The following is a 72,089-nucleotide window of genomic DNA, read 5'->3' as shown; positions in this document are numbered from 1 at the left end:
TTCATTCCTCTCAGCATGCCAGATAATGACATCCCCCATCCTCCATCTTTCAGCCTTAAGTGCCTCAGTTGCTCTAATCCATCAGTACAGGACAGCTTACAGGACAGCATTTTAGAAAGCTTCTGATCCCAGTTGGCCCAGCATCTCAGACTGTCCCACACAGGACTCCTATTAAGCCTGGAATTTGGTAACATTTGGAAAATGGACCACAAGTGCTATCCCTGGCTTATTTAACCATCTTCCCCAATTTTGGGGGGTGCTTCAAAGGTATTTTTTACGCTAAATCAACCTGAAGAAACCTTAAGAGAACAATGTCCCATTTCCTCTAAGGAGGGTTAGATAGGCTTCTGTTTACTATTTTGTTCTACAGATGCTTATTTTCATCGGGAGCTGGTTACAAGTTATCATTGGTCTTATACAGAAAGGAAACTAGGTTGAACTCATGAACATCTCTCTATTCCTTTATCTTTCTTTTGTAGGTAAGGAGATAGGAGCTGAAAAGAAAGAAGAGGAGCTATAGAAATATAGAGGGAGGATAGAAAAAAAAGCAGATTATTGAATCTACTCATCTCAAGGCCTTAATTGTTACTCACAAATAAGGTTATTTTTTAATTCAATAGTATTGAATTTTGTATATTGATGCAAATCATGGTTATATTAAATACTAGTCTAATTTTATCACAAGAACATTTATTATAGGTCTAATAAATAGATACAATTCTATAGATATATAATGTAAAATAGTTAAATAAGGTCTTCAAAAGCCTCAGAGACCTACAGAATATGGCATTTAAAGATGTTTTTATTACTCTAAAGATTCTTTGATAACAAGACAAGTTAACTCCTGGCAACACCCAGTCTGCCTCAAAGAGATGATGACTATCAAAGAACCTCCTTATGGAGTTGGCTTCAAATGTGGCAAACAAGCCACTGGGCAACATGTCCTCATTTCTGCCACAATCAGACTTCTGCCTAAAAAGAGGCAAGGTTAGATGCAGGCAGAGTTGACAGTGGAACTCTGCCAAGACAGGGTAAGTGAGTCCTTAATAGATCCTTCCTTGCAAATATATCTGTCAGATATATTGGGCCAGAAGGCTGAAGATGATGCTCCAACATTATAGAGAGTGTTGGCTGACTGTTCAGGATAAACTGTTTAAGTTATTTTTTCAACTTGGAAGCTGCTAACCTGCACTTCTGGTTCACTCAGGTATTGAAATTTTATTTCTTCTCAAATCTTTCATGGGATTGAAGACCAGATAGTTTAGTTTTTCAATTAAACTTAGTGGGTTAGGGGTTAAGATGTTTTTAGATGAAGATCGATGCCTTAAGTTAATAAAAATGAGATATGATAGATATTGGTCTTCCTTCAGAAATTTAGACCTAACAACATTAGAAAGATGTTTACTTCAAGTTTGACAAATACAAATAGCCAAATCCCTATGAATGTAATATTTATAAAAGTGCTGATTGTCTCATGGTTCTTCCTGCTGTATGTTATTTATTTTATTCATGTATAATAATATAAATATATATGTTAAAAAGCAAACATAAGAAAAAAAACCCAGAATCCATCCTACCACATGAAAGAAACATATCCTAACATTAAGGATAGATATTACCTCAAGGTAAAGGGCTGGAAAAGAATGTCTCAAACAAATGGATCTAAAAAGCTAGCATTGTAGCCATTTTAATATCTATCAAAATAGACTGCAATCCAAAATTAATCATGAGAGGGAAGGCCACAGCATACTCATCAAAGGAAAAATTCACCAAGGTGACATCTCAGTTCTTAACAAATGTGCTCCAAACACAAGGAGCTCCAAGTCTATAAAAGAAACACTATGGTAGGTCAAATGACGTCTTGTTCCATACACACTGATTGTGGGAGATTTCAATAGTCCACTCTCACCAATAGGCAGGTAATACAAACAGAAACTGAAAAGACAAATGCTGGAGCTAACAGATGTTATAAAGCAAACTGACCTAACATATTTAGAGAACATTTCTCTCAAATACAAAAGAATATATCTTCTCTGCACCTCATAGAACTTTCTCCAAAATTGACCATATACTCAGATACAAAGCAAGTCTCAAAAGATACAGGAAAATTGAAATGTCTCTGCATCTTTTCAGTCAGAGTGCCATGGATTAAAGTTGTATATCATTAAAAACAGAAAGGTTATAAACTCATGGAGTCTGAACAACCCTCTACTGAGTGAAAATTGGGTCAAGATAAAAATAAAGAAATGAAAGATTAAAAAAATATTTTTTTTTTTGGAATTGAAAGAAAATGAATGTACAATATACCCAAATAAAATGAAAGCTGTTCTTAGAAGCAAGTTTGTAGCATTGAGTGCCTACATAAAACAAACAAGCTCTGGAGGAGGCCTGCAAGCTCCAAGATCATCCAGACCTGCAGGTAGCCAGCTCATAACCTTACATCTGGAGGAAATCTGAAGGCCCCAGGATCATTCAGGCTTGTTGGTACCTTGGAACAGCCAGGTAAGGGCCACCTATCCTCTCTTCTGCCCACGTGGGACACAGCCAGTGGAGGAACATCCAACCCTGCAGGTTCCTAGCAGCGTAAGTGAGCAATCTGCTACTGAGCTTCACTATCAGTCCCAAGGCTCTGCCTGCTTTCCTTAGGAGTCTTGTCAGCATCAGGAACATCCATCCAGCACCAGGGACAACCAGATGGCTAAAGGACAGCACAAGAACACAATCAACAAGAGCCATGGCAATCAATATGCCATCATCAGAGCCCAGCTACCCTGCTAAAACAAGCCCGAGATACCCTGACTGGAGACACAGCTTAAGCACAAGAAGACGACCTTAGGCCCAACCTTATAAAGATGACTGAGACTTTAAAAGAGGATATGAAAAAAATCTCTTAAAGAGATACAAGAATTATTTGTTATACCTAGGTAGGATGGATGTTGCCAAGATTTAGCCAGTCTTGTTGTCAAAAAAAATCTTTATGATATTAGAAGTTTCTTTAATGTTATATTCTGTAGGTCTCTGAGGCTTTGAAGACTTTATCTAACTATTTTTCCTTATCCTATCTATCTATAGAATTATATCCATCTATTAAACCTAGGATGTATGTTCTTGTGATTAAAAATAGGCTGGTAGTTGACATGACCGTAATTTGATCAAATAAAAAATGGCTTATATTACTTAATTATCCTAATCAGCCTGCAATAGCGCCTTCCAGGTATTGGAAGTCAGCTTTGTATTATAATTGAGTTGTATGGGTTCAGTGCCTCATATTAGAGTAGAAATATATATAATGTGTGAAGAATAATCTTAAATTTGAATTCTATAATAATGTTCAAAATTAATCTTATTTTTTAAATCAATATACAAAATTCTATACCAACACATCAAAAATAACCTTTTTTGTTAGTAACAAATAAGGCCTTTGGTTGAGGAGTGGATTTAACAATCTACTTTTTATCCTAGCATCCCTATATATTTCTTTATACCCCTTCTTTTCTTTTCAACCCCTATCTTCATATCTATGAAAGAAAGATAGAGCAAGAGCGACATCCCTGAGTCCAACCTTGTTTTCTTTCTGAATAAGACCAATAATAACTTACAAGCAACTCCCAATGAAAACAAGTATCTGTAGCCCAAGAGAGCAAACATAAAGCTACCTAACCCCTCCTTAGGGGAAATGGGGCGTTGTTCTCTTAAGGTTTCTTCTGGCTGATTTGAGGTGAATAGTACCTTTGTGGGGGCCTGAATAAAATTGGGGAACATGGTTAATCAAGCCAGTAATAGCATTTGTGATCCAGTTTCCAAATGTTTAGAAATTCTAGGCTTAATAAAAGTCCTGTGTGGGATAGTCTAAAGTACTGGACCAGTTTGTATGGAAGCGTTCTTTGAAGCTATCCTGGGAGCTGTCCTGTTCTGACGAATAACAGCAGCTGAAGTGCTTGGGACTAGAAGGAAGAGGAAACAGGCTGTCCAGATGAGACCTGATAGCCTGTGGTCATATGGTGGAGAAAGAGGTCCCCTCTGACAGAGGTCTACGGGAGGGGAATAGGACAAAGAGGGAGGGAGGGTGGGAATGTGAAGGTACAAACGAAGGGATAATAATCAATATGTGATCTAAATAAATTGTAATCAATTAAAATTTAAGAAAGAAAACTAAAAAGGTATGAATTGGAAAACATATTTAAGTAAAAGCTGTGTATGACAAACAGTGGTATGTAGTGTTTTCTCCTTTCATTTTGTTGTACCTTGTGAGAGTTGGAGAAGCAGATGCATTGATGACCCGTGCATTGATTTTGGCTAGTTTAACGTGTATGACCAAGGCGATCATCAGCTGGTTAGACTAAGTGTGGCTCTTTGGTAGAGTATGTGTTAGCATCTGTGAACCCCATGCCCAACTAGTACAGCTAAAACCACCGCTAAACCCACCCCTCTGAAGAGGGGGACCTAGATGGTGAAGGACTGTTTCTGTTAAGTGTCTGGCTGCATTGTCTACCTAGATATCACTTCACACCCCTGAAGTAATGCCACTCATGAGTGTGATCTGCTATGGTTTGTTTGTAGCTTCATGTACTAGGAGCTTGTTCCTTAATTTGGGGATGTTAAAAAATGTAGAATATTTAAAGTGTAGGACGTAGAAAGAGGTTTTTAGCCACTGAAGGTTAGCCCTTCGAAGAGAATAAACCTTGTCCTCATTGGGTTACCTATCTCATAGGCCTGATTTCACTCTGGCATTATATCTTTCTTACCAGTGCTACTGCCATGATGATATATTTAATTATAACCTCAACAGAGGCCACATTAGTAGAACACTTGATTGGATTTTCAGGTTTTTTTCTCATTATTTTTTTTATTAATTTATTCTTGTTACATCTCAATGGTTATCCCATCCCTTGTATCCTCCCATTCTTCCCTCCCTCCCATTTTCCCATTATTCCCCTCCTCTATGACTGTTCCTGAGGGGGATTACCTCCCCCTGTATATGCTCATAGGGTATCAAGTCTCTTCTTGGTAACCTGCTGTCCTTCCTCTGAGTGCCACCAGGTGAGTTAACCCAGAAGCAGAAAGACTCAAATGATATATACTCACTTAATCTGCATACTAGCCCAAGGTGCATGTCTCATGAAAGCCTTCACTTACCAGGAAACTGAAACAGAGGGGAGGACATCCTATTGGGACTCTAGATGAGAGAAGCATGGGAGAATAGCAAAGTAGAAGGATCCAGAGGGTCTTAGAAACCTACAAGTAGAACATTATGATAGGCAGATTTGGGCCCAGGGGTCCTGCTCAAACTATGGCACCAGCCAAGGACAATACAGGCGGTAAACTTTAAACTCCTACCCAGATCTAGCCAATGGACAGGACATTCTCCACAGTTGAGTGGAGAGTGGGGTATGACTTTCTCACGTACTCTGGCGCCTCATATTTGGATTTTCAGTTTTCAAAGCTTTGAGCTGAATCTATCCTTGCATGTTTGTCCATTTAGAAAATATCTGTTTTCATTCTATTCTCTTTTTTTCTTTTAATTTTAGACAGGGTACTGCAAATGCGGGCCAGCCCTGAACTTTTGATTCTCCCTGCTTCAGCTTCCTGAGTCCTAGGATTACACGCACACATCACAGGCCTAGCCTCCTAGTCATCGTTTGATGCCATTTTTGTAGTTTTGTTAATTCTTCTCACGTAGACATTCTCACCCAAGAGCTTGGGTATGAGTCTTGCTTCCATCTCATGTGTGTATTAATACACCCCTTCTTCCCACAGTCCATTTTCAAAAGTTCTCTAAGAGCAACAGTGAGGAACCCTTAAAGCCCCTGGAGATCAGCAAACAAAAAGCTAACTGTAAAACCCAGTTTCCAGCACCTCAAGTTATTGTAATAAACTCTAACATCTGAGAACTCATATCTGACACAAATAGAATTCTTGCTCTTCTTCAGCTCGTTTTTATTTTTCCCTTTTTTCCAGGCAAGTGGACAAGGGCTAAGGAAACAAATTCCTGTTTTCTCAGAACTTTCTTCTTTGTCCTCAGGCTTGCTAAGTTTCCCAGTAAACCTAATCTAGGACGTTGTTTAGTGGTGTGGGATGCAGAGGAATGAAAGCTAGTGTGTTATGTGCCTTTCACTGGCTAATGCACTCCTTAGAAATCAGGTATAGTTACCACCTTGCTGAGTTGTGTATTTTAGTAAGATAATACATTTGAAATGCTTAGAATTATTGATGTAGCAAACAACCAGTAATATTAGCTTTTATTTTTATTGATTATAAAATATAGCTGAAAATATTCTCCTAGAAAAGCAATATATTGAAAAATAATTATGTTTTGCAAAATGGTAAGAGAAAATACTTTATTGAAATTCTCATAGAAAATCCACAACCATAGACTCAAAAAGAAAAGGTTTTGTTAACCCACGTGTTCTGTGCTTCCTTTTGGCATTGCACCTCAGCCAACACCTTGGTGTACCCTATCTCACAGGCAGTTGACTGTGTATGTGAAAAATAATGGATTTTTTAACCATATGTGATACTAAAATGATTTTCTCTGTGTTATGATTCAAAATTACTGCATGTATATTGCATGAACTGAGTCAGTGTGTCTCAAAAGGACCCACATTCCCAGGCCTCCCTTGTGCAAGGCTTTTTCTTCTATTAATATAATGGTATACTTTTAAATGAATGATGATTAAAATATCATTATAGAATGGTCGTATTTCTTACTGCCAGTATTTGCATTTCTAAATATTAATCCATTACAAAAACTTCTTATAAACAATCCTTTATCAAACAAAAACCTCTTTAAAATATTTTTAAAAACTTTTTAAAATTAATTTATTCTTGTTACATCTCAATGGTTATCCCATCCCTTGTATCCTCCCATTCTTCCCTCCCTCCCATTTTCCCATTATTCCCCTCCCCTATGACTGTTCCTGAGGGGGATTACCTCTCCCTGTATATGCTCATAGGGTAGAAGTCTCTTCTTGGTAACCTGCTGTCCTTCCTCTGAGTGCCACCAGGTCTCCCCCTCCAGGGGACATGGTCAAATGGAGGCACCAGAGTTCGTGTGAAAGTCATATCCCACTCTCCACTCAACTGTGGAGAATGTTCTGACCATTGGCTAGATTTGGGTAGGGGTTTAAAGTTTACCGCCTGTATTGTCCTTGGCTGGTGCCTTAGTTTGAGCGGGACCCCTGGGCCCTAAAATATTTTTTGAAATTAGATTACATAGTAGCAGATATATACACAGCAGTTTTAGATATATACTTTATTTGTTTATGATTAGAATATACCTTATTTGTCTTTCTGAGCCTGGGTTGCTGCACTTGATAGATTATTTTTCAGTTAGCATGCACTGATCTGAAAAATCATAATTTCATTTTTATGTGTGAATAAAATTGTATAGTATATATGTACCATATTTTCATTATCCATCTGTTAATGGCGTTTAAGCTAATTCTATTTGCTAGCTATAATGAATAATCCAGCAATGAACATTAATGTTTAAGTATTCCTGTACTTAGATGTAAAATTTTTTGAGTATATGCCTAGGAGTGGTATAGCTAGGCTATATGGTAATTATATTTCTAATTTATTGAAAAACTTCCACAATTATTTCTATAGTAGCTGCAGTAGTTCACACACTCTAGTTTCTTCTTCTTCTTCTTCTTCTTCTTCTTCTTCTTCTTCTTCTTCTTCTTCTTCTTCTTCTTCTTCTTCTTCTTCTTCTTCTTCTTCTTCTTCTTCTTCTTCTTCTTCTTCTTCTTCTTCTTCTTCTTTTTTTGGTTTTTCGAGACAGGGTTTCTCTGTGTAGCATTGGCTGTTCTGGGTTCATTTTGTAGACCAGGCTGGCCTTGAACTCTCATCGATCTGCCTGCCTCTGCCTCCCAAGTGCTGGAATTATAGGTGTGTGCCACCACACGAGGCTCAAGTCTGCTATTTTCAATCATCTAAAGGGAAAAAAATCTCTGACTCAATCCCTAGGACCAGAAAAACAAAACAAATCATCATGCCCATAAGTCTAAAATATTTGCTTCTGTTCTTTTATGGGAAAAGCCTCTTCTCTTGTATGATGAAATTACATCTGCAGAAGAATATCTACTACCAGATTACACAGAGTCAGCTTCTCAGATTTATCCCAGGGTCAGATCTATGGCCGCATCTGAAGAAAAAAAAGATACATGTAAGGACTTTCTAGATTATCTCAATTGGGACAAACAGGCAGACTAGATAGCATTCAGTGCTGCCAATGGGCCTGGCCATCCTTCCTTAAAGACCTTTAGGACCCAGCTGTCTTCTTTTGTGGGGTGATGCTAATATGTCATTACCAATGTGAATGATACAGAGGAGAAGGTGATCACATTTCCCCTTTCATCTCTGTTTTGCTTTAAATCCTGAATCAGCAGCTTTTCCTCTCAACTTCCAGCCTTAGCAATTGCTCCTTTCTTTAATATTAATAGTATGCACAGCAGGGGCAGCTTTTGAAGTCACCTGAGTTTGACAGATGTAGCTCCTATTTCTGTCATGCCACCCCATCCCCAGCCAACTGAGACTAGCCGACCGTCATGCATTTTATTCCCTATTCATATTTTTAGGAAAGATTTTGTTAATTCATTTTATTTACTGTATTTTATTTTTATTTCTTTTAGTTTTGAGACAAGACTTTGCTATACAGATTAGGCTGACCTCAGAGCCAAGGTGATTCTTTTGCTTCAGTATCTGGAGTGCTGGGATTAAAACAAGCATCACTGCTTTTGTTCATAATTTTTAAAAAATATATTTTTGGTTGTGCGCCTAGCTTTTAATGGCTGAGCCATCTATGCAGCCCTACTTACCAGGAGACTGGGATAGATGTGAGGACATCCTACTGCTCCTCTAGATAAGAGAAATATAGGAGATGGGGAAATAGAAGGATCCAGAGGATCTTAGAAATCTACAAGAAGAACATCGCAATGAGTGGGTCAGGGCCCAGGGGGTCTGCTCAAACTATTGCACTAACCAAGGACAACACAAGTAGTAAACATTGAACCCCTACTCTGATCTACCCAATGGACAGGACATTCTAAGAGCAGGGACTAACTCTGACATGAATTCTGGTGTCCCATATTTGATGACCTTCCCTTGGTGGGGAGGCCTGATGGCACTCAAAGAAAGAATAAGCAGGCTACCAAGATGAGACTTGATAGCCTGTGACCATATAGTCGGGGAGGAGATCCCCCTCAGTCATAGACCTAGGGGAGGGGAATAGGGTGGGAGTGAGAGGGATGGAGGAATGGGAAGATATAAGTGATTGGATAACAGTTCAGTTGTAATCTGAATAAATTAATTAAAAATTAAAAAATAAAACAAAAAAAAATCTATATTCCAGTTCACTAAATCTCTCTGCTGCTGAGTCTAATTTGTTGTTTTCATTTTTTCTAGTTTTAGCATCCCTGCTCTGGTTTTACATCTATATGTTATGTCTATATGGCCAATTATTATTTTTGTAGTGCTGGGGATTGAACCTCAGAACTGAAAATTCTAATAATCTCCAGTGCCCTTGTCATATTTTTGACACATATTGGATATATGTATGCACCACTTTAGAATTGATATTTTAGCACTTAGTTATCACAATTATTGTATTGTACATTTTTTCTCACAGCTTTCTTGTTGTGGGTTCCTTCCTTCTACTTAATAAGTTTTTCTTTTGAACTTACACTGTGTTTGAATTCTTAAAATGAATTTATGTAGAACAAATTTGACTTCTCTTCTGTGTTTTTGTGAACATTCCCAGAATTTACTCAGATTTTCTTTGGCTTGATTTAAAATACTTAGACAATCTGGATTTTGACCTTCACACCATGAAGGTCTGTATCAAAGAATTTTATGAAGACATTAGTTTTCCTTTTTTATTCATATTTTTCTTTACATACACAGAAAAAAATGAGAACAACAGGATATTCCCAGACTCTATTCATAGAAAAGACTTTTTAGTTCAGGCACTGAAGACACCGACCTGTGGTAGTTCTAAGCTCATACTGAGTGAGCACAGTTCTCTAAGGGAACTGAGCCCATAGAATGTATATATATTGAACAGTGGGAGTTGTTGGGATGGCTTATACAACAGGAGCTGGAGAGTCCTAGGACGGCTGTCTATACACTTGAGAGACTGAACTGCCATTAGCTGCTTAGTCTGTGAATCTGGGTGCCTCAACAGAGTCAGTCTGGTGCTGGAGGCCTGGAAGATTCCCAGAGAGCTGCTGATCATTAGTCCATACTGGAATGCCAAAGAAGCTGGAATCTGATGGCGAAAGGCAGGCAAGTGAGCCATGCTGTTCTTTCTTCAGAGCTCTTCATATCTGGACTACCTGCCAGAAGGCATCGCCCACTGTTAGGGGAGGGTGTTTTCTTATTTATTCAGTCTTCTTATTTCACCATCATGGATCCAGTCAGAATTGTGTTTCTTAGTTTATCTCAGATCTTACATAGTTAACAATCACAATTAACAATCATAACCCTTATGTAAATAGTCTTTACTTTCCACTTTGGCTTGGCTTTTGGGTTTGTCAGCTGTTCACAGTTAGCACCCATTTGACCCAGAATTTAGACCAGCACCAAGTGCCTTCAAGAAAAAAACTGATCTGCCTGTAACTTATCTCCGTATTGTGATACTCAGAATAAATAAGTTCATTAATGTGTTGCTTACATATTAACACTTAAAAAGATTAAATTTTAAAAATATTTTATTTATTTATTATGTACAGTGCTCTGCCTGCATGTACACATGCTCGCCAGAAGAGGGTACCAGATCTCATAATAGATGGTTGTGAGCCACCATATGGTTGCTGGGAATTGAACTCAGGACTTCTGGAAGACCAGACAGTGCTCTTAACCTCTGAGCCATCTCTCCAGCCCCAAAAGGATTAATTTTAAAATTTTACCTGGATGAATATTTTGCCTACATGTACTTAGATGTACCATATGTGTGTGCAATGCTCACAGAGGTCAGAAAATGGCATTAGAGTCTTTTGTTCTGGAATAACAGTTGTAAGCTGCCATATTGTGGGTGTTGGGAACAGAATCTAAGTCCCTTGCAGCTAGTGCTTGGAACAGTTGAGACATCTCTTTAGCTCTAGAATTTTTGGGTGGGTCTCAGGATGTAGTTTAGGGGGTAGATTTTTTGCTTTGAAGGCTTTTAAAAAATATGCTGTATTAAAGATTTTTCTTGGTATGTTTGCTATACTATGCTAGAAAGAGTTTTATCTGATATTTACATAACTTTATTAGCAAAAATATCTATTTATTTAAAACAGTTCTTGCCTTTGCCCAGATTCTCTCAGCCTTTCCCTTCTATAATATCTTTTCTTTCATTTTTCCTATTCTCAGTATAATCTAATTCTGCATACTATGCTCGGATTATTGAAAGGATTGCCAAGTAAAAACCCTCCCAAGTTTCTAATTAATCCTGTGCATGGTAGCCAGAGCTCTATTCCTGGAAATTGAATTCAACAAAGGGAAACACCCAGAAACAGCAAATTTCTCTGAGCAGGAAAAGACCTCAGAGAAAATATTATCAGGAATATAAAGAAAGGAAATTATTACACACACACACACACACACACACACACACACACACACGCTCACGCACATGCACATAAACACCAGATCAAGGATAATCACAAAGTAAGTCTATGAGGCTAATTTTGATATATTTGACCTTTTTCTACAGAATATATACATACATTTATGTAATTTTTCTATTATTTGTCTTTGCTGAGACAAGTAATATGATGTCTAGAATATACACAGACAAAGCCATGTTTCCGGTATAAATCTTTTGACATCTTCCTAAATAGTGCATGCCTCTTTTTGAATACCTTTGTGGGTAGAGACATGGTACAGTTATTGATAAGACCAGGCTCTCGTCCCTGTTTATTGAGATAGATTATGGGAAAGAGGTGCTAAAATGAAGCTTAAACAGGCAGCACATTTGATAAACAAGAACCAAAGTATTCATTAAGAAACTTGGTCCAACCTGAAATTATTAACATGAAATGATGGTACTGGAGTTTAATGATATGTTAGGTCCTTCAGCCCAAAATGAAAAAAATAAAAGAAAGAATGAAAGAATGGAGGAAGGAAGGAAGATTTATATAGTTAAACATCTCATAGGATCTGCTAAAACTAATTCACATGTAAGATTCTTTCCAGAGAATAAAAGCTGTTCCCAAAGAAATTTATCTTTCCAGCTTGATTTTGTGTTTATATTTTTCATTGCTCACTATTTGAAACAACATTAGAACAACAAGAATGTTAACCTTAGGTCAGAGCTATCTGTTTCACTAATATAAACTGTGACTAGTATTTGCATAATTTAGTCATTTAGCTAGCATTTATTTATGAGTAAAATGAGACCATTTTCAAAATTAATGAGATAATGTTTACAATCACTTTACAGTTGCCAGTTCATAGAAAGTATGAACAATGGTTGCAACCACCAAGTCTTTATCTCACTTGGCCCACTCTATCTGTGCCACTTTTGAATTGTGTTAAGATTAAACTCATGTCTATGACAAGGTTTTCATAACATTGGTCCTAATGTTTTGTGAAATGAACCAAATTCTTCCTTGAGAACTACTCTTTTTTCATTTTACTTTTCTATCATTCACCCTATCTACTTTGCCTACACAAAACCTTCTTTTATTTCCTTCATTTTGGTTCATGATTTCTATCATTCCATTTGATTAAGTTAAAAGTATTTTCTCATGTATTAATAAATCCTATCATAGCTCCTTTTTATATCCTGAACCAGGTAACTGCAGCATTGGGTGTAAGTTTTTGCAATAGCACTATAATTGCTCTCCCTATTCATGTTCTTACTTTCATTTGACTTATGGTTAACACAGCAGTCAAATAATCAGTAAAAAACAACAACAACAACAACAACAAAAAAACCAAAAAACCAAAAACATTGTTCAATCTATCATTTGTTTACCAACTGACTTCTTTCTCACTCAGATTGAATGGCAAAGTTATCTTAATGAGAGCCATAGAACTCTATGAGTTGACTTCTATTATTTTTCCATTTTTGTCTCTGCTCACCTACAAACCAAAGTCGCCTCTCTTGTCTAGTCTTTGACATTATTAGCAAAGCTCTTGAAGGTCATGATATTTCTTTGTGCTTTTAGTATATCTTTTGCTTACTTGTTTATTCATTACTTTTATTTTTTCATTTAATTTTATTTTTTAAACCAAATCTCACCTTATTATATGTGTTTGTTTGTTTGGTTTTTGAGACAGAGTTTCCTTGTGTAGTCTTGGCTGTCTTGGAACTCACTCTGTAGACCAGCTGGCCTCAAACTCAGGGATACACCAGCTTCTGCCTTCTGAGTGCTATAATTAAAGGCACATACTACCACTGCCCTCCTGTATACTCCTACTGTCTCTATTTCAAATTCCTGGCCTCCTTTTTCAATGATTGCTATTAAGTATGAATATATTCCTCCATCTTGGTTGGAGGAACATATATATGTTGCTCAGTCTGATAATTTTGTACTGGATAACCAATTGGTATTCTCCTTCCTGGATAAGACTATTTTACTTTTTACTAGGAGGCCTGCAAGATCCCAGGAACATTCAGGTCCACCCGAGGCATGGCTACCAGAGGTAAGCAGTGGGCTGTTCTCTGGGCTCCACTGTCAGGACCAAGGCTTTGCCTGACTCCCTGAGGAGACTCGCATTGAGAACATTTGTCCAGAACTAAGGACAGACAGATGGCTAAAGGATAACATAAGAAGACAACAAGACACAGGCCATATGGCACCATCAGAGCCCAGCTATCCTATTACAACAAGCCCTGGATATTCTAACACAGCTGAAGCACAAGAAAATGACTGTAAATCCAACTTATAAAGATGATAGATGCCCTTAAAGAGGACATTAAGAAGTCCCTTAAAGAAATACAGGAAAATACAAATGGGAAAAAGAAATGAATACAATTGTTCAAGACCTAAAAAAGAAAAAAGAAGCAATAACACACACACACACACACACACACACACACACACACACGCACACACACCCCATCTGAGGCAATCTTGGAGGAGGAAAACCTAGGGAAGAGAACAGGAACTACAGCCATAAACATCACCAACAGAATATAAGAGACAGAAGAGAGAATCTTAGACATAGAAGATACAATAAAAGAAACTGACATTTGTCAAAGAAAATGTTAAATCTGAAAAATTCCTGACACAAAACATCCAGGAAGTGTAGGATACAATAAAAGACCTAACATAATAATAATAGGAATAGAAGAAGGTGAAGAGTTCCAGCTCCAAGGACTAGAAAACATTTTCTACAAAATCATAGAAGAAAATGTCCCCAATTTAAAGAAGGAGATGCTTATAAACATACGAGAAGCATACAGAGCACCAATTAGATTGGATCAGAAAAGAAAATCTTCCTGCCACATAATAATCAAAACACTAAATTTACAGACTGAAGAAAGACTATTAAAAGCAGCAAGAAAAAAATGCCAAGTAACTTACAAAGGCAAACCTATTAGAATTACACCCAACTTCTCAACAGAGACTCTAAAAACTAGAAGGACCTAGACAAATGTCTTGCAGCCTCTAAGAGACCACAGATACCAGCCTAGATTACTATACCCAGGAAAACTCTCAACCACCATAGGTGAAGAAAACAAAATATTCCAAGATAAAACCAATTTAAACAATATCTAGCAACAAATACAGTGCTACAGAAAATGCTAGAAGGAAAATTTCACCCAAGGAGGTTAACTACAGCCAAGAAAACACAGAAAATAAAATTCCACTCCAGCAAAAACAAAAGAACAAAAACATGCATGCCTTCATGATCACACATACAAGTGCAAACACACACACACACACACACAACCACCATCAACATCAAAACAACAGAAATTAACAATCATTGGTTATTATTATCTCTCAACATCAATGAATGCAATTCCCAAGTAAAAAGACAAAGACTAAAAAGAATGAATGTGAAAACAGGATCCATATTTCTGATGCATATAAGAAACAAACTTCAGCAACAAAAATCGACGTTATCTTAGACTAAAGGATGGAAAAAGGTTTTCAAAGCAAATAGACCCAAGAGGAAAGATGGAGTAGCCATTCTAATAGCTAACGAAATAGACTTTTAACCAAAATTAATTAAAGAGATGGGGAAGAACATGTCATACTCATCAAAGGAAAAACCGACAAAGATGATGTCTCAATTCTAAATATATGTGCCACAAATACAGGGACACTTGTATTCATAAACAAACAATACTAAAGGTTAAATCACACATAAAACTCCACACATCAATAGTGGGAGACTTCAACACCTCACTCTCAGCAGTGGACAAGTCATTCATCAAGAGGAAACTAAACAGAGAAATAATGAAACTAGCCGATATTAGAATCAAGTGGACCCAACAGATATCTAGAACATTCCATCCAAACAGAAAAGAATATACCTTCTTCTCAGCACCTCACCAAACCTTCTCCAAAATTGACTAAATACCTGGTCACAAGGCAAGGTCAACAGAGACAAGAAAATCAAAATAACAACTTGTATTTTATCAGACAACCATAGATTAAAGCTGGACTTCAACAACAACAGAAACAACAGAAAGCCTAAAAACTCATGGAAACTGAACAACTCACTACTCAATGACCACTAGGCCATAGGGGAAATGAAGAAAAAAATTAAAGACTTTATGGAATTCAATGAAAATGAAGACACAACATACTCAAACTTATGAGACAGAAAACTGTGCTAAGAGGAAAGTTCACAGCACTAAGTGCCCTCATAAAGAAATTAGAGAGCTCTCATAGTAGCAATTTAATAGATACTTGAAAGTGCTAAAACAGAAAGAACCAAACACATCCAAGAGGTGTAGACATCAGGAAAAAAAAAATCAAACTCATGTCTGAATCAATAAATTAGAAACAAAGAGAACAATACAAACAATCAACAAACCAGATATGGTGACACACACCTGCAATCTTAGCACTCAAGAAGGCAGATCTCTGTGAGATTGTGACTAGCCTGGTCTGCAAAGTGAGTCCAGGACAGCCAAGGCTATGCAGGGAAATAATGTTTCAAAAAAACAAAAACCAAAAGAACAAAACAAAACAAAACAAAAAATTCCAAGACCTTGTTCTTTGAGAAAATCAGCAAGATAGACCAACTCTTAGCTAAACTAATGAAAAAAATCAGAGAGACAGTATCCAAAATAATGAAATCTGAAGTAAAAAGGGGGACTTTACAACAGACAATGAAAAAATCCAAAAAATTATTAGGTCTTATTTCAAAAACCTGTACTCCACAAAATTGGAAAAGTTAAACAAAATTGACAATTTTCTTGATAGATATCACTCACCAATGTTAAGTCAAAACCAGGCAAACAATTTAAATAGACCTATAATTCCTAAGGAAATAGAATAAGTCATTAAAAGCTTACTAAATTTCTTATTAGAGTAGAAATATATATTATATACATATATCTATAATGTGTATGAAGAATAATCCTTAATTTGAATTCTATGCCTGAGTAAAGTTTTATTTCTTTTCAAATCTCTGAAGGAGTTGAAGACCAGATAGTTTAGTTTTACAATTAAGCTTAGTTGTTTAGGGGTTAAGATGTTTTTCAGTCTAGATAGATGTTTTAATTTGATAGAGATGAGATATGATTGATATTGATTTACATTCAGAATTTTAGTCTCACCAAGATAGGAAATATGTTTTCTTCAAAGCTGCCAAATACAAATAGCCAAAACACTACGAATGTAACATTTATATAATTCCTGATTGTTTTGTGTTTTTTCCTGATGTATGCAGTTTATTTTATTTATGCATAATAATATAAATGTATATATAAAAATAATAAAAAAATTGCAAAAAAATTTTCTCAACCAAAAAAGTCCTGGGCCAAATGCATTTGGCACAGAATTCCAGGAGACTTCCAGCCAAGAGCTAATACCTATACTTCTCAAACTATACCACAAAACAGAAACAACAGAGTCTGAAGTCACCCTGATATCTAAATCACACCAAAATTCAACAAAGAATGAGAATTTCAGACCAATCTCCCTTAAGAACATTGATGTAAAAGTACTCAGTAAATTTTAACAAACAAAATCCAATAACACATCAAAATATCACCCACCAAGATGCAGTAGGCCTCATCCCAGGGATCCCAGGATGGTTCAACATACAAATATCTATCAATGTAATCCACAATATAAACAAACTGAAAGAAAGAAAACACAGGATCATCTCATGAGATGATGAAAAAGTCTTTCACAAATTCCAACATTTCTTCTTGTTAAAAGTCTTGGAGAGATCAGGCATACAAGGCACACACCTAAACACAATAAAGGCAATATACAGTAAGCCAGTAGCCAACATCAAATTAAATGAGAAACTTAAAGCAATTCTGCTAAAATTAGGGATAAGAGAAGGCTACCCCCATCTCTGTATCTATTCAATATAGTACTTGAGGTTCTAGCTAGAGCAATAAGAAAACTGAAGGAGATCAAGGTATACAAATTGGAAAGGACTTCATAGCAGCTTTAGTAACCAGAATCTGGAAACAACCTAGACATCCCTCAACTGAAGAATGAATAAAGAAACTGTGGTGCATTAACACAATGGAATATTATTCAGCTGTTAAAAATAAAGACATCATTTAATTTGCAGGCAAATGGATGAAACTAGAAAAGATGATCCTGCGTTGAGTTAACACAGAACCAGAAAGACATGCATGGCATGTACTCACTTATAAATGGATATTAGCCATAAAGAACAGGATAACCATGTTACCATCCATAGGTCCAAAGAAGCCAAGGAAGGCCCAAGGTAAGATGCTTGAATCTCACTCAGAAGAGGAAATAAAACAGACATCTGAAGTAGATGGAGGAAGGAAACTGGGTGGTAGAGGGGCTTGAGAGCATAATGGGGAATGGGGATCTGGTGTGGGGAGTGGAATACAAGGAGTGGAGAACCAGGGGAGAGAATGGAAATTGGTGTCAGGGGACATCTTTGGGACAAGAGAGGCTCCTGTGAATATGGGGGTGACCTTAGCTGAGACTCCTAGCAGTGGGAGTTAAGGAGCTTGACGTTGCCACCTCCTGTAGCCAGGTGGGACTTCCAGTGGAGGGAGAAGAACACCAACCCACTCATAAAACCTTCAACCCAAAATTTGTCTTGCAACCCCCCCCCAAATGTAGAGATTAAGATGGAGCAGAGATTGAGGGAATGGCAAATCAATGAATGGCCCAATTTAAGACCCACCCCATGGTAGAGAGCCTACTCCCATCAATATTAATGATACTCTGCTATGCTTGCAAACAGGAGCATGGCTCACCTGTCTTGTGAGAGGCTTCCTCCAGCAGCTGATGGAAACAGATGCAGAGATCCACAGCCTGACTATAACTGGAGCTCTGGGAGTTTTGTAGAGGAATGGGAGATACTGAGGGGTCAAGTACACCACAAGAAGATCTACAGAGTAAATTAACCTGGGCCCATGGTGGCACACAGACTGAACTACCAATCAAAGAGCATGCATGGCCTGTAATTGATCCCCTACACATATGTAGCAGATTTGTAGCTTGATCAACGTTTGGGTTCCCTAATAATGGTAATAGGAGTTTTCTCTGACTCTGTTATCTGCCTCTGAATCCCCTTCACCCAGGCTGCCTTGTCAGGTTTCACTGGGAGAGTCTGAGCTTAGTCCTGGTGCACCTTGAGGTGCTAGGGTGGGTTGGTACTCCTTGGGAGCCTCTCCTTTTCTGAAAAGAAATAGAGAGATGAGTGGGGGGAGGGGCATGAGGGTAGGGCTGGATGGAGAGGAGAGATGGGGCTGGGATCGGGTTGTAAAATCATTAAATAAATTAAAAAGAATATTAAAAAGAGAAATAAAAATTAACCAGAGAATCTATAGTGAGAGTATAGAAAACACACACACACACACACATACACACACACACACACACACACACACACACACATATATATATATATATATATATATATATATATATATGCACACTTAATAACAATTAGTGAAAAAGAGGCCAGGAATTTGAAAGAGAGATAGGAGGAGTAAACAGAAGAAGTTGAAGAAATGAAAAGAAAGGTGGAAACAATATAATTCCATCACAATCTTAAAAAAAAAAAAGAAAATTTAAATAAAAACTGGAAGTTTGGGTCATCCAGTGTTACATAGCAAGGCCCTCTCTCAAAACAAAACAAAACAAAAACCCAAACAATTGCCAGACAGTGGTGAGGCACGCCTTTAACACCAGCACTTGAGAGGCTGTGATGGCTGTTCTTAGTTGTCAACTTGACTACATCTTAAATGAATTAAAATCCCCAAATGGAGGGGCACAGTTTTGAAGGATTTTTGCTGAATTTTAAGTGAAAATACCCACTGCTAATATGGAGACACACCTTTGAGGCTAGGAGACACACCTTTAATTCAGATCTTTGAGGTAGGAAAACTCACCTCTAGTCTGGGCCACACTTTCTGCTGGAAGCCTACATAAGGACATGGAAGAGGGAAACTTGCTTTTTGCCTGCTTGCTCTGGTCTCACTAGCAAGCCTATTTCTTCACTAGTATTAGATCCTACTTTGGAATTCCACGTATATTGAAGACCAGCTGAGACATCAAGCATTGCGGACTGAGAAAGTATGGGATACTTGGACTTTTCACTCATGGGCAGCATTTTTGGATTAGCTGGACTATATAAACCATATATATGGTTTATTACCATATATGTATTATATATACATATTGTATATAAACACACACACACACACATATGGAAAGAGAGATTCACTCTATAATTTCTGTTACTCTAGAGAACCCTAGGCAACCCAGAGGCAGAGGCAAGTAAGAAGATGATATCTGAGTTGGAGGCCAACCTAATCTACTGAGCAAGTTCCAGAACAACCAGGGCTACTGTCTTGAAAATCCAAGAAAGCAAGAAATCAGTTAATCAAGCAAGCAAGCGAACAAACCAACCAATAAATAAGCAATAATTAAATGCAAAGAAATAAAATTTAAAACAAAGAGGAGCTAAGGAAGTACAAAGGTATTTGCGCAAAGCTACATGTCTAGTAAACTAAGAACCTAGAATTATTATAGTGTGCTTTCAATTATTATATCATTTTAAAATACTGTCTCTAACATTGTGTTCATTATGTTTGTCATAGCTGTGAAAAACACTGGAAAAGAATAACTTAAGTGAGTAAGAGCTTATTTTGGCTTACAGTTCCAGGGGATTTGGTTCATCAAGACATGGCAGAAGGAGCCTGAGGGAGCTTATCACATTGCAGCCATGTCCAGGAAACAGAAAGTTGGATGCTGGTGCTGTTTGTTTTCTCTTTTATATTGAGTTCACTACTCAGCCTATGGAATGGTGCGAGTCACATTCAGGATAGGTCTTCCTACCTGAATTAACGCAGTCTGGAAGCTCTCTCACAGATATGCTTAGAACTTTGCTTCCTGTGTTTTTCTACATTCTGTCAAGTTGACAATATTAACTAACTCAAACAGTATTTTGCAAGACCCCAATAAACAAACTTATTATTCTTTGATATGCCATCTTGTCCCTTCTACATAGTAAATCTTTTTTTTAGGCCAGAGGCTCTGAACAGCGGCAATTTTGCCTATGAGATCACTTGTCAGTGTCTGGTAACATTTTTTTACTTTTCTGGAAAGAAAGCACTACTGGCATCTAATGGATACAGGCCAGGGGCATTACTAAGAAGCCCATAGTGAACAGAACAAAGAGCTGTTCAAATGTGCTGAGATTGAGTAATCCTGATTTAGAATATGGCCTATTGATTTATGAGTAGTTAAGAGGATGTCTAAAAGTGTACAAAAGAAAGCTAGTTAATTTTCCTCTTTGGTTTCCTTGTTAATAGACTCAGATTTTAAGTAAAATGGAAGAACATTTTGGAGCTGCAAAATCAGATATACAAATTCTGCTCCTTTTAGTACCTGAGATTCTTATTTGCACTGTGAGGTAAGTAAAAGCCAAGTTAAAGTCACATCTTTCATTTAGGATAAAGGAAATTCTACTAATTACACATTCATGTTTGCAATGGTAATACTTAAGATATTTGTTGTGCAACACTCCTTCATTGCTGGTGGGAATGCAAACTACTACAGCCACTTTGGAAATCTATCTGGTGCTATCTCAGAAAAATGGGAATAGGGCTTGCTCAAGACCCAGCTATTCCACCCCTTGGAATATACCTAGTAGATGCTCCAGCACACAACAAGAAAATTTGCTCAACCATGTTCATAGCAGCCTTTTTCATAATAGCCAGAACATGGAAACAGCCTAAGTGTCCCTCAGTAGAAGAATGGATAAAGAAACTGTGGTACATATACACTATGGAATACTACTCAGCTATTAAAAACAAGGAATTCCAGAAACTTGTGGACAAATGGATTGAGCTAGAAATGATCATAATGAGTGAGTTAACCCAGAAGCAGAAAGACTCAAATGGTATATACTCACTTATATCTGCATACTAGCCCAAGGGGCATGTCCCACGAAAGCCTTCACTTACCAGGAAACTGGAACAGAGGGGAGGACATCCTATTAGGACTCTAGATGCGAGAAGCATGGGAGAATAGCAAAGTAGAAGGATCCAGAGGGTCCTAGAAACCTACAAGTAGAACATTATGATAGGCAGATTTGGGCCCAGGGATCACGCTCAAACTAAGGCACCAGCCAAGGACAATACAGGTGGTAAACTTTAAACCCCTACCCAGATCTAGCCAATGGACAGAACATTCTCCACAGTTGAATGGAGAGTGGGATATGACTTTCTCACGTACTCCTGTGCCTCATATTTGAACATGTCCCCTGGAGGGAGAGACCTGGTGGCACTCAGAGGAAGGATAGCAGGATACCAAGAAGAGACTTGATACCCTATGAGCATATACAGGGGGAGGAAATCCCCCTCAGGAACAGTCACAGGGGAGGGGAATAAGGGGAAAATGGGAGGGAGGGAAGAATGGGAGGATAGAAGGGATGGGATAACCATTGAGATGAAACAAGAATAAATTAATAAAAAAATTTAAAAAAGATATTTGGTGTGAAATTAACTAAAATAATGAATTCCCCAGAAACAACACTAATTAAGCTTCAAAATTAAAACATCATATTTTTTTTCTAATCTGAGCAGCTGAATAAAAAAACCAACCGGTTTCATCATGACAAATAGAGAATGGTAGGTTTTTATAAAAAAGGCAGAGCAATTACCTTCACTTAATGTTTTCTTCCAAAGACAAAGGTGGGGTAAGAGAAAGAGAAAACAGAGAGCCATACCTAAATAAACCAACAAGTTATGTCATTAGCATAGGCAGTGACCCTATTTGCATGTTGGAGGTTGGTCTGATGTATTTGTCTCTGTGCCCCAAGTTGTAATTTGCCTAGAGCCTAACCTATTTGACCAATAAAAGACCATCACACATGGACAGAGAAAATGGGATAGGTATGGCTAAGGGCCTCAGGCTTTAGGAAACAGAGAGAATCTTGGGAAAGAGAGAGAGACCAGAGAAGTAGGCAGGGAGGAAGAAGGCAGAGCCATGGCACAAGATGCCTAGGGTATGCTTAACCTCTAAAATTAAATGGGAGTTTACATAAAGTTTATTTATAGCATAATGCCTTTTCTTTTGCTTAGGGCAACTGGCCTGTCTCTTATGGGATTCTTTCTCTCAGGGAAACATGTAGCGGCCAGGCCTATACATCAGGTTCCATAGAGCCTAGAGAAGGACAATTAGAACCATACAATGTTGTTTTGATTACAATTAGATAATGATTGTATATTCTTTGGTAATGGTAATATTGTGATTCCTCTTTGAAAGAGGTCAAAATGAAACAGACCTAGATGAAAGAGACTGATAACTTGTCAGTCTATACTTACATGAATTCAAACTGCAAAATAAAGAGGTAACTTATATTGCCAATCATACTATATGGGAATAGCCTAAACTGGCTGAGACATGAATGTCTATACATATCCAATGCTTCTTGTTAGTTACGGAATCCCCATGACTTATCATTAGATGCCATTCTTCATATGGCATGAATAAAGATTTACTGATGTTTTCCTTCTGTTCATACAAAGAGCAGAGAACCAACCTTAATTGTTCTGTGCATCCTGCATACCTAATACATTTATAATTTTAAGACTGTATAATCTTGTGAGAAATTATATGTTTTCAGAACAAAAGAACAGGGCATCGATGCTGGATCAAACCTGACAGAATGCATTCCTCCAGCATGTTAAGATGCTGACAGGCTGCATTCTTCATGTTCCAGCCCAAAGTGCTTCAGCTGCTGTTTTTCATCAGAACAGGGCAGCTTTGAAGGAAGCTGCTGATGCCAATTGATCTAGCCTTTTAGACTGTCCCAAATAGGATGTCTATTAAGCCCTTAACCATTTTCCCAATTTTATTTGGACCCCTACAAAGGCATTATTCATCTCCAATCAACTGGAAGAAGCTTTAAAAATAGAGTGACTTCCCTTAATGGTGGTTGGGTAGGTTTTTAGTTGTTTTCTTGAGCTATGGATGTATATTGTCATTTGGAGTTGGTTATAACGTATTATTCTTTTTTTTTTTTTTTAAATTTATTCTTGTTATATCTCAATGTTTATCCCATCCCTTGTATCCTCCCATTCCTCCCCCCCCCCATTTTCCCATTATTCCCCTCCCCTATGACTGTTCCTGAGGATCTGCATACTAGCCCAAGGGGCATGTCCCACGAAAGCTTTCACTTACCAGGAAACTGGGACAGAGGGGAAGGCATCCTATTGGGACTCTAAATGAGAGACGCATGGGAGAACAGCAAAATAAAAGGATCCAGAGGGTCCTAGAAACCTACAAGTAGAACAATATGATAGGCAGATTTGGGCCCAGGGGTCCTGCTCAAACTAAGGCACCAGCCAAGGACAATACAGGAGGTACACTTTAAACCCCTTCCCAGATCTAGCCAATGGTCAGAATATTCTCCACAGTTGAGTGGAGAGTGGGATACGACTTTCTCACGTACTCTGGTGCCTCACATTTGACCATGTCCCCTGGAGGGGGAGACCTGGTGGCACTCAGAGGAAGGACAGCAAGTAGCCAAGAAGAGACTTGATACCCTATGAGAATATATAGGGGGACGTAACGTATTATTCTTATTCAGAGAGAAAATGAGGTTTGGACTCAGGGATTTCTCTCTTTTCCTTTATCCTTCTTTCTTAGGTATGGAGATAGGGATTGAAAAGAAATAAGAGGAATGTAGAAATGTGTAGAAATGATAGGACAAAAAATGGATTATTGAATCTACTTCTCAACTTAAGGCCTTAAATTTTTACTCACAAATAAGGTTATTTTAAGCCATTGGTATAGAATTTTGTATATAGGTGCAAAATAAATTTAATTTTAATACATTAGTATAGAATTCAAACTTAAGATTATTCTTCACACATACTATACATATCTCTGCTCTAATATGAGTAAGTTTCCTTACAACTCAATTATAAGGCAAGGGTTACTTCCAGTACTTTGAAAGTGCTGTTACAGGGCGTTTAGGAGAATTAAATAGATATGTACTTCAATAGATATTGATTTAGGTTCAAAACTTTAGACTCACCAAGATAGATGATATTTTCTTCAAGGTTGCCAAATACCTTTTGGTTAGACATTATATATGATTTCCATAAATTTTCATAATGTTCTTACTTTATATTTTAAAAAATGGTCTTTTTATTTAGACAGAAAAGGAGAATTGTTGGAGGTTGGTCTCATGTATTTTGATGCTAATTACTGCTTGCCGTATCTGTGCTGCAAATTGTACCTTGCCTAGAGCATAATACCAATAAAACACCATCACACCTGGACAGGGAAAATGGGATAGATGTGGTGAAGGGCTCAAGGCTTTAAGAGACAGAGAGAATCGTGGGAAAGAGAGAGATACCAGAGAGGAAGCCAGGGAGGAAGAAGACAAAAAAGCCATGGCTTAAGAAAAGGAAGAAGCACATGGATGGAGGGTTCTGCCTAGATGAAGAGCACTAGAAAGTGTTTGGGATTATGGATGGGAGGTATCTTGATAGAAATTATTAGAAGTAGATGGCATGGGATTGGTGCTGGGTATGGGTTACCTGCCCCAATATGGGAGGTAGTTTAAGAGATTAATATCTGCCCTGCCCCAGGTTAACCAAGGCTGTTTTAAAATATAACAGGTGTTTGTGTCTTAATTTATTGTTAGCGGGTTAGAAAATACCACCGTAATGATAATTACAGGACTGATAATAAACATTATTAGGCCCTGCTGCTCATTTAACCACACACATTTTCTTTAAGCATTAAAGACCCAGAGACCCACTCTTAACATAGATAATTTGGCCTCTATGTTTTATTTGCTGCTTAGCTTGGTGCCTGTGCAACCTTGTAGTTTAACTCCCGTGTGTCCCAGGTATCTATTTACTATGCTCATGTCTGTTAAAAATTTAGAGAGGTAATTAGTTCAGAATTATATTTGTGACGTGAAAAAGCTGTTTCCACTGTTTGACTCACTTTCCTTTCCTTTCCTGGATGGTTGCTTAACTTCATCCCTAGTTTTCCTAGTTGATGGCTGGTTTTAGGTCAACTTGGCACAAGCTAGAGTTATTTGGAAAGAGGAAATCATAGCTGAGAAAATGTATCTGCCAGATTATCTGCTTAATTACTTATTAAATGTGGGAGAGAGCGCTTACCCACTGTGGTGGTCCTAGGGTGTATAAGAAGCTAGGCTGAACAAGCCATGGGGAGCAAGCCAACAAAGAGTACCCCTCTGTGACTTTTACTTTGGTTCCTTGACTTCAGTTTTCTACCTTGACTTCCCTGAGTGATGGACTATAAGATGAAAGATAAAAAACTATTTTCTTACCAAGTTGCTTTTGGTCATGTTGTTTTAAAATCACAGCACTAAAACAAAACAAGCACTAAGACATTTAGCCTTGCTTCTCTTCACTTTGTTCTCTGTTAAGAAAATGCTCTTCCTAATGTGTAAACTTGAGTACTACTTGGCCTAATCGAGTTATGGTTCCTTAATTTACCAGTGTTCATGTCCTCACAAATGTTGCTTCTGCAATTGACATTTGATTTTCCTTAAAAATTCACTTGAAGTGCTAGCCATATTAAATGAAAGCCATTTATTTATTAATGTCTATCGTATTACTTGCCTTAATATATATTTTAAACAAAACACCCCCTTTGAATAGTCATAACATGCATGTGGAATGATTTGGACTAGAACACTGGGACACTGTCATTTCTGCCCACTATGCTAGCTAAGCCAGTTTCAATAGGTTTGACCACCTAACGGGGGGAGTTTGATATTAATGTTTATGGCTTTGGGGTTTGTTTTTATTACTCTGAGATAACCATGGAAATGAAGATATGCCTAGAATATGCCTCTTATATAGGTTCAAACTTCTCTTTTGTAAAGTTTATTAGTAAGTGGACAACTGTGGTCCAGTTCTTTGAGAGATCTACATCAGAGAAGTATAGTTCTGAGTTTCACTGTCACTTCTTTACCTGAAGAACACCAAGGAGACTGACGCCTCATTACCTCAGTTCATTAAAAGTCTTCAGCTATCTCCAAATAGTGACCAATAACCTTCCTCTAATGTATTCTATGCCTATCTTCTCTCTCAACTTCTTGTTTAGTCTCCTCTGTACCAGCCTAACCAGTCCATGGTTGGATTTCTTGACTCTGTAGTGAGCAACCACTCTGTCAGCTTTTGTTCTTTTATTTTTACCACAATTTTACTGCTGACAGTTGAACAAGCAGCTTGCCAATACCATCAAAGCAGGCTGGAACTGGGAGGTAAAAGTCAAGGAAAAGCCATGGTCTTCTACTGGGATAAAACTGTATGTTTTCCATATTCTTGTTTGAATCCCAGTCTTTTGCTTGATTATCTTGTGCAAAGACAGAGCTTTTCATTTAAAAGCTCAATGCTACCATAATTATATTTAAAAAATTTTGTATGATAGAGGCAAAATTCCTTTCATAATTTTGGATTGAGTATGTTAAACCTATATTTTGTAATCTATTTTACTGAGTAGGAAACTGAGGCTCAGTACAATGACACTTACTAACACCCAGGATAAAGCAGAATAGTGGAGTCATAACTGGAAAAAGCCTCTGCTCCGTTCACTAATATCAAACAGAAATGACTACCTCCCTCACCTTGGCTCAGTCTATGTACTGTCCATTCTTTAACTAGAGAGCTTTAGTTGCTATAAAATAAGGTGAGTGGAACATAAAGTAGAACAAAACGTGTTTCTGCAATCAGGGAGACAGCTGAGTGGGAGAAACAGAGAAGGATAGTATACAGCATAAGAAGGTGTTGTCACAGAAAAGGGCATCAAAAGCACCCTATGAGCATATCAGGCAATGCCAACAGATAAGTGGGCCTCTGAGTTTAAGTGGGAGTAGATGTGTGTTAGGAAATCACATTTGTAAAGACATAGACCACAATGAACTTAAATATATATTGGTTAGACTAGAGAAAGGAAGCCAAGCAAGGCCCATCAGAGGAAGCTGGAGAGACAGTTTGCTAGTGGATTCTGAGCAGCTGTGGGGGTCATGGTGAAGGACTTGTAATGTATAATGAGTGGGAGGAGAAACAACCACTAAATTGTCATTGAAATGGCATAGTCAGAGAAGCTTTGAGGGGGCATTCTTTCATTTGGCAGTAGTGATGAAAGACATCAAAGTAGAGTAAATTACTGAATGTGAAAATGAGAGATTATAGGCTTCAGAGAGCCACAAGGAAGGCTACTGGGAGAGAAAGTGAAAGAGAAGTAATGGATTCACAAACCTGAAGAATCCTTTCGTTTGGCCCTTTGACATTCACCTAAGCTTCTGTGGCATGTGCTATAAAAAAAAAACAAAAACAAAAAAAAAACAAAAACAAAAACAAACAAACAAAAAAAACAGAGGCACATATGGGAAGTGAATCATAAACAGTTGTGGCTGAGAGAGAATTGTCAAAAGAATCTGGGTGATGTCAAGAGGAAGTTGAAGTTGTTAGCTTTTTCCTTTCACCTAAGCCCATGTCCCCCATTTCTACCATCTTCCCTCGTTCTTCTGCCTTTCTTTTACTTTTCTCTGCTTCTAGGATTTAGCAAACCATATACCAGGGTGAAGGTCTCAGGAAAGGATAACTAAATATTGAGCAGCAGGAGAAGTTGCAGTAAATTGTAATTGTAGGGTATACTTAGAATGTAACCATTGCTAAGCCTTTGGAAAAAGAGCTGCCTGACACATTGCATGCATGGGAGGAGAAGACTCACAGAAGCTCAGCTTTGATTCCTGGAATATTTCTCCAAAGTCTAGGAACTTTTAGGATAGAAAACATAGAAAAACAAAACAATACAAAGATTAATTTTTTATCCTCCTTCAGCACAGTCAAACATAGAATCGTTGATAACACTTCTGTGTATGAGTGTCTGTCCCTACACATATAACACAGAATGCAGACTATGAATCTGAGCAGTTGGATGACTTCTGAATAAATTAATTCTGAGACTACTTACCTGACAGTAACGTCAGGTCCCTAAATTTGAGAGATTAGCTTTACTAAATTGCCCCCATTTTAGCTCTCAGTTCCACAGGTGGGACTATGGGATGTCTAATCGGCTGGCTCTAAGTTGGATGCTCAGAACATGTCCATACTTAACTTTTCTTAGCCAGAGCAGATCACAGATCCCAAGGAAACACTGCTTACATTTACCCACATTTTACAGATGGAACAGTTGGTAGGAAAAGGTGTTGATGGGTTCCCAAGAGCCTGAGCATCTGTCCAGAGCTGGGAGAAGCTCTTGCCCACCATGTGCATGCATTTTTGTTTGATTTTCTGGAGGATCTCCTAAACTCAGTTCTCCACAGAGTTTGTGGAGGCTTCATCTCATATGCATTAACTTCCAGCTCCCCTGGAGGTGGGAATATGATTGTGCTTTCATCCCTCTAAGGAGACAGTTGTCTGCACTGGAAAGCAGTCCCCATCCTATGATTCTCTTGGGAACCCTAAAATTCATCTCACTGATATAAACTCAGGTGTGATTTAAAAGGGATTGTTATAAATTACAAGAAAGCTGTCTTTTCCTTCATTGCTTCTGAGCTGTTGTGGAGCTATTGGAGAAACGAAGGTCAAGGAACGACTTTAAAAATGGCAAGGAAATAGGGCTTGTTAACCAGATTCTGGAAAAAATGTACATATACAATATGTATTATAATGTCTCAAATAGCATCTACTTTGTTTCTTTGATATGTGGCCATTAGTTTGAAGCCAGACATATTAAATTGTTCTAATGCTAATGGCCTTTTGTTTATAACACAACTAAAAGATGATTCTTAAATTATGCATCCCTATTACCAAAGGGTGACCTTTTGAACAAAACAAAAACGAAACCAAACAAAAAAAATGGCATAAAAATTTATATCAATTTTCCATTGTAAATTAGCATTTTATTAAAAACAGAGTTGATAACTGGAAATTATAATTTAAAGTAGTGAATCTTCAAATGATGGTTAATGCCAATTATTTATAGTATAATAGAAAACCTTTGGGTTCATAAATAACACCTTTTCTTTATTCAGGAGACACCATGTTTGGAGATGTGTTATTCATGACTTAATTATTCTATAGATGCTTCATTCATATGCATGCAGATATATCTAGCAGAGTTGCATTTTAATGAAGATGCTGAGCAGCATGAGGCTGTAATTTCTAACAGAGAATTCTGTCAAGACTGAACAATAGGAACTCCTGAAAAGAACTAAGAAACAGCCCAGTCAGAAAGAAAATTAAATACCCATTTGAATGTTTTAATTATAACCATTAGGGGGATTTTGAAAGCTTTTAGTGCATCTACAGAGCCCACAGATAAGGACCTGCCCTTCTGCTAGAGAAAAATGATTCTGAGGAAAGCAGTTATTTTCAAGATTATGTGGGTAAGGCCCCTCTGGGGAGCAGGTTATGGCTCTGATCCTGACCCCATCCCCTTTTGTGACTTCCTTTTATTATAGGAGTTCTGAGGCTGAAATCATCAATTGGATTAATCTTGGAAAAGACAATGATGGGAGGAAGGAGAAGGGTTTTTAAAGCTTGTGTGTGTGTGTGTGTGTGTGTGCGCGCGCGCCAGATGTATGTATGAGTGTATGAGGGTTAGAATTTTAGCACAGACTGACTGTTTCTTAAGCTGCCATTCTTGGTTCTCCAGAAATTTCAACTTGACTGGAAATATTAGAGAGTCTTTTTTATCTCTCATTCTTTTCTTAATTGTAGGAATTATCACAATTTTATTATGGAATCTCTCTTACCTTTTCAGAAAGAGAGTAATATCAGAAAAACCACAAAACTGTCACGAGCACAAGAAATTAGCCAAATAGACTGTGAAATGGGCCAAGATCCACTGTCATGTTCAAGTTTTTTAGGAAAAATGGTGCTGCTACAGTTAGAAATTAGCAGACATGAAGGTCATAGCAGATGGCTGCCATCCTTTTAATCAGCTTTGGATCTCATCTTCTAATAAACTAGTTTTAAAAGTGAAAACCACCTTTATTATTTATTTATTTATTTATTTATTTATGTTTTTAGAGCTTGCCTTAGGTTTATTTGTAAAAACAGCATAGGACACTGGTCATTTGTAAATAGTGTGTAGGTGGTTGTGTCACACCAGTCCATCTGTGTTCATATAGGCAGAAGCCTTTTCTATGGGGCCTTCACAGGGGCCTGGGCAGCTTTGGGAGCCTGAGCTGGGACTGCAGCCTGGGCCTTAGCTGCTGCTTTCGCCTTGGTTTGAACCTTGGGCTGTGGTTGGTACAGCCGACGACCCTTGCTCATGTAGCTTCGAATCTTCTTCCCAAGCTTGGGATGAGTGATGAAAGCCGGCTGAGCTTGCGGCTGGGGCCCTTTGGCATCTTGGGCTTACTGGCCTTAGGCTTCACAAGGGCCTTAATGGCCTTTGCACGGGCACTCATTGCCTTTGCGTTGTTTGCCTGCATCTTCTTCAGGCCTTTCTTGTTGTGCTTCTTGGCAAAGCGCATGTTCCTCAGTAACTTGGGGTCAACCCCCTTAAGAGACTCGTATCTTTGTGACCGGGGTTTCTTGATGCCATTTCTGTGCCATTTGCGGGACTGGTTGTGTGTGGTGTGGTTCTTGGACTTGGCCATGTCTGCACGGTAACCGGCGGCTCCCGCAGCACCTGCGCCCGGGAGGAAAACCACCTTTAAAAAGAAATTGGAAACATCCCACATAAGCAACTTAATGACACAGCTGGAAGCCCTAGAAAAACACCCAAGAAGAGTAGATGTCTGGAAATAATTAAACTCAGGGCTGAAATTAATAAATTAGAAACAAAGAAAACAGTCCAAAGAATCAACAAAAACCAAGAGCTGGTTCTTTGAGAAAATCAACAAGCTAGACAAACCGTTTGCCAAACTAACTAAAAGGTAGAGAGACAGTATCGAAATCAACAAAATCAGAAATGAAAAGGGAGACAGAACAACAGACACTGAAGAAATACAAAGAATCATAAGATCCTACTTCAAAGGCATATATACCACAAAATTTGAAAATCTAAGGGAAATGGATGATTTTCTTGATCAATTTCACTTGCCAAAATTGAGTGAAGAACAGATAAACAAGCTAAATAGTCCCATTTCCGCTATAGAAATAGAAGTAATCATTGATAGTTTCCCAACCAAAAAAAAAAAAAAAGAACTCAGGGCCAGATGGTTTCAGTGCAGAATTCTACCAGACCTTCAAGGATGTGCTAATACCGATACTCTTCAAGCTACTCCAAAAGATAGAATTGGATAGAACATTACCAAACTCATTCTATGAGGCCACAGTCACTTTGCTAGCTAGCTAAACCTCACAAAGACACAACAAAGAAGGAGAATTTCAGACCAATTTCTCTTATGAACATTGGTGCAAAAAATACTCAATAAAATACTTGCAAAATGAATATAAGAACACCTCAAAGATATCATTCATCATGACCAAGTAGGCTTCATTCTAGGCATGCAGGGATGGTTTAATATACAGAAATCCATCAAGGTAATCCACCATATAAACAAACTGAAAGTAAAAACCCACATGATCATCTCCTTAGATGCAGAGAAAGCATTTGATAAAACCCAACACCCATTCATGTTTAAAGTTTTAGAGAGATTAAGAATACAAGGCACATACCTAAACATAATAAAGGCTATATACAGCAAGCCAATAGCCAAAATCAAATTAAATGGTGAGATACTCAAGGAAATTCCTCTAAAACTGGGAACAAGGCGAGGCTGCCCACTCTCTCCATATCTCTTCAATATAGTACTGGAAGTTCTAGCCAGAGCAATAAGACAACAAAAGGTGATCAAGGGGATCCAAATGAAAAAGGAGGAAGTCAAATTATCCCTATTTGCAGATGATATGATAGTGTATATAAGTGACCCCCAAAATTTTGTCAGAGAACTTCTACAGCTGATAAACACCTTCAGCAAATTGGCTGGATACAAAATTAACTCAAAAAAGTCAGTAGCCTTCCTATATACAAATGACAATCATGCAGAGGAAAAAATTAGGAAAACTACACCCTTCACAATAGCCACAAGCAATATAAAATATTTAGGAGTTACTCTAACCAAGCAAGTGAAAGATTTGTTTGAAAAAATTTCAAAACTCTGAAGAAAGAGATTGAAGATGACATCAGAAGATGGAATGATCTTCCTTGCTTGTGGATTGGGAGAATTAACATAGTAAAAATGGCCATCTTACCAAAAGCAATTTACAGATTCAATGCAATCCCTATTAACATACCTATACAATTTTTAAAGACATTGAAAGTTCAACTCTCAACTTCATATGAAAAAGAAAAAATCCAGGATAGCTAAAACAATCTTGTGCAATAAAAGATCCTCCAGAAGAATCTCCATACCTGATCTCAAGCTGTACTATAAAGCAACAGTAATTAATACAGCATGGTAATGGCACAGCAATAGGCTTGTTGATCAGTGGAATCAAATTGAAGACCCAGACATGAATCCACACACATATGGCCACTTGATTTTTGACAAAGAAGCCAAATCTATTCAATGGAAAAAGGATAGCATCTTCAACAAATGGTGCTGGTCTAGCTGGATGTTTACATGTAAAAAATGCAATTGGACACATATTTGTTACCATGCACAAAACTCAAGTCTAAGTGGATCAAAAACCTCAACATAAAATCAGAGACACTAAATCAGTTAGAAGAAAAAGTGGGCACATTGGCACAGGAGATAACTTCCTGAACAGAACTCCAACAGCCCAGGCCTTGAGGTCAACAATTAGTAAATGGGACCTCATGAGGCTGAGAAGCTTCTGTAAGGCAGGAGACACTGTCAACAGAACAAAGCGACAGCCTACAGACTGGGAAAAGATCTTCACCAACCCTATATCTGACAAAGGTCTTATATCCAAAATATATAAAGAACTCAAGAAATTAAGCACCACCAAACCAAATAACCCAATTGAGAAACGGGGCTCAGAACTAAACAGACAATTTTCAACAGAGGAATATCAAATGGCTGATAAACACTTAAAGAAATGCTCAACCTCCTTAGTCATCAGGGAAATACAAATCAAAACAACTCTGAGATTCCATCTCACCTATCAGAATGGCTAAGATCAAAAACTCAAGTGACACCACATGCTAGCGAGGATGTGGAGAGAGAGGAACACTCCTTCATTGCTGGTGGGAATGCAAACCAGTACAGCCACTTTGGAAATCTATCTGGTGCTATCTCAGAAAAATGGGAATAGGGCTTGCTCAAGACCCAGCTATTCCACTCCTTGGAATATACCCGGAAGATGCTCCAGCACACAACAAGAAAATTTGCTCAGCCATGTTCATAGCAGCCTTTTTCATAATAGCCAGAACATGGAAACAGCCTAAGTGTCCCTCGGTAGAAGAATGGATAAAGAAACTGTGGTACATTTACACTATGGAATACTACTCAGCTATTAAAAACAAGGAATTCCAGAAATTTGTGGACAAATGGATTGAACCAGAAATTATCATAATGAGTGAGTTCACCCAGAAGCAGAAAGAGTCAAATGGTATATACTCGCTTATATCTGGACACTAGCCCAAGGGGCATGTCCTATGAAAGTCTTCACTCATCAGGAAAGTAGCACAGAGGGGAGGACATCTTATTGGGACTCTAGGTGAGAGAAGCATGGAGGAATGGGGAAATAGAAGGATACAGAATGTCCTAGAAACCTACAAGAAGAACATTATGTCAGGTGGATCTGGGCCCAGGGGTCCTGCTCAACTATGCCACCAGCCAAGGACAATATGTGCAGTAAACTTTGAACCCCTACCCAGACCTAGCCAATGGACAGGACATTCTTCACAGTTGAGTGGAGAGTGGGGTCTGACTTTCACATGAACTCTGGTGCCCCATATTTGACCACGTCCCCTGGATGGGGAGGCCTGGTGGCACTCAGAGGAAGGATAGCAGGATACCAAGTAGAGACTTGATACTCTATGAGCATATACAGGGGAAGAGGTCCCCCTCAGTCACAGTCATAGGGGAAGGGATTAGGGGGAAAATGGGAGGGAGGGAGAAATGGGAGGATACAAGGGATGGGATAACAATTGAGATGTAATATGAATAAATTAATAAAATGTATTAAAAATATTTTTAAATAAAAAAGTGAAAAGTAGTGGCACATAAAGGTGCCTGAAACATCACAATTATTCTTCTTTAAAATTTAAAATACCATATAAAATCATAGCACAGTGATTTTTAAAAAGTAGAAGGGATGTTTTATATTTTGTAAGGTCGATGCATTCTTTTTTCTTCTTTTTTTAAAAGTTTATTATGATATGTTCAGATTACATCCTGATTGTTATCCTGCTCACTGGTATCTTCCCTTTCCCACCTCCCTCCCTCTTCTATTTTGTTCCCCTCCCCTAGACCTCTAACAGAAGGGGACCTCTTCTCCCCACCATATGACCACAACCTATCAGGTCTCATCCCAATAGCTTGCTTCCTCGTCCTTTGTTTGCCAACAGGCCTCCTCACTGAAGGGAAGTGATCAAATTGTGGGCACCAGAGTTCATGGCAGAGGCAGCCCTCACTCCACAACCATGGAGAATGAAATGTCCATTGGCTAGATCTGAAAAACATGTCAGGTTACTGCATGCATTTTCCTTGGTTGGTACAGCAGTTTGTGCAGGCAACCTCTGGGTTCAGATCCGCCAGCTTTTATTGCCCCCTTCGGGGCTCCTGAATTTTCTGGGTCTTTCCATCCCCCCATACCCTGTCACCTGGAGTCCAGCAGTGAGTACCAGCAGCTATCCCAATCCTCTGCTGAGTGGAGTATCTCAGAGGACATCTATGTTGGGCTAATATCCACTTTAAGTGAGTGTATACCATGTATGTTTTGGGTTACCTCACTCAAGATGATTGTTTTTAGTTCCCTCAATTTGTCTGCAAATTTCAAGATTTCCTTGCTTTTAATAGCTGAATAGTATTCCATTGTGTAAGTGTGCCACAGTTTTTTCTATCCATTGTTCAGTTGTTTCCAGTTTCTGGCTATTACAAATAAGGCTGCTATGAACATAGTTGAGCAAATGTCCTTGTTGTTTGGTGGGGTATCTTTTGGGTATATGCTCAGGAGTGGTATAAGTGGGTCTTGAGGTAGCACTGTTCCAGATTTTCTGAGAAAGTGCCCGATTGATTCCCAAAGTGGTTGTCCAAATTTGCACTCCCACCAGCAGTGGAGGAGTATTGCTCTTTCCTCACATTCTAGCCAACATTCGCTTTCATATGAGTTTTTAATCTTAGCCACTCTAATTAGTGTAGAATGGAATCTCAGAGTTGTTTTGGTTTGCATCCCCTTGGTGACTAAGGACATTGAACATTTCTTTTAGTGTTTTTCAGCCATTTGATATTCATCTGTTGAGAATTCTCTGCTTAGCTCTGAACCCCATTTCTTAATAGGGTTATTTGGTTTGGTGGTGTTTAATTTCTTGAGTTCTTTATATGTTTTAAAAGTTATCCTGAAAAAAAAAAATATCCTGAAGGGATTCTTTTGAAGCTCATTAAAGAAGGACTACTTCCTGGTAAAAAAAAATGGCTACTTTAACAAACCCATCAGGCAAGATGCTTCCACTAGTATAATGGTGGCTTCCTTAGTTATTTTTTATTCAAGACAACTTATAAAAGAAAGCATTTAATTGGGTACTTGCTTATAGTTTTAGAGTGTTAGTTCGTTTCATCATAGCAGAAAGTAGGGTGGTAGGCAAACATGACCTGGAACAGTATCCACGAGCTTATATCTGATCCAGAAGCAGGAAAAAACCATCTACTGCCATACACCTCCTCTAACAAGGCCACGCATCCTAATCATTCCTAAATAGTCTACTAACTGGGAACCAGACACTCAAGTATGTGAGTCTATGGGACCATTTTCATGCAAACTACTACAGCGTCTCCACTTTCCGACTGTATGTAAAGCCTATTCCAGAGGAAGAATTATATATTGAGTGCTGAAAACCTGGTTAAAAAAAAAAAAACCTGATAGCTTAGGATGCCACAGGTTTGGGGAGAGAATGGACCTGATATGCCTTCTGAAAGCCAAACTGCCATCCAAATATTTATAATTACATTCTTAGAATGGTGCTACTTGGTCAGAGAATTTTCTTGCAGTGGGAAATAGTTAATACAGAGACTCTTTTTAAAGATGTATTCTTCTCTCATATATTACATAATACAGAGACTTATAACTGTTCAAAATCCTGAGAATAAATCTCTGTTAAATACCTCTCCCTAAAAGGGACATCTATCTCTCCTCCTCCAAAACACAGGGAATATCATAGAAAAGTGGACAGAAATATTCTAAGAGTGGAGGATGGGGAAGAATACTATGAAGCACTATCTTCTGGATATGATAAATCTGATGTAATTACCAAATATAATGCAACCTCCACACCTAAGGCTGATGGAACATCATAAAAGAGGGGGCAGAAAGATTGTAAGGGTTAGAAAACCAAGATGTCTACTGTAAGATATTGTCTTCTATATATAATAGGAAAGCTGCTCCGATGAAATCTCTACAATGTGATCACTTAAACAAGACATGCATAATGGCAACACCAGTTGTCAAAGTGGATAGGGAAAATTTAAAGAACTACAGGCAATTAATGATTGCTGAGCAGTGGAGATTCAATTTTCTTCAAGGATGAGACCCATGATAAATCTAAACCGATGTGGTCAGCATTAAACAAAAGCAACTCCGAATGGACCTAGCATAAGTCATGCATTTGAGAGAAACCGGAGAGGGCATGGGAGGAGCTGGAGGCAGAAGTAGGAAGGGTTGAAATGGTGTGCTTACAGTAAAGTTGTAAGAAATTCTCAAAAAAAAAAAAAAAAAAAAAAAAAAAAAGAAAGAAAGAAAAGAAAAAAGAAAAAATAAGAAATCCAAGACCCCACCAAAACACCAAGATACATTATATCATTTGTAGATATTGTGAAGGGTGTGGTTTCCCTGATTTCCTTCTCAGCCTGTTTGTCATTTGTATATGGGAGGGCTACTGATTGTAGTAGGGGACATGAAGACTGCAGAGGACACCCTCTAACTAGACAAGACTCATAGTGGAGGGAGAAGAACACCAACCCGCCCAAAAAAACTTTGATCCAAAACTCACCCTTTCTATGAGAAGGGTCAGGGATAAAGATAGAGCAGAAAGAGAAGAGATTGAGGAAATGTTCAACCAATGCCTGGCCCAACCCAAGACCCACTCCATGGAAGAGAGCCAACCCATGACACTATTAACAATACTCTGCTATGCTTGCAAACAGGAGCCTCTTAGAGCTGGCTTCTGAGAGGCTCCACCTAGAAGCAGTTAGAAACAGATGCTGAGACTCAGAGCCAAACATTGAGCAAAGCATAGGGAGTCTAGTGAAAAGGTGGGAAGAAGGATAAAGGGACCTAGAGGTGACAAGAGCTCCACAAGAAGATGAGCAGAGCCAACTGACCCCACAGGGGCCTGTGGAGTCTGAAGCACCAACCAAGGACCATGCATGGACTGGACATAGGTCCTGTACATGAATGTAGCCAATGGGCAGCTCAGATTTCTTGTAGGTCCACTAGTCAGGGGACTTGGATTCTATCGCCTGCTTTTTGATCACTTGCCCCTGAAGGGACTGCCTTGCCAGGCCACAGGGGAAGAGGACAAACTCAATCCTGATGCAACTTAATGAGCTGGGGCAGGTGGGTAGGGTGGCTCTCCTTTTCTGAGGAATGGGGGGAGGGGAGTACGGGACTGGGAGGAGAAGAGGGAGAGGGTTATGACTGAGATATAAAGTGAATAAATGAACAAATTAATTTAAAAAATAGAAAGAAAACCAAAACAAAGCAATTCTTTGAAGGCATTTCTGGAACTGGTCAGACTCCACTCATTAAAAGCTCAAGGGCATGAATAAGTACAAATCTGAAAACTTACACTAAAAATTATTTTCATTACATTTTTTTTGTTTATTTTGTGTTTGTGGTACAAGTATCACATATGTGACTGCATGCAGAGGTCAGAGGACACAAAAGATTTGATTTTCTCTTTTCACTTTGTGGGACTCAGGACTCAACTCAGATCATCAACCCTAGCAACAAGCACCTTTACCTGCTGAGCTATCTCACGTCTCTGAAATGCTTCCTTTTGAGAAGAGAGAATCTTGCTTTCACAAGCTTCTTGCGAAATTGCTTCCCTATGATTGAGTATTTTAGCTGTTCAAACATTCAAATATCAAAAATTGTGGTTACATTCCAAGGTGGCTTAACTGCTACTTAAGTTGGTGGCATAGCTTGATATGAAATGCACAATGCTGCTTTCTAAGATATAGAAAACTGAAAAGTTAAAAAATTATGTTTTCTATCATATTTCAAAGAAAGTCTAACAGCTCAGGCAACATGTAACAGGGTTCTATACAAGTCCTCTCATATGTGTACTTAAATTTTAATGGTGAGCACAGTATAAGAGGTTCAAGGTCTAGGAAGGGCTTAGCATAGGTAAGTAAGACTGTTACCATTTAATCTCTGGAGTTAACTGGTAGAAAAATATCATTAAATATTACAAATGTCTAATACGGTTTTTGGCATAAAGCAGCAATTCAATAAATGATGAAGGCTGTTTTTAATTGCTATTACCATGACTTGTTATTGCTAGTACTGTAATAATAAATATGCAAAATAATAGAACTTTAGTAATTGAATTAATAAGTTAGGCTACAGCTATCAATTGGAAGGAGAGAGAGAGAGAGAGAGAGAGAGAGAGAGAGAGAGAGAGAGAGAGAGAGAGACACAGCATGTGAGTGTTTCAATTTAATATTTCAGACTTGGAATAGCTTCAAATAATGACAGAATTATAGTGATCTAGGACGCATGTGGGCAATGTACATTGGCTATGTAAGATGAAGGTCACTGGTATGGAGAACACCAAAGGAGGTATGGCTGAAGATTGGCTTGTTCATCTTTGGTGGGGTGCATCTTCTTGGACGATAGTGCTGTTAAAGGAGATAATTTCAAGTAATAACATCTCCAATAAAAGTAGAAAATACCCAAGCCTTTGTTGGTAGGTTTTTGCATACCTAGAAGTGGCACTGGATCCTGCGGCTTCAGCAGATGGCCCAGAGTTTTCTCCAGCGTCTAACTCTAGGAAGTGAGTTTTCTCATGAAAATACCAGGCAGCTGTCAGGAAATGCATTGGTCATGAGCTGCCCATTGAGGATATATGTGCTGTGTTGCCCCCATTCTTACAGTCCAGACAAACCTCCCTGGTTTTAGAGAAAAGGACCTGTTGGAGCTACTTCAGTAGGTCTCCCAAAATCTGTTCTCATTTCTGATTTAGAATGCATAGACTCGTGTGGTGACTCATGTATTTTAGAAGCTCAGGTTAAATAGGGGTGATCTCAACTATGATTCACTGGTGGAATCTGGAAAATGAGTCATCTCCTTTATGGGCTTGTCCTTGGGAGTCGCCAGGCTTAGAGGTCTTTAATACCTTCTAAAGAAACTGCTGCTCTGCTACCAAGAAGAGACTTGATACCCTATGAGCATATACAGGGGGAGGAGGTCCCCCTCAGTCACAGACATAGGGGAGAGGAGTAGAGAGAAAGCAGAAGGGAGGGAGGAATGGGAGGATACAAGAGATGGGATAACAATTGAGATATCATATGAATAAATTAATAAAATATTAAAAAAAAAGCAAGGTGCTACAGCTTTAGCTCCCTGCAGCTCTGCAGCTAAGCCGTCAGCCTACATTAACCTTTTCAGGGGTGGTCTCACTGAAGAGTTTGACCTGAAATCAATAAAACATCCTGAAACTCAAAAACTGCTGCTCTCAAGGAAAGAACGAGCCCTCTTGTGGTGGCATTTTGGTAACTACACACAGTCATTTACAACAATTTTAAAAAACAGTGTCATTTTCTTTAGATCCTTTTATACTCATCTGTAGTTTGTCAAATGCTTCTGTGTTGTGATGGCTCTTGTTAATAAATTATGGAAAGAATGATGCTTTTGTCACCAGAGTGGATATGCATTCAGCGAACAACAAATATTATTTACTATTCTGTAATCACTAATCTGTAATACTGTATTTTATCTTTTTTCCTCAGTATTATTTGCAAGCAAGAAATAACAATTCCATATGAAAAATGGTGCTAAATAATTTTATATGACACTTAGAGGAAATAGTTAAAAGCGAAGATGATTTATAATATTGTTTTACCGAGATTGCTCAGTGTAATACTGAGATCACCCAGATCGTTAGGCCCCCAAAATGACCACCAGGACTCGTTACCGATACAACACACACAGGGTCCTGCATTGCGAAGCTGAAGCCTCAGATCACAATTCTTCCTGATGCAGCAGGATAGGAGAGTGACCCAGAGCATCAAGGGCACTGGGTTCATTATATGAAGCTGGGGTTGTGGGTCACAGGAATGTCAGTCCTTAGGCAGGTTGAGGGAGGCTGGGTCTTCAGGGAAGCTGTGGGTCACAGGAATGTTGGACCTTAGGCAGATTGGGTGGGGACTGACTCTGGAGGGGAAGTTTTTTGTTTTTGTTTTTGTTTCTTTTTAATCTCAGAGGAACATTGGGAGTTAATTGTATCTAATTGTTCAGTGGAGTTTCTGGAGACTGGTGGCAGGTCTAGTTTATGGCAATGCATGGCCTTTCTTGGAATGCAGGGAGAAGTAAAGTCACCTGGAAGACAAGTTCTCACAGACCGTGGCATTAGTTGTAGAATATACATTACATATAGAATATGGCATTAATTTTGCTCTTACAATATGAGACCTCCATATATCAATGATTAGTATATCCCCATGACAGTTATGTGTAGAAATGAGACCTATACCCATCCCCCAAAACGGGCATGGCGATGCAGCTCTATAACCTCAGCATGGAAACAGAGGCCTGAGGGTCTTGAGTTTAAGGCCAATCTGGGGCTGCATAGCAAACTCAAAGCGAGTCCAAGCACATAGTGAATACTCTCTTTGAAAAAAAAAAAAAAACCCAAACGCCCAAGGGGTGGGTTGAGATGGCTCAGTCAGTAAAGACACTTGCTGCTAAACCTGATGACCTGAGTTTGGCTGGGAAATCATTGCTTTTAGTGACACAGTGACAGATTCCTTTTGTTTCATCAATGAATCTTAGCCAATATGAGTTATCAAAGGGACTTTTTCTGATTCTGTTGCCAAACAGCCTGTATCCCATCTTACAGCACTCACCCCTACCTCACATCATTCAGCAGCAGGAGTACCACAAACCATTCAGCAAATAGCAGATAATTTGGTGTTTCACTGCTTTATCTTGCGCTCTGAATGAACAGATGACTGTGTCTCACAGTAAATACAATATTTTAGAATGAGTGAATAAGTGAATTAACATTAAAAAGAGATAATTTTAGTACAATGTAAAGAAATTTATGGATGTATAGAAGGATTTCTATGTATTTCTTGAGAGATGGGAAAACTGAGTTTTCACAAAACAACAAGATGTACATAGTATGAAAACACATAGAATGGGCCTTCTAATAAAAAACAAGAAGCAACGATTTACAGTATACGAAACTGTCCCAAACAGAAAAACTATCAGAAGTATGCTTTGTTTTGATGTAAGTTATTGGTACAGTGTTTTCTTATTATTAAGGTAGACTTTAGCACTTGGTGAAGTTTCCAGTAAAAAGTAATTTAAAAGTTTGTTTGATCACTAGCACTGCATAAACTGGGTCTAATAAGGCACATCTATAATTATAGCATTTTAAGATAAAGGTAGGAGGATCAGGAGTTCAAAGTTATTCTTGACTACATAGGAAACTTGAATGTAAACAGTTAATTGTATTCTGAGTTTTTTAGACCTTGAGTTATAAAACAAATATATAATTTTAAGAAGTTAAAATATCTTTTGTTGGTTTCTTTTATTTAGTTTAAGTACCAGTAGTGTATAGCTTTTATGTAGTAGGAGCTTCTATCTACATTTCTAGCCTGCCTAATATGTGTATAATTATAATACAATGGGATATAGGTCCATGGCTATAATAGGTTTAATAAAAAATGATCCCAAAAGTGACACTTATAATGAAGACCTGTAAGGAACCATTTTGCATTCTCAGCAAAGAATGAATCAGCTGTCTGCTAAATATGCTACTCAGAGTGTTGATGATTATAGCTAGTTTCCTGGAGAATGCATTATAATTCAACAGTTTAAGAAAGAATCAATACCTCTAAACATTTAATGCAGGCCATAATGCAATGATTATGACATTGTGGGTTTACTTAAAGATGTGACCCTGAAGTTATCAAGTAAAATACACAGGATTGAAATCATGTAACGTAATATCAATGCTCTACACAGTCATTTAAAGATGCATGCAAAACAGCAACAAACTAAGAACACAGCAAGGAGAAACAAAATAATTATGTAAATAGAAAATATTGAATGGAAATATATTGAATTAAATTATAAAAATATTATTAAATTATATACATTAAATTACATAAATATATAGAATTGAATAAATCAAAAATAAAGCTAAAACATGTCTCTTTGAGAAGAATAATAAAGTTGAAAGTTACAGGTAAAAATAATCAGGCCTGCAGGGGAGATATCTCAGTGAGGGTGCTAACCTATTAAGTATGACGCCTCAGATCTGACCTTTAGCACTGGCAAAAAGATTGTCAAGACAAAAGGCAAGAATTTTCTTAAAGGAAAAAAGGTTAAAAGAACATTTTAGTGCCAAATGTGGCAGCACATGCTTGTAACCCTCACACTGCAGGGTCAGCAATGAGGTCCATGAGTTTAAGGCCATGTAGGGCACATAGTGAGTCCTAGGCCCATCTGGACTACATGGTGAGAGTCGCTCTTAAATACAAACAAAGAAACAGAAAACAAGCCAAACAACTCAAAGCAAAAGCAAGTGAATAAACACAAAGAGAGGCTGCTGTAACTTTACAAAGACAATAAGAGAGCTGGAGAGATGGCTCTGATCTTTCAGAGACCCTGGTTCTGTTTCATACATGCAGGCCTGCACCTACATGGCAGCTCACAACCATGAGTAACCCTAGTTTCAAGGGCTCTGATATTCCCTTATGGCCTCCTGAGTCATCAGGCATGTACATGGCATACAGAAACATGTGCAAGTGAAAAGCTTATGCACACAACATAGAGTAAATAAATCTAAAAACATAAAAGCAATAAGACATATTACAAACATATTTTTGTCAGTAAATCAGAATATTTAAATAAAAGAGATAAACTTCCACAAGAATAAAATTTGTCAAAAGTACCAGAAGAAATAGAAAATTCCACGGCGTTACATTAGTGTTCAAGATCAGGAAGTTAATATGCTATTAAATCTGTTTCCATATAGTGCACTGTAAGCACAGATAGTATTGCCAATTAGTTTTTCAAAATAAATTTAGAAACAATACAAGTTAATAGATACATTTCTGGAAAATAAGGGAGAAAATAACATTAACTTTTTTGTGAGACTTAAATAGTAACTTTCAAAATTAAACCTCATGAGAATTTTGGAAAAAAAGTTTTAGGAAAATCTATTTCCATGAGTCTAGAAACAACAACAAAATCCTAAATAAAATATTGATCTGAGATCATGAATAATTTATTTATTTATTCTTCTCTCATATAATACATCCTTTTGCAGTTTCCCCTCACTCCATTCCTCCCAGCACCTACCCCATAGATTGACTTCTTTTTACCTTCAGAAGTGATCAGGCCTCACAGGACTATCAAAGAAACTCAGCTTGACATGATACTATAAGACTAGGCACAAACCTTCATATGAAGGTTGGGGAAGGCAACACACTAGGAGGAAGAAGGTCGCAAGAGCAGGCAAAAGAGTCAGAGACATCCCCAGGTCCACTGTTAGTAGTCCCCCCAAAAGACCAAGTTAATAACCACAACATATATGTGAAGGATCTAGCGCAGACCCCTGTAGGCTCCGTGATTGCTGCCCCAGCTCTATGAGCCCTGCTTAGTTGATTCTGTGGTGGTGTTCTCCTGGTATTTTAGAATCCTCTGGCCCCTACAATTCTTTCCTTCTCTCTTCTGTGGGGGTTGTCCGGTCTTTCAGGGAAGGGACCCAATGGAGTTCTCCAATTTGGGATCTCTCTCTGCCTGTGTTTCTCTGTGAGTCTCTGCATCTGCTCCTGCCAACTGCCAGAGGAAGCCTCTCTGATGATGATTGAAAGCCCATGAATTTATAAGAATTACACACACACACACACACATACACACACACAGATGTTATTTTTAATAATAAAATTTCATTTTTATTTGAAAATCAATGTTCATGACATGTATAGTATCTGAAAGATACTTCACATGTCTTTTGACACAGAAAGATTAGGATAGCTGTTAAAAGCTATTTGTAAGAAGAATTGAGAGGAAACCTAGACTAGAAGGGAATCCAATAAGTGTTTATTCAACTCAAAGCAAGCAAAGCCCTCTGAAGACCATGTAGTCATAGTGGATAGAAGAACAATAGTTAGCATAATTTCTATCTTGTTCTTTTGGAAATTAAGGCTTTTGGAAACGAAGAGGAAAATTATAATTTTTAATATCTTGGTAGCAATTTACTAAGTAATCTGCAGTATAAAAAATAATTAAAATTAAAAGCAAGTGAGAAGGAAAATGGTATGTTTAGGGCCATGACACAGAATTGAACCAGGGATAAATTTAATTATAACAGAAAAAAATAAATTTTAAATTAAAAAAACATTTTTTATTTTTTACATATACATTTATATTATTACACATATATACAATAAACTACCTATAACTAGAAGAACCATGACACAATCAAGGATTATATAAATGTTAAATTCTTAGTGTTTTGGCTATTTGTATTTGACAGCCTTGAAGAAAACATCTTTCTTATGATAGTGCGTCTAAAATTCTGAATGTAAATCAATCCCCATCACATCTTATTATCAACTTAAAACATCTATCTAGACCTAAAAACACCTTAACCCCTAAACAACTAATCTTCATTGTAAAACTAAGCTACCTGGTCTTCAACTCCATCAGAGACTTGAAAAGGAATAAACTGATTACCTGAGTGTGCTGGGAGTGCAGGTTAGCAGCTTTCCAAATGAGAAGATGACAGAGACAGTTTGCTACCTGAATAGTCACCCAAAACTCTCTATTATGTTGGAGCATCTTCTTCAGCCTTCTGGCCCAATATATCTGACAGACATATTTGTGAGGCAGGAACTATTGAGGACTTGCCTACCTTGTCCTGGGAGACTTTGGCTGTCGACTCTGCCTACATTCAAGCTTGTCCATTTTTAGGCAGAATTCTGTCTGTGGTAGAAAGGCGGACATTTTGCCCAGTGCCTTGTTTGCCACATTTGATGTCATCTCCATAAGGAGGTTTTTTGATGCTCATCAACCTCTTTGGGTTAGGCTGGGTGCTGCCAGGAGTTAACCTAATTGTCAGTGAATCTTTAAATTAATAAAAACATTTTAAATGTCATATTCTGCATGTCTCTGAGGATTTTAAAGACCTTATCTAACTATATTACCTTATCTTTCTGTAGAATCATATCTACTTGTCTCACCTAAGATGTATATTCTTGTAATAAAAGTAGCCCAGTAATTGACATAACCATGATATGATCAGTTAATAATCAAGTTGTATAATTTATTTATCCTAAAGAGCCTGCAATAGCACTTTCAAAGTATTGGAAGTAAACCTTGTATTATAATTGAGTTATATGGGTACAATACCTCATATGAGAGTAGAAATCATATATATTCATATATATATGTAGCATGTTAATAATAAACTTACATTTGAATTCTATACCACGGTATCTAGAATTGAACTTATTTTGCACCTATATACAAAATTCTATACCAGTGAATTAAAAATAACCTTGTGACAATTGAGGCATTAAGTTGAGGAGTAGACTCACTAATCTAGTTTTTGTTCTATCTTCCCTATATATTTCTATATTTCCCCTTCTTTCTTTTCAACCTCTGTCTCCAAACCTAAGAATGTAAGCTAAGGGAAAAGAGAGACACTGCTGAGTCTAACCTTGCTTACTTTTTAAATAAAACCAATAATAACTTGTAACCAACTCCATTGATAATAACCCTGTACAGCCGAAGAACGCTAACAAAATCCTACCTGACTCCCCTTAAAGGAAATGGAGCATCATTCTCTTAAGGTTTCTTCTGGCTGATTAGGGATGAATAGTACCTAGTAGGGGCCCATATAAAATTGGGGAAATGGTTAAACAAGCTAGGAATGACATTTGTGTGCCAGTTTCTAAATGTTGAGAAATTCCAGTCTTAATTAGAGTCCTGTGTGGGACAGTCTGAAATGCTAGACCAACTGGAATTGGAAGCTTTCTTTGATAAATTTACATTTTAAATACCCAGACAAAAGTGAAAGTCAGATTTCAAAAGGAATTTGTGACTTCCTAATCATACGAGCCTATAGAATTAGAGAAATGGTCAATGGCTGAAAGAATATCTTATACATTGTAATCTCACCCTTGGAACAATATTCTTAACCAGCATGATGTACTGACCAGTGGTTAGTAGAAGTAACAGTACATGGAGTAGAAAAAAAGGAAAAAGGTAGGAGAGAAGAAGAGAAAGAAAATCAGGAGCTAAAGAGGGAGTGAGAAGTTAGGAGGACCTGGAAGGAGACATTACAGTAGTAGCAACTGATGCTCAGGACCCCCCAGATGATAATAACTAAAGTAAAAAGACAAAGTTTAGAACACTTCTTTCAGCTCAGTTACTTGCAGCAGTTGGTATTCAATTGAACTAATGGAATCTTCTTGAATCTATATTGGACAATTGGTCCAGCAGAGCTCTCTTCACTTTGTAACTCTCTTTCTGTTCCAGGGCTCTTCACGGATCATCACGTGCTTCTCCTCTCTTCTCCTCTCCTCTCCTCTCTTCTCTTTTATTCTCTTTCTTTCTTTCTTTTTTCTTCCCACCTCCTTTCCTTCCTTCCTTCTTTTCTTCCTTCCTTCCTTCTTTTCTTTCTTCCTTCCTTCCTTCTTTCTTCTTTCTTTCTCTTTTTTCTTTTCTTTTGTGTGTTTATACTTCTGGTATCTCCTAAATTTCTTTTTATTTTATTTTTTAGATTATAATATAATTGTCTCATTTCTTCTTTCTCCATTCCCCTTCAAACTCTCCCATATATATGGCCATTCTTAACACTTTTCAAATTGTGGCCTTATTTTTCATTAATTGATATTACATGTACACACACACACACACACACACACACACACACACAGAGAGAGAGAGAGAGAGAGAGAGAGAGAGAGAGAGAGAGAGAGAGAGAGAGAGAGAGAGAGAGAGAGAGAGAGAGAGTGTTCCTAAATATAAACTCTTCACATTGAGCTTTAAAGTCCGTGGGTTGTACAGGTTTTTCTGCTCTCCTGAGCATCCCTAGAATGCTGTTTGTCGAGTGGCCAAGGTTTTAGCTGGAGTATCACCCATGTGTTAGGAATGTGGAAAACAGCTACAGGCTTGAGATCCATACAAGCATAATCCCATCCATTTCTATACTTTCAATATCTCCCAAATATCAATCAGTCTGCTAATGGGCTATACTCCAGACTTTTTAGTCTTATCTATGTGGCTCCAGAAGGTAATCTACCTGTTGATCTCAGGCACAGGGTTACCAGTCTCTGGTGTTACTCTGAATTGGTGAGATCAGGTCTTGACTATAGCATCAGGATTCTTCACTTTATTACCTGAGCTGAGACTCGTACATCTTCCCTTTACATCTTCCCAGTGTTGTGCCCTCCTTCCTTTCACTACTGAATCCTGGACTGCTTATCACCCGAGGCTGTCTTGGCATTGCTTCTTGTTCTCAGGATCACAGTGTAGTTCAGTTTTAAAGCATAAGATGCATTTCAATGTCCTTCAAGTTTTACAGAGTAAGAAAATGGTATTATTTTGCACTGCTGACCTACCCACCAGAGGAATCATGGTTTCACCAAAATCTTCAAGCCAGGTTAAGGAGCCAAGTTGGAAGTCAAACACAGACAGTTTCACCAAAATCTACAACTGCAACTGGATTTAAGGTTGGTTAGCACTGTGAGGGGAGGACTGCTGCTTGTTTGTTTATTTTTGGCTTAAATTTCAAGGGGATATAGCTGATCATGACAAGGAAAGAATGTCAGCACTAGGCAGAGGTGCTTAGTCAGACTGAAGCCACAATCAGCATCCAGAGAATAATGCATGTTTGTGCTCAGCTCTTTCCTTTCAGGCAGAAATCCCAGTCCACGGAACTGACTCAACTCACAGTGTGTAGGCAGGTCTACCCAGCTCAATTCATCTAACCTAGATAACCACAACAAGCCACGTGTAAGCGTCCATCTCCCAAGTGACTCTTGATCTTATCAAGTTGGCAAGTGAGACCGACAGTCAGTCTTGCTAAGCTGTCCAAGCTCGTTTTGAGCACCGTCTGTAGGACAGATGGCTAGTGAATGTATACGATCCTTATGCCTACCTCACAGAAGAGCTGAAATACAGGCCTACACTACTAGGTCCAACTTTTGTTTTGCTATTATATTTATTTTTCAAAGTTGGTGTTTTCAGCTCACGTGATAGGAATAGGCACAAAGTGATTTGAACACTAGCTTTTCAATACCTTACAATTTATCTTAACGAATTTATTAGGCCTTTCATTGTCTTTATTTTGCACTGTCTGAAATGAAAATGTGTGTGTGTGTGTGTGTGTGTGTGTGTGTGTGTGTGTGTGTGCCTGCATGCTGTTCTTAATAAAGCATTTAGAGTTTTGAAAAGTGTGTCTTCATTTTGATCTGGCAACAGTGGAATCTTCCAGCATTATCCTTTCAACAAGTATTACGTTTATTTCATTTCATTAATGTACCAAGCCTGTGTGTCAGTAGTCTTATTGTTTAATCTGAGGAACTCTAGTTTTGAATAACCTTATTAGTCCAAGGAAGATGTTTTATTCCTAATGTATAGTTCAAAAAAAGTTATGATAAAATTTTCTGTTAAAGCTTAATTTTCTGCTTTGAAGAATGTTTTTTATGTTTTTATGGAGGTTAAGAAGAGAGGCAGAAGCAGGCAGTTCGTTGTGAGTTCGAGGCCAGCCTGGTCTACAAAGCTAGTCTAGGACAGTCAAGGCTACACAGAGACACCCTGTCTTGAAAAACAAAAACAAAAAACAAACAAACAAACAAGAATATAACATGGTTTAAAAGTGACTAGGTCCATATCGTGGGGGAGGAGGTCCCCCTCTGTCATCCACCTAGGGGAGGGGATTAGGGTGAAAGCTGGAGGGAGGGAGGAATGGGAAGATACAACTGATGGGACAGCAATTGAGTTGAAATCTGAATAAATTAATAAAATAAAAAAACTGACTAGGTCCAAACAAGCTTTTTTATTTACAAGTTACTTGGGCATTCTTTCCCTTAGTTCCTTCTGTTAGGAGATAAAAATGGTAGAAACCTCTGTAGCTGCTCAAGAGAATTAAGCAGACCTTTAAGTATAAACCCTTATGTTGAGCACGTAAGGAGGAACTTGGTAAATGGTAGCTTTAAAAATGTTAACGTTGTCTTTATTTATGGCATTGAAAATTCTTAGGCACACATTATATACTCTGTCCATAGTACCCATGTGCACGTTCTTGTTAAAGCCAACTGCTATTATAGAGATTGTCGTGTCTTTGTTGTTTGTGGACCCTACTTTATTTATTACATTCTTTACTCCTGTTCTTACAGTATTGTGTTTTGACTTCTACTTATTTTTGTTCATTCTCTCCTACCATACACTTATTTGTCTCATGCCTGTGATTATTTTCTAGAATATTAAATAACGTGGCATAGATTTAAAATAAATACTTCTAACCAGCAGATTTTTGCAGTAGCGAGCCCAGGCTGCGTGACTAAATTTCTCTATGCAGCTGTTCCTCCAAATATTCATTGTGGTTTGGCAATAAAAGCTATTCCATGATAATTGTTGTGATATATCTTAAATAGTAGGTCACAGATATGCATTTTTATTTTTCACAAATATAAGTTTTTTATTTTATTTTTCAAAAATTCATCAGTGGGAATCAGATGTGAGACCTTGAACAGTGCTGCCCCTGGCATGACACCCAGAGGGTATCGTCCATCCTCTGGCATGACACCCAGAGGGTATCGTCCATCTCTCTCTGAAACATTTAATGTTACCGCCATTTTGTTCTCTGTGTGCACCAGAAGTCATAGTGCCCTTAACAACTGAGCACGCTCCCTTGTCTCTCTCATTCCTTAGTCTTTAACACTGCAAGAGTCTAGACATTGCCTATTCACTCTTATTTCCCCACGTGAGACTCATCAAGAAAAAAAAATCCCTTCTATTTTCAGGTTTTTCCCTCTTCACATCTATCCTGATAATACTGCACCTTTAAAGCCTTTTCAAATTAGTGATTGTTTATTTCCAGAACTCCTTATATTATGGGGACTGGCCTCTTTTATGCTGTTCTTTTTTCTTTCCTGAAAACATTCAATATTCAATTCCAATATCAGTGTTTCAGACTTTTTAAAGTTTTTATGTTTAATGTTTGTCTCTTTCACACACATATTCTCCCTCCTCTCTCTCTCTCTCTCTGTCTCTCTCTCTCTGTCTCTCTGTGTGTGTATGTGCCCTTGTGTTGGTGTGGGTGCCTATGGAATTTTAGAGACTTTCAGCATTCACTTATCCATTGTGATAACTTGACTTTTCTACCCTTCCTTGGTCATGCACTTCTGTGTCCTTGCCTTGATCTTATTACTTTCTTTTATTACAAGCCCTATGAGTTTCAAACATTCTATCTTGCAACTAGTACTTTTGTTTTCCCCTTACTCCAAAAGGAATATGACAAGACAAAGTCAACATTACACCAACCCACTTCTATGATCTCTGATTTCTCTCTCTTCTTCCTCTTCAATTCCATAGCCACTTATTTTCTATTAATGTGTGGACTGTCAACGTCCTGAACCTATTTAATGTGAAAGTGGTTAAGAGAGCATCCAGGTCCCACTCTCTTTTGCCCATTTGATATTGTCCCCCAAGTCTTCTTCTTCTTACTTATTTTCTTTGTCAGGGGTATCATCCTTATCATATAAATGTAAGTTTTCAGCTTAAAAAATAACTTTTTAAATTACATATGCCTCAGCTACCCCATTACCATCTTATTACTCACCTGTCCTTTATAGAGAAGAATGTTTAAGGCATTTTTGGTGCTCTATGTTATCAGTCCACCCTTTCTTTCTTTCTTGAACCCACTATTAGCCCACCTCTCATTTGGCTTATTATAGCTTTTGACATAGTTGAACACATTTTTTAAAAATGCATTGTCTCCATAATTCTTTGATTTTTTTTTTTTTTTTTTTTTTGCTTATACTTATGTCTGCTTTTCTCTGTGAGCTCCTTCCCAGCTCCCTGGCATGTCCTACTACTGCTTTTACATGTGCTGGGGAGTCAGGGATGGGAGCGGGCACTTGTGCTCAGCCTTTGAACCTCTCAGCTTGTTTTTTGTATCTTACCACTTTAAATATCATTTGTATGATGGGGAAACTCAGTCAACCTGTTTAGTTTTGCTGAGGTTCAATCTTTCTCAGAAAATAAGAGCACAGAGAGTATGCGGACTTCGCAGGGCTTCAACATGATGGAGTACATGGAGCAGGGAAGCTATTGCTTGTGTGTTTAGTCATTTATTTATTATTTATTTGACTTAGTGCTGGGTATATTCATGACTATCCTGGAACTTGCTGTGTAGAACAAGCTGTCCTCAAACTCACATCCACCTTCCTCTGCCTCCCAAGTGCTGCTGGGATTAAAGACTTGTGCCACCATCATCCACCAGGGAATTTATTCTCATAGATGCTTTACAAATCAATTGTAGGAGTTAGTGAGTAGTTAAAATTTCATATGTGCTCATACTTGGTAACTAAGAAGTATGAAAGTGGTTTTATTTGAAATGAAAAATTAAACTAGTTGGACTATTTTGGGTGCTATTAGGAGCCAAATATTCTAGAAGAATGTTTTATTTCCATGTAGATGTTAGCCAATGCTTTATTACCCTTTAGGAAAGTAACTAGGCATCACTGTCTCATCATTTTACCATAGGTGTGGGAATGAAAGGGCTTATTTATCTCATAGTAGGCACCCCATAAGTGTTAATTTATTTGTCTCTGCTTTCAGAGATTATTTACATTAAATTTTAATAGATTTGGTGCTCTTCAGAGGATGTTTTTAGATACTTCCTGTTTTAGTCGATATTCTATTACTGTGAAGAGATGACCACAACTCTTATAAAAGAGAACATTTAACTGGGGCTGGCTTATAGTGTCAGTTGCTTCATCCATTATTGTCATGGCAGGAAGAACAGCAATGCACAGGCAGACATGGTGCTGAAGATGTAGCTGAGAGTTCTATATCTGGATCACAGGCATCAGGGAGGGGAAGAGAGAGAGAGAGAGAGAGAGAGAGAGAGAGAGAGAGAGAGAGAGAGAGAGAGAGAGAGAGAGAGAGAGATTGAGATTGGCCCTGTCTTGGGCTTTTGAAATCACAAAGACCACCCTCAGTGAGATACTTCCTCCAACAATGCCATATCCAAATACTGGAGCCCATGGGGGTCTTTCCTAAGTGAACCATCACGCTTTTTATCAGGCCAAATTAAAAAAGAAAAACATGTTTTTTTGCTTTTTATCATTAAATTATAATTTATTTTAATAAAAGATACTTTTAAAAATAGTTTCTACCTCTGTGAAGACAGGGTGACATAATAGTCTCACAATCAGCAAACTTTGAGGGAATATAACATGCACATTTGAGGTCTATATGCAGGAATGTATCTTTATGAAATAGAACTATCCCAGTATCACATCTCAGATGGTCAAGTTATAATAAGCAAAATACGCTTCTAAATTCTACATCTGTCAGCCGGATTTTAAGAAAATGCTTTCTCTTGGATGTGTGTTTGTATTTTCTGCTTTAAAATATGTTACAGAGATTGTGTCAAATTGTCTACAAGGAACTCATCAGTGACTAACTTTCTCTTCCTTCTCTTTCTTTCTTCATTCCTTTAGCTCTCTCTTTTACTTTTGGGTTTTCACTTGATTAGGGTAGAGCATTTGATACATGTAGACCAGCTGCCCTAAAATTCACTGTGGAAGCCAGGTTGGCTTTGAACTTGTGGCTTTCCTGCCTCAGCTCTCCAAGCTAGGATCACAGGTTTATGTTCAGCCACAAGCAACCTCTTGGACACCAGAAATCTTATTGTTTTTCCTCATTGGCTATGGTAAATATAAGCTATTCAAAATGGGGGAAAAAAGACCTTAACTATAAGCAGATAGTTAATCTAAGTATAACTGCATATTATCAGGTAGAGTTCTACTAATTCAACTGAAAATTTCCTCCTTAAAACAGATTTATTTGTTGCTAGATGCATCAAGGATCTCTCAGTCTCTCAGTTGGGCAGCTTTCCCTTAAAACCCAGGTTCTTTAATTAATTTAATCTGAATTTCTTTGGCAATTTCCCTACCTTAACAAATATACTAGTTGATTTTGTCAATTCATTTTCTTTAGAGAACCCTGATACACTATGTATATACTTTTATTAATGACATACCTCTTCATATTTAATTTAATCTTTGAGACATTATTTGATGGGATGCCCCCAAGAAATCGGCTACGCAAAGGTTTTCTCATTGAGAAATCAGAAACAATCATTAAATAGAATAAAGTACTGTAAGGAATTAAAAAGTTAAAGTTGATGAGCTTGAAAAGTTTTTAGCAACTATATATACTTTAGCAACTATATATACGTAATTATATATGTAGTATATATATAATTTCTAAGGAATATATATATTCACAAAAATAATTGCTATATGGTCCTGGATGGCATTCCCAGGTCTAAGAAAAATATTTGCTTTGATAGTCAGTATACTTTCTCTTTCTTGACTGAGCAATATTACATACAAATCAAGAACAGAAGACTTTTTTTTAAATGATGAAAAATAATGTAAAATATGTAAGCAGATAGCTTCCAAAAAACAACTTTTATTATAGAAAAGGCAGTTCTAAAAGTCCACATTTCTTTCCTATGAGATTACTAAGTACTTAAAACATTTCTTCAGTTTATGTTTATTTCATAATGTATTATCATATAAACAATCATTTAATTTTTAAAGGAGCTACTTGCTCAACTTACTGATTTCTGAAAAACACTGCAAAATTGTGTATACCTTCAACTTAAAACAATGATAGACAGCAAGCTAAAATAAATAGAATTTAATTGCAGATTTAGAGTTAGCCGGATTTCTTTATTTTACCATTAGGAACATGTCTGTCTAGAATATGTTGATGGCTTTCTTTATTTTTTAATTAAAATTACATTTATTTATTACATATGGACATGTATGTGTTATGATGATGTGTGTTGAGGTCAAAGGACCACTTCTGGGGGTAAATTCTGTCCTTTCAGGATGAGGCTCACAGAGATTGAATTCAGGTTTTCAGGCTTGGCAAAAAGTGACTTTACCCTGGGAGCCTTTTAGCTGACCTGGAAAATGTTCATGATTGTTTGAACAGTCCATGAAAGGTAACAGGGATATTAGTCTCCACTTCAGCCCTGGCAATTTCACTCAAGTCTTTGGCATTAAGAATCAGGAGATATGCAGGCTTTTGTCCTGCCCCAGGGCTCACCACCACGCTCAGAACCACACCTGTTAATTAAGACAGTTTTGACAATTTAAAATCAGCTCTTAAGATTATCTGACATTGAAATTGTATAGGTAATAAGGTAACATTACATTAACAAATATACAAAAGCATGAACCTTAGCTTGTTCCTGTTCTTTAATTATATGGCTGTGTGATCAGTTGAAGGGATCCTCTGAAGTCTTTCTTGCTGGATTAGCGCTATCCTCAGGAAGGGACTGACCTTTTATCTATCTCTCTTACAGTTGCACCACAGTATCTTACTGTAACTTCTAGATCAAAATAATAACTCATCAATGTTGATTCAGTTAATGGATCTATGTTCTTCTCTATAATATAAGGCTAGCATAAAAGTTATGACCAAGTAAAATTTTATACCTTAAAATTTTTAAAGCAGAATGGTGTGTTATAGTTATAATTTTCAAGACCTATATGTAAGTTTACATCTTTCAAAAAAAATGAAAACAGACTTTTACCTTTTTGAATGAGTGGTGTGAATGTAAAATCCACTTATCAGAAGATGGCCCCAATTTTAAAATTTCATCCTTATTTTAATATTTTAATCCTGCAAAGTATAGTATATGCCCTGTCCTTGCATTACTTTAAAATTATTCTATTATTTTTATCTGTATGGGTGTTTTGCCTGCATGAGTGTCTGTGTGCCACATGTATGTCTGGTGCCCAGTGAGGTCAGAAGGAGGTGCTAGGTCACTCTAAACTGGAGTTATAACTAGGTGTGGGTTATAATGTGGGTGCTGGGAATTAAACCCTGTCTTTGAGAAGAGCAGGCAGTGTTCTTAACCACTGACCCAGCTTTCCAGCTCCCCCAGCATTAATGCTTAATTGAGACTAAAGCTATGCAATGCAGTTGCTCCACTATATGCCAAGACTCTGGATTCTTTCTTAGCCCCAATTTACTAAAACAAACAAAAAGACAAAAACTAGAGTCCCAGGCTTGAACATCATGGATCTTCTAGAATATTCTATTTCCTTTTTTAAAACTCCATTTGCTTACTCCAAAATAGATATTAGTAAAGAAAGGCAAATACCTACAATTCTTGCTGTTATGCTCTTTTCTCATCCCTTCCATTCATAGCTTTACTATGACATGGAAGTGTTTTACTGTGTTTTTGTTTTTGTTTGTTTGTTTCCTAGTAGCAATTAACAAGACGTGACCACAGGTGAAAGTCACCTTCAGAGAGATTTCAATTCAGTTTAAGCATGGGTGTGGTTGTAATCCCAGCACTGGGGGAGGCAGAGGCAGGCTGATCTCTGTGAGTTTGAGGCCAGTCTGGTCTATAAAATGAGTGCAGGACAGCCAACGCTACACAGAGAAATCCTGTCTTGAAAAACAAACAATCACTTTAGAAAGTTATCGAATACTTAGACTAATAATAGCAAACACACCAAATTTCTACACAAAGGGAAGTTCAGACACTCATTGCTTCAATTACCATCATCTTCTTCCAAGGCATCTGGTTGAGAAACAAAGATGGGTTCAGATGGGTAAGAATCCGGCTCTTGCCACATCCAGATTTCTTTAGTTTTGACATTCAGCTTACAGAGCTGCTTATGAGCAAGAAAAAGCAACTGGTTAATTAATGAGTCTCTTTACTTGACCAGCACATAATTCAAAAGATCTACTGGGTGTTAGTAAGATGCTTTGCTACCTTGTCTGGAACAAAGTGATTCAGCCCAAGTCCATATGCATAGGTATATGGTTTCCCCCCACATTTCTGGTAATTGATTTGAGGAAATTCAAAGGCTTCAAAAGAGAACACAGACAGAAAAACATTCAACCTCTTTAAATTAAACATAAGTTCCTTTCCCAGTGATATTTCTAGATCATCTTACCTTGACGGGGCCCTGAAAAGAGAACTTCAGGTTCCAGCCAGATGGTTTCATCACTGCACAGAATGGCTGTGGCAGTTGTGTGAGGGAGTGTGACTAAATTCCTGCCTGTGTTAACCTAAGGAAAAACGATAACAGAGACCTTGGTGAGCAGAGAATAAATTCAAGCATTTATAAATGCCTCTTCTTTTCAGAGGTCATCATGCAGGGACTAGGAGTCTGGCTACTGTATCAACCTTGAAAGTCCTCAGATAGCTATCAGTAGATTATAGGTAGCCTGCTGGAAACACATTGTTCATTGTTAAAGATTTGCCTCTATTCTAATGTGTCAGCCACACTGGTTAACTTAAAATTCTTGATAATAGTCTTTAGCTTCGGAAAAGGTGACATGTGACATTTTCCTGTTCTAAAAGTCTATTCTTCTATACAGTCAATGAGTCAGGCAAGTCAATTACTTATGTGCTAGGCACCATGCTAGGTATTAAGAAGGCAAAGGATAATGAGGGATTCTCTAGTCATCTACAAATTCTCTATTACAAAAGCAATTGGCACGTACGACAACATCCTTGTCATTTGGTTACTTCACAAACACTCACTGAGCATCTCCTATAGACCATGGCTTATATTAGATGTCGGGGAGACAGCTATAGGAAGGCTGAAATGGTCCATGTTGTGTTTGAATGTAGAATTTAGGGACCCACGTGAGAGCATTATAATCAAGGGCTTTTGTAATGTTGTGGGATAAAGGAGAACATAGGTGGCACTTACCTGTGGGTAGGAAGGTCAGGGCATTACAGTGGGCTCAGAAGACCACTGAGTGTGTCAATGTCAAATTGGAGGAAATTTTCTGTCTACTTTAAGGAGTCAGAAAAAGACAAATCCTGAGAACAGCCTAAAGTTGAAAAGGACTTTAAAAACTCAGGAAGAAATAAGGGCTTTTCAAGGAGTATGATGTATGTTCCAAGAGAATCAGGGATCAGTGTGGTGACAATTAAGAGAACTTTGTGGAGAGCTAAAGAGTTTAGACTGTGTAAGGCACATGGGTTATAGTGAGAACCTGGACTTTCACTGTGGATAAATGAGGGGAAAACATATAAGGATTTTGAATAGACAAGGAACACACTGTGATTTATACTTAAAGAAATTCCTCCGGTTGCTTTGTTTAGTTTTTATTCAGGTATTGGTTTTGGGGATGAGAATAAAATTGCAAAACTTGACTCAGCAAAACCAGTTTGTTTTATAGTCAGGGTTAGAGAAAGTTATTTTAGCTAGGCTGATAACACTGGTGTTAGTGAGACAGGGTAGATGGAGTTGAGACTTTCTTGGTAAGTTGGTAAGTAGTGTTTGAAAGTGAGAGAGACAGAGAGCCCAGCATCGTGTTGTCTGATCTGAACAATTAAAGTTTGGTTCTCTTCCACAATGCTTGAAACTATTAGAGGTGGGTGCAGTTTTTGGTGGGGGAAGATAAGAAATTCAGGTTTTGTTCGTGAATATTAAATGGAAAATTGTAGGTGGTGGTTGATAACTTGAACCTTGAGGTCCAGAAGCAGGGGGAGATGGTATGCAGGCTACTTAAAAATAATCTGTCAAGGCGGTGAGGACACAAAAAGATAGTATAGGTGCCACCAACTGAGTTACAGGGCCTTTCAGCAGAAGAAAGGTATATGGTTGTAGCTTGTTAGAGCAAAATGACTTGAGAGGACTTGGTGAGAATGTTATGAATATTATTTACGATCAACTAAGAATACCAGGGAAAGATAAACTGAGAGGGAGGGAGGAAGTGAGGAATTGCTAGACTAATGTGTCTACTGCAAGGATGAGAAAAATTATCTCTGCTTAGGAAGAGAAACATTCAGGGTATAGCTACAAATGCTGGTGGGTGGTAGATGAGGCAGCAAGACTCTGTTTCTTTTCTGATTATTTAAAAAATGTTTAATTTATTATAATTTATTCAGATTACATCCTGATTGTTATCCCCTCTCTTGTATCTTCCCATCCCCACCCTCCCTTCCTCTTCCAACCTATTTCCCTTCCCTAGACCTCTGACAGAAGGGGACCTCCTCCCTCACCATTTGATCACAGTCTATCAGGTCTATCAGGTTAGCCTGCTTCCCCTTCCTCTGTGTGCCACCAGGCCTCCTCACCAAAGGGAAGTGATCAAAGTGGGGACACCAGAGTTCATGTCAGAGGTAGCCCCTTCCTCCCCCACAACCATGGAGAATTAGCTGTTCATTGGCTAGATCTGAACAGGGGGTCTAGGTTTGCTGCATGCATTGGCCTTGGTTGGTACAGCAGTTTGTGCAGGCCTGATGAAGAGAAAGCATCATCATCATTACATATGAAGCTATAAAAGTTGGAGGTATAATAGTGAGGAGAGGAGAATTTGAAATATTTAACTAGCAAAGCAAGACAATATGTGAAGCTAGGAAATGAAACAGTAAGATTTGTGGTAATACATTTAAAATTGTACTAACTAACATGACTGTGTTTTTGTAGCACTTAAATTTAGACTCAGAAGTACAAAAACGGAGGGGATAGATAATCTAATCAAACTATAGTGTGATTTTGACAAGTTTGATAAAGTAAGAGGTTAAAGAAGTGATTATCTACAAGGATGTTCATAAATTTTGACCACAGAAGATAAATTGAGTGAGAAGCAAACATGGACTTTTTAAGGTAGTAAAGGATAAGTGACATGTTCAATGAAAGAAAATTTATAGAATGAGTGTTCGCAGGGTAGGCAACATTGAAAGATAAGAGCTACAGCTAGAGCATTCAGTGAATGGGATTGCAAGAACATTGAAATTACAAAAGAGTATTTATATTCTAACAGAGATTTAGCTTTAGACTATTACCCAATCTGTTCTCCATGTCGTTGCCAGAGGGACCCATCTCATACACACACCAGACACACTTGAACCACGTCAGTAATCCCTTACCAATTACATGTTATCCAGAGTCTAACGAAGAAAACCCCTTTACAATCCCACTCCAATCCATCCTTCCATCTGTTCTTACAAACCTCCACCTCTCCTCTGCTCCCAGTGAAGCCTGCTAAGGACTCTGTTACACTTGTGTTAAATCCCATTTGATATATGTCTATGTCTATGCCAATATTTTACTATCTTCAGAGCCCATTTTCTCCCAACTATTATTTTTTATTAGCTTTCAGACAAGCTTAAAGACAAAATGATCAAGTTTTAAGCTGTGTTTGCTTTCTACTACCTCTGATTTTGGCCTTTAGTTCAATGTACCTGCTTCGATACCTTTTGTCCAAGCAGATAAAATACAGAAAGAAAAAGTGTGTGTTCATGTATTTATATGAGAAAATTACATTTTTCTTGGTTTTGACTGGTATTTTTATTTCACTAAAAATTCTGGATGCTGCTGATATTATTCTGAAACACGGAAGAGACAAAAATATAGAAATAAAGAGATGGCTTGTGGGATTCAGAAAGACAACTCTCCAAATATTCATAAAAACTAGGTTTCCTGATTCTAGATCTGTTGTTCTTTCAGTCACAAAGTCCCTATAAAGGCATACTTTCTTAATGGTAGTATAGATCTATTGATTCCTACTGTAGTTTGTGGTCAGGTAACAGCAGGTCACATTGTCTACTTAAGCAGAGTCTCACAGTCACCTTCAAACCTTTCATTTCTAAGGAAAGAGTAAACTCATATCACAGAAGAAGACAACCTGGGGCCCAGAGGACCTTTGTTTCAGATACCATCTACTCTCCATGTTATTAATTCCTTCTAAACATCACTCCTCCTGTACAGTGTTTATGGATCCTTTCTTTTCCCTTATCAAAATATTATTTAAGACTCAACTTTGAATTTCATTTTAGGGTTATTCATATATTAATAAACTTGAACACTACTTTTCTTGCCAGAAGTCCTACTGCATTTATTTCAGCACCAAATCATTAGAGGAATACCCTAATATTATTATTCTTATTGTTTAATGTCATCTTCAGATTTATGGAGAACCAAGTTTCCTTTACTTGCTTTCTGATCCTTCATTTATATAGAATTTTAAATTATTTAGAATACTTATACAAATGAGAAAAGATGCCAGAAATTACTGGGTCCATAGTCATTATGGAAGTATGCTTTCAAAGTGATTTTGTGAATAAAAAGTCTATAGAATTAGAAAGAAAAAAAAAACTACATCCCATGTGGGCTCTGTGGAAGTCGTGTTTCTAAATCACACTATTCTTTTGAGCCTCAGGTTCCTCATTTATGAAGTGAAAGATTTAATTAGTATTTTAAAAGTTCCTCCCAGATCTGAAATTTCAAGATTATAATCTATAAACATTACAGTTTCCAAGAGACATCAAACACTCATGAAATCCTTGTAAAGGAAATTACCTTGTCAATTGTCAAAGGAAGTACATATCTCCTGACTTCAGGCTGAGGAGCTTTCATGGCATTACTTTTTACTTCTTCCCAGTTCTCTCGTAAATTGGCTAAATATAAGTAATTATAAACAAATTCAAAGCTGGGGAAACAAGAAGTCAAGCATGAACGTAGTTACAAAAACTAAAGCAGGATCGAATGTAGCACAACCTGGCCTTGACCTTAAGATCTTCCTGCTTCTTCCTTTGAAATACTGGGATTTAAGGCATGGACCACAACACCTAACACATTATAAACAATTACAGAGATGGTTCATGACTTTGAAAGCATATATATCTGGTTGTTCCTTAGGCCACAACCCAGATGGTTATTGACAGAGATATTAGAGCCATTTCCTACTATTCAGTGAGGGAAATAAAGAGGTCGGCCTCATGGATATGTTGCAGTAACAGCAGCCTTACATACTCTTTATTATGCTCCACTGTCTCCATTCTGTGTCTTGAGGAGTCAATGTATTTTTAATGATTAGTCCGAGAATAGCACATCTGTTTCTATTATTCAGAGTGAGGGAGAGTTTGAGGCATCTTATAGACCTTGGGAAGTTTAAGCTTACTTTTCAAGTCACAGAACCTTCTATTTTCAGGCATGGATCAGATGCAGTTGGCGTTCAGTGTCAACTGTGGCTCTGATGGCCCAGTCAGTCTCTGATTGTTCAAGCTCTCTGGTCATTATTACTGCACTTTTTCCTGTCTCATACCACTTCCCCTTTCACATGTGATTCACATTAAGTAACAAGGGCTTGTATATTAATTAAATCACTTTGTCTTAAGAAGAAACTGGAGGTGGGAATGTTTATTCTGCATCTTTTCTTACCCTTTCCAGCAGCAGAGATCCACAATCAGAAACCCATTGTCTTCATATGTATTGATATGATGGAAGAGATTGAAAGGGGAGGTCCTGTATTTATTGTTGAAGTATTTTCTTTGTTTTTTGTCAGCAACATGAAGCCAAACCTGGATAAATAAGGAGATGTTTAGATAAATTTATAAAGGAAAAAATAATAAAAACTTTTCTCAGAATTACCACTTAACAAATGAATCAGACATACCCCCATGCTTTCATTGGACTCGAAACAGTCCATGTAGTTGGCTTCCCAAAGACTCCATGAAGAAAGAAACTTGAAAAGGTTAATTTTGACTGGAGTCTCCACAAAAACGATGTAGTTGGGAGTCAGACCAAAACTAAAATACAAATGGGCTTGTGAATGAGAGGGCTAGTTAGTTCTCAATTACACACACACACACACACACACACACACACACACACACAAAGTTTACACAAGGTATATTTAGTTACTCAGACTTAGAATGCTTACATGAAATTAATTAGCTTTCAACTTAATTTTCTACAAAGAACTGTCTCGATTAGGGTTGGTATCAAAGGTAGGCAAGGGAAATCTTTAAATCTGAGCTGTCTTCAAGTTACCTATGTACATAAGATGGCTTGAACCGATCACTGCAGGGGAACTGCACAACAACTTCAGACTTCTTTATTGGGTCTTCCTTGTCTGAAATAAAGTGGCTTTAAAGACTTTAGAAGAACAATAACTTCTTTCTCCTCCTCCTTCTTCTTCATATAAAGCATTTAAAACAGCTTATACAAGCAAAACAATACAGTTTCACATGTGATTTTTTTTTTCAGAGATTGTTTTCACCTTCTCAGTCATTGGTCTATCATAGTAGAATTTCATTTGAAGTGACAGTTGAAGAGCCAGGAGGCATTGCCATACTGTCAGCTAGAACACTGAGAAAGAGGAAAAGTAAGTGCCAGCTGAGGGTCCTGGGCAGAAAGTAGTAAGTACAGATCTGAAGCACCTGATGTAATGGATGTTACGGGTTGACAAGGGGAACAAAGGCACACTGGACACATAAGAGACTTGATACCCTATGAGCATATACAGGGGGAGGTAATCCCCCTCAGTCACTGTCATAGGGGAGGGGAATAAGGGGAAAATGGGAGGGAGGGAAGAATGGGAGGATACAAGGGATGGGATAATCATTGAGATGTAACAAGAATAAATTAATTAAAAAAAAAAAAAGAACGACCCTCCCACACAAGGTGGGGCGGCGGGGGGGGGGGGGGCGGAAGCCTTGATTTTAACAGGCAAATTGCTTCTATTGAGGGCATAGGAGCAACTCCAGAAGTAGAATCCACTTTGGGGTTTTGGGTAGGACTTTTTATAGGCTCCTGGTCTGATTTTTTTTTCTCTCTTTTCTGATTGGTCCCAGACTGGGATTCCTCTCTTTACTAGGCCCTTTTCTCTTCAGCATGTCATTTAGACTTAGAAACAGTTTCAGTCTCTTCCAGGGAGGTGGATTTTCCTTCACCCCAGGGCACAAAATAATTCTTCCTTAAAGGGCCAGTAGCGTTTCCCAGATCTGCACACTTCCCTTCGTTATGAAGCTACACTAACCCAGGAAAATCCAAACAGCAGCAAATTTGAAAAAGCATGCAAGGAAGAGTACTATGGAGTCACATCTTACAGCAAGTGGAGGTCACGTTTAAGTTCAAGGAAGTAAAACAGTGCTTTAGTGTGGGCAAAACTCCCTCATGGTATTACAAAGCTCTTCAAAACAACAGTATGGATGAGCAATATTAACAGATCAGTCCAATAAATACTACACATGTTAGAGCTCATGCATGAAACAATAATATAAATGACTCTTTAAATAGTGGCAATGGCCTCCCCCAAAACTTCTCAGTCAGTCTACACAAAGAGGAACTCAAGATTTGCTTGGCATATGAATAAGTGGTCAATACATGTTTGATAATTTTAAATCCAAATAATATTTAAATACACATATGTACTAGACCTTGAAACACTGTAGAGTAGAACTTGGCCCCTTGCTTTCTGGATTTTTAAGTTATCATAGTTTTCTGTTCTGCCTCTGGACACTAGTCAGTTGATAGGATAGGAATGAGAGCAAGTTTTATCAAGTCTGAGAGTAATCCTGATACTATGATCTAGAGCCGATATTTCCAGCAGCTTTTTTTTTTTTTTTTTTTTTTTTAAATGATAAGAACACGCTTTTCCTCTACTGGAAGAAAGATTGCAGCCTCACCTGCTTGCAGTGGAGGGATCTTAATAATGTTGTAGGCAACTGAAAAATTTTTCCCAAAGCAATTGCCAATGTTGTAAACAGTTCCATCACTTTCAATATGTGGATGAGCAGTGGCGCCATTGACTGAAACATAGTTGCAAAGATCAACCTGTGCAATGAAAGATGAATTTTGGGGGTCCTGTCCAGTTTCAGTTGTACATTATGAATAGGACATTAGATATGGTATTGATGTTGAGGTTGTCAATAAATTAATGGCAGGATATGCAAATTCCTTTTTTCTTTTTTCCTTTAAAAAATTTTATAACTTATTCATATTACACCTTGATTGTTATCTCCTGTCTTGTATTTCCCGTTCCCACTCTCCCTCCATCTTCTGCCCTATTCCTTTCCCTAGATACCTTTGAAGGGAGGGTTCCTCCTCCCCCACTGTCTGACCACATCCCATCAGGTCTCATCCAGATAGCCTGCATCCCCTTCCTCTGTGTGCCACAAAGGGGAGGTGATCAAACTGGGAGAAGCACAGTTCATTTCACAGGCAGTTCCTGCTCCCCCGCAGCTGTGGAGAATGAGCTGTCCATTGCCTATATCTGAACAGAGGGTCTAGTTTCTCTGCATGCATTGTCCTTGGTTGGTGCAACAATTTGTGCAGCCCGCCGCCCCCGCCTCCACCCCAACTCCCAGGTCCAGATCTGCCAGTCTTGATGGTCTCCTTGTGGGGTTCCTGAACCCTCTGGGTCCTTCCATCTTCCCATTCTTCAATACTACTCTCAATGCTCTGTCCAGAGTCCAGCAGCGAGTCCCAGCATCTGTTCCAACCTAATTATTTGAACTAAGCATCACATTAATGCTATTTATAGTCCTGAATTTCATGACTGGTCCCCTTATCACCTCTGTCCTCCCATTCCCAAGTAAACACCCTAAAGTATAACTGCTTGTACAATTTCATTGAGCAAACAGTTTCAGTAACTTTCCATCAGTAAAACAGATTATTTCAAAATTATAGGTCATTATTCAAACTTTCATTTTTACCCTACTGTTTGCCACTATTCCCTTTTAAACTATCTACTAGTAGATGACTAGTTCTCAGTTTAAAGTATTAGTGTCCCCTATTTGAAATATCAGAGCCTTTTTTTTTTTTTGGATTTCATAGTAAACAAGGACATTTCTAGTATTCAGTAGACAAAGTCAGGACCATCAAGCCTTTGCAGTTTACAGGACAGCCTACAGTGATGAACTGTCTCTTGTCCAAAGCGTCCACAGAGAACTATTGCAAATTTAGCCTAAAAAGATTATTCTCAGTTTCTGCAAACATGTCCCCTATTTCCTCATCTCTGTAACTTTGATCAGGCAACCCCTCATTCTTGAATGTTCTTTGACAAAATTCACTGATGTTACATGCATTCAGATGAAATGCAAGAGTTCAAACTTGGATCTCATGTTTCTCTACCCTAAATAACTGCCTTGAGACATACTTTTGTATCTTCTTTCCTTAGGTATACATTTTCTTAAAAGATTTTTATCACTGTGACTGTTCCCGAGGGGGACCACCTCAGTCATAGGGGAGGGGAATGGTGGGAAGGTGGGGGGGGGAGGAATGGGAGGATACAAGGGATGGGATAGACATTGAGATGTAACAGGAATGAATTAATAAAAGAAAAAGAAATTAAAAAAAAAAAAGATTCTTAGATGTCTTAGAAAGCCTGTACAGGGGGAGGAGGTCTCCCTCAGTCACAGTCATCAGAGCGGGGAGTAAGGGGAAAATGTGAGGGAGGGAGGATACAAGGGATGGGATAACAATTGAGATGTAATATGAATAAATTAATAAAATATATTTTTAAAAAGAAAAAAAAGATTTTTATCACATTCGGAATCCTGTTATTGTATGCTTCTTTTCTTTTCCCATCTAGAATGTAAGCTTACTAAAGACAAACACAGTACTTTGCAAAAATATGTTATACATACTGGTTGAAATTGTGTGTTTAAGCAATACTCATGATGACTGCATATGTTCTTAGAAAAATGTATCATTTTCTAATATTTTGATCAATATTATTTCATTTAAAACAGCATTATTTTCAAAAAATAGGGCCAAATTGGTGAAACAAAGTTGCTTAAAACCACCAATGGCAGGTTTTCAATAGTAGTTTAACACTGGTACATACTGGATCCAAGCAAGCCTATTAACTCAAGGGTCAGAGACAGTGCTGTGCTACTTATTGATATATATATCCCTTGTATCTTACAAAAGTTTTGATACATAGGAAGATTTTAGAAAATATTTATGTTACAAGTGAAGGAATGTTAGGTTTTAAAATTGGTCTCCTGCCATCTACACGAGTATTTAAAGATTAAGAAATAAATTTCATCCTATGTTACATACCTAGTTACATATCAAGCCAAAACTTGAAATTTAATTTATCTCCTATTTTCTTTCTGTTAAATTTATCCTAATGTTTTAATTCTAAGTTCCCAGTTGTATGTACTTGAGCCATGTCACCTGAGCACAATGTCCTACCTGTTTAATTGTCTCCAAGGTCTCAGGGTTAATCTTTGTGATAAAATTGGTTTCTGTGCATGCATAATAATCTTCTCCCACTGGGTAGATATTTACAAGGGCATTGTCAGTAACCTCTACTCCTCGAAAGTAAGAAAAAAACCTGTAGAAGCAAGCGATTTTTGTAGTTCAATAACTTTTAAGCTAGTTGAACAAAAAGGGGCTGATACAAAATGCGGTTTGGTTTCATTAACCTGGAAAATACGTTCTTGCAGGGGTCTGGGAAAGCACAGGTGCCAAATTCCGTTATGACGATCCTCTTCTCCGTCATTGCTCGGACATAAGCATCAGTGCGGATGAATCTGAAGGACATTGAGAAAGGATACAGGAGGCTATCCATGAAAGACACATGAAACTGCGAGTCACTCAATGTATTTTCATCAGATTGGAATCATGAACCCCAAACAAATATTGAAAGCCATCAGCTCCCTTTATTGGGATGACAAAGGGAAAGAGCTTAAATTGAGTCTTCTAAACCTAACTGTGATTGATAGGGAAACTGAGGCACCCAAAGTTAAGTGGTTGATGTATGTGATTGTGATATTGACCAGAGTTAGACAAAGTAATTGTATCATATCATATCACAGTTCCACAGTGTGGTAAGTAGTTTTGTCAACTTGACATAAACTAGAATTCTTTGGGGAACAGAGAACTTTCATTTAAAAGATACCTCCATCAGATTTTCTGTAGACAAGTCCATGGGGCATTTTTTTTTTAAATTAATGATTGATGCAGGAGAGCCTAGGCCACTGTAGGTGGTACCACCACTAGGAAGGTGATAAAAAAAAACAGGCTGAAGACTGGATTGATTGTTCAGCCATTAAGATTATTGGCTGCTCTTCTAGAGAACTTGGGTTCAATTGCCAGTGCCCATGTTTTCAGCTCACAACCATCTATAAATCCATTTCCAGGGGATCTGACACCCACTTCTAGCTTCTGCAGGTACAATATGAATGTGACACACACATATACATATAGGCAAACATACACATTAAATAACATTTCCAAAAACATTGGTTTTAAAGAAGTCAAGGATGGAGAGAGAGAGAGAGAGAGAGAGAGAGAGAGAGACAGACAGACAGACAGAGATAGACAGACAGAGATAGACAGAGACAGAGTCAAAGACACACACACGCACACACTCTTGCAGAGTAGCTGTTGAGCCTCTCTCTCTATATATATATTTTTTTTTCAATGACATTTTAGCATTTTTGGGTGACTTTGCAAATATTCAGACCTCAGTAGACCACAAAAAAAGAAAGAAAGAAGTTTGGAACTGTGCTCTGGGTTCAGGAAGGTGAAAGTTCACACTGGAGAACAGAGATAGGCTCTACTCAGTCATGGAACAGAGTGCTGGCTTACCTCCTGTAGTATGTGACATGACCCTCCTTAAAGTCAAACTTGTGTAAAAGGGCTTGTCCATCAAACAGGTGATAGAAAGGCTCAGATCCAACTTCAAAGAGCCCTGGCCCACATCGAAGGAGACTTCCTGTGAGCCAGAGAGGAATCCTGCCTGTAGCAAAGTGAGATAGTAGGTGATACCAATTACTAGATTGCCTAGGTGCCTGTTCATTTGTTGTCAGCTTACCTTTGGATAGAATGTCAGATTTTCTTATAAAATTTAGTGGATTAAAAAGTAGGGGAATGGATTTTAGGAGCATGGATCAAAATACTAAAGCTACGTATGTTGACAGAAAACTTTGGTTTAAATTTTGAGATGCTGTTTTACTATGCTTCTTTTGATAGCCTGTACTCAGTTTACAGATCAAGCTGGCCTCAAACTCAGATTCACCTGCCACTACTTTTTAAGTGCTGAGATTAAAGGTGTGCACTACTATGTCCATCTAGAAGAAACCTTTTAAATCTCATTTATCTTGGGATGTGAAGGAGTACTCTTTTTGCAGTCCAATCTATGTGGCAGAGAAGGTACAGGACTAGGTGTCAGGACTTGGACTCAGATGCAGGATATCCTTCTGCCCTCTCTGTGCTCTTGTTTCCTTTTATGAAAAAACGAGGAGCATCCAGAATTGTCATTTGGGTCTTCCATCTTCCGCAGTGAGACTTGGTCAATCCTCTTATCCTTAGAAAAGTACAGCATGTTTGCTCAATCCTTACCAGATCTTTATATTCAAACAAAGGAATTGCTGCCTACAAATCAACCTCAACGACCTAGCAGACATTAGACTAAGAACTAGAAAACAATATTTGCCTTGTCTGAAAGCTGGTGTTTGATACTAAACCTAGATGGTAGCACCATCATCTAGCTGAGGAGTATTGACTTCTCTCCTCTTTTATAGAGCAGAGAGCAGAGGAAAGATTTGGCCAAGCATTGACATTTCCCATTGCATCTTGTTATACTAATAAATCTTAGGCTGGTAAAAATACACCTGTTATACTGGACTGGTACAAAAGTTTATTTGATTTCACTTTATTCAGTAAAAAGTTTTAGAAGGAGGCAAAAAAGAAACATATGAGCTCCATATTTTCTCCCCTGTATCATAGAAACAACCAGTACTGAGAGACCTGAATGACTATAAAGCCTGAGAAAAATGATCTTGACAGAAAAGAAAGCTTTTAGAAGAGTCAGACTGTGGTAGCCTGAACACAGTACTCAGAGGCTAAAGTAAAAAGGGCATCACATTTTATGCCAACCTAGGCTATACAGCAAGACCCTAGTTTACACAGTCAACAAGCAAGTCAAGATCAGTGAGACTAACCTGTGACATGAGCCGTTAGTGGTGAGGACAGTTCCTCCACAGTTTCAAATAGTTTCTTGTAACCACCAGCAGGGTGTTCAATTCTGAAATGGGAAGGTTATGAGAAAGAAGCATAGGTTGATAGTCAAAGTGGTCCAGGCGATCAGAGGCAGTGCCCTTGGAGAAAGGTGCATTAAGAACTCCTTCCAGTGTGCATGCAGCCCAGCTCACTTAGGGTTTTATGGGGTGCTGTTCAAGACCTTCCTTTCATGTCAAAGAGAATATCCTCACTTTTAGTAAAAGTACCTATATGACCCTCGTCTCCTCTCTGTAGTTCTTCATGTTCCTAAAAATGCATCAACTAATCCTGCTATGTTCACTTCTCTTCCTGAATTGTGACACTCACGAGGTTCTTCTCAAGAACCACCTGCCCTAGAGGCACCTAGCTGACCTCGCTCAGTGAGACACCACTGACCTTCCCATGGACTCATTCATTCACAGAGAATGACATCAGCATTCAGGGTCGGGTGTATCACCCTTTGTTATTAACCATATCATGCTATTAGTTCTTTCCATCGTCTCACGTCTCCACCAATTCTCAAGAGTTATAGTACTTTCAAGAACTACATCAAGAGATTCAGATTCTATATTTGTTTGTGTGTGTGCCTATTTCTTATGTCTTATCTTTGTTTCCATTTTACAACTTCTTAAAATATAGTCCTAACTAAACCTCCTTATTTTATTTTAAAAGAATGGATTTTCTTTTTTTTTTTTTTTAAGATTTATTTATTTATTTTATGTATATGAGTGCTCTTTCTGCATGCACATCTACATGCCAGAAGAGGACATCAGATCCCAGAATAGATGGTTGTTAGCCACTACTTGGTTGCTGAGAATTGAACTCAGGACTTCTGGGAAAGCAGACAGTGCTCTTAACCACTGAGCCATTTCTCTAGCTCATTATTAGACAGTTCATAGATGTTTAAATTTCTGAACACTACAGTAGAATAAGTAGTATTGTAATATCACCTCTAGAATTGGAAAAATTGCTTAAAATTAGGTAATTTAAGTAATTTAAAGTAATTTACCAAAGCTACACAGGTATGAAATGACCAGGCAAGGCATGAAACTCGTATCTGTTCATGATTGCCTTCCAGGTCCATTGCGAGTCATGCAGATCTCACCATCATCTAAATGACAACCCTGAATATTCAGTTCACTGCAGGGAAGGGCATCTCCAGCCAGGCCCAGGGCATGTGTTAAGCAAGCCATAACCCAATACTAATTGCTGTAGGACACCCTGATATACCCCATTTACCATCACAAAGGCAGAATAAAAGGTCTCTTATACTTACTGGATAGACATTTTCTCCCAGTGAAGATTAGAGAGTTCTAGTACCAGCTGTAGGATGAGGAAGAAAGCCCCTAGCCAGGGCTTTTTTGTATGCCATCTAATCCTCCTTGGAGGAACTTGCGGCTCTGGGAACCCTCTCCACCTTCTCAGCTGATGGAGGCTAACAATAGTGGCTTTCAGCATTTTAAATGAGTGCACATTTTTTGGACTTGGTGTTCCCATAACAGTACTTTGATTGTTTTCCACAGACTTGGATCCTTCCCAGGGAGAACGAGAATTGAGTTGGATAGAAAGGAACTATGTGTGCATGTCATGACAGTCCTGAGCTGACCTTAGTCACCACACATTGTTTGGTGCCCACTTTTGTCCACTACCTCTTTGCTCTCATACTCACTGTGATTCATTTACTCAATTTTTAAAAGTTATTTATTATACATGATCTAGAACTGGTTAGAGACAGCACAGTCACTACCATTATGTTATACGTCTCATGGTGACAGAGCACCATTTGATAAAATTTAACTATTGCTAACATTAGAGATGTATGGGGTGCTGTCCTTGGATGGTTTAGCTTTGCTGTCCTTCTTTGGCATAATTTGGTACCCAGGCCATTTCAATAAGACTGATAATTTCAGCTGTCATTTTGTTATTGTTGTTGTTGAGGATGAAATATTACATGTTCCTGCTTATCACCACTGATTGCCTGTTGTCCACCACTGTCCTGACCATTGCTTTTGCTATGCACTCAGAGACTGAACAATGCCATTTTATTTACATATCCACACTCATATTAAGCTACTGTTATTATTAAGAAAAGACACATGCTGTCC

The 72,089-nt window shown here is 38.0% G+C and overlaps 1 protein-coding gene and 1 pseudogene across 2 annotated transcripts; both read right to left on the bottom strand.

Annotated features, from left to right (window-relative positions):
• Window positions 1-30,763: 30,763 nt before the first annotated feature.
• Window positions 30,764-31,280, bottom strand: LOC127206399 (60S ribosomal protein L29-like; annotated as a pseudogene).
• Window positions 31,281-55,177: 23,897 nt separating this feature from the next.
• Window positions 55,178-71,271, bottom strand: Rpe65 (retinoid isomerohydrolase RPE65). 2 transcript variants are annotated; one of them, XM_051165693.1, is made up of 14 exons: window positions 71,261-71,271; window positions 69,927-70,009; window positions 68,572-68,722; window positions 67,404-67,511; window positions 67,171-67,312; window positions 64,656-64,803; window positions 63,019-63,100; window positions 62,642-62,774; window positions 62,407-62,546; window positions 61,546-61,675; window positions 57,178-57,292; window positions 56,994-57,088; window positions 56,778-56,889; window positions 55,178-55,329 (listed from the first exon to the last, which is right to left on the bottom strand). In XM_051165693.1, the coding sequence occupies exons 1-14, from the start codon at window positions 71,269-71,271 to the stop codon at window positions 55,178-55,180; spliced, it is 1,602 nt and encodes a 533-aa protein (XP_051021650.1). The 2 variants fall into 2 exon arrangements, with proteins under 2 accessions (XP_051021650.1, XP_051021651.1); XM_051165694.1 differs by lacking the exon at window positions 67,404-67,511.
• Between the last annotated feature and the right edge of the window lie 818 nt (window positions 71,272-72,089).

Source organism: Acomys russatus, chromosome 23 (genome assembly GCF_903995435.1).
Source record: "Acomys russatus chromosome 23, mAcoRus1.1, whole genome shotgun sequence".
In the NCBI taxonomy this organism is placed as follows: Eukaryota; Metazoa; Chordata; class Mammalia; order Rodentia; family Muridae; genus Acomys; species Acomys russatus.
The sequence above is the reverse complement of the archived record's forward strand: the minus strand, read 5'-3'. Positions and strand labels throughout refer to the sequence as shown.

Excerpts from the sequence above, each read along its gene's own strand:
- Rpe65 (XM_051165693.1), bottom strand. Across the intron at positions 67,512-68,571 it reads CATGTCACATACTACAGGAG|ATTCATCCGCACTGATGCTT; the intron begins GTAAGCCAGCAC and ends AATGTCCTTCAG. Across the intron at positions 57,293-61,545 it reads TTCCTTTGACAATTGACAAG|GTTAACACAGGCAGGAATTT; the intron begins GTAATTTCCTTT and ends GTTTTTCCTTAG.